The sequence below is a fragment of the Lygodium microphyllum genome, chromosome 23 (assembly GCF_053477565.2).
Source record: "Lygodium microphyllum isolate KBCC chromosome 23, Lygodium_microphyllum_v1.1.10, whole genome shotgun sequence".
NCBI lineage: Eukaryota > Viridiplantae > Streptophyta > Polypodiopsida > Schizaeales > Lygodiaceae > Lygodium > Lygodium microphyllum.
The window spans coordinates 6,478,101-6,550,189 of NC_141157.1; the positions used below are offsets into that span (position 1 = coordinate 6,478,101).

Here is a 72,089-nt window from a genome sequence, read left to right on the forward strand (position 1 = left end):
AAAGTCCTCCAAATATGTCCTATGGCCGCCACTCCCAAGATGATGGACCACTCATGCCTCCAGTCATGTCCTCGCCGCCTCGTGCTGCTATCTCCAACGTCCTGGAGAATCTATAACCTCCTGTTTAAGTCGGCACTAGTCGTTCGCGTCTAGCCACTCGGGCTTTGAGGCCCCACTCTTAAGTGCCTTGCGTGCATCCGATCGTCTGTGACATGTATGCACATATGCACTCCATCATCTAGCTTGTGGAAAATCAAGCTGTTGCGACAGGTACCGAAAACTCCTCATGCAAGGATGCTACTATGTAGTCCTTGCTCCCCTCTGGTATGTTCTTTCAATGATCCAAGATGTGCCGAAAAGCTTGTTGGTACAACTCTCTCATACGAGTCATCACCCTCCTCCCCTCATCATTCATGATGATGGATACTGTCCTATCATCTACAATGTATCCATACCCCTTTGGGATATGTCTAAGATGTGTCCTCTCCCACCTGCGACCACGCTCCTGGGCATATCCAGGAGACCCCTGTACATCTGGTGTAGCTATGGGGGTAGTATCTCTCAGAGTAGCACCCATAGGGGTGCCACGTGCGAATGGCTCAGCAAAAGCTGGAGTGACTAGAGTAGACATCCCCACAAGTGTGACAAATCCCATAGGTGATGCAACTCCACCAGAACGACGAGATAGAGACACTGCGTTGGTACCTCCACAACAACCACCTGAGCCACACTCTCTCGAACCGCCATGAGAGCAAGGAGTAGCACCTGTATCCCAAGCTAACCGCGGGCACATTGCATCCATGTCTTCGCAACATCCCCCAGAACCACTCCCTCCATCTGGCCCAAGTTTGGAGCGTCGACCTCGTTTGCTGGAAACTGAAGCCTCAGAGTGCACCGAAGTAGATCTAATAGAACGGCCTGATGGTATTCAAGGCAGCTCTTGGTCTGCCATATCTTTGAATCGAGCCATCTGATTTGGAGACTTACGCGTGAAGATCTCCTGTAGCTCCTCGTCACTCATCCCTCAACTCATCGTGCTGATCTAAATATCCACAAAGGTCACCTACAAAAAAAATTAATATTAGTATAATCAATATAAATCATACAAAGCATGGTAATATAAATCTTTAAAAAATGATCTTACTTAAAATGCATATCTTATGTACCCTTATAAGTGATTCGCCAATGAATTTAGTAGGTGGATGCTCCAAGTAGTATGAAGTATCCTATGGTCCCATGTCAATCTCCTAACACAACTTCGTATACACTGGAAGGTCGATAGACATGTCGCCACAAAAAGATGAGTCCATCTCGTTCTCAAAGAATTCTTGGACTCTTGTATTTCCATCATTGTTACCCGATTCTAGCTCCTCTACATGCTCCAAGCTTTTGGTGGCCTCCACCCCTTGCAATATCGACCCCTCTATTTGCATACTATCCTCATCTACGCTTGAAACATCGCTTTGATCATATACTCTCGCACTTCGGGGAGTTAAAGGTATAATATACTACCATCGAGGTTGTCGGGGGTTTGGATAGAAAATTATCTATTCAAAATCATGTACAAGAGAGATTTAACTTTTGTGACATGTATCATGTCGTAATAAAATTTTAAAAAACATGAGTTCATGCACCTGTTCACAATGGGCTAGGAACATAAGCGTGTCACGTAGATTCGTTCATTTTTTTTCAGAATCTATTTCGAGAAATCCAGATGGACCTCGTCAAACTATTGCTCCAGCTCCTTTAAGTACCACTTTGAACCACTACATATCAAATAGGATCATGGAGAAGCTACGGTAATCCACCGTGACAATACTTTGTAAGTTTCCAAAATACTCCATCTCATCTATAACCATGTTGGGATCCGTTGCTCGTCGTCAGCTCTCTTGCTCAAACTTTACTATGATACCACAATCTATTGTGGAGCACATTTTGTCAATATGCTCCTTGCGAAAATGCCGTTTGCGCGACCACGCTACACTATATATTTTGTACTGTACATTGAAACACTCAATTAGTTTTTGCATATAAAATATAGATACGACAAACCCTAAATACATCATTACCTTTGGACTACATACCCTCGAGAATTCCCACTCCTCGATTGAGACCTCCGCCCCTTCGCAAGACGCCGTGGTCAAAGCTCCATGCAACCATCTCGTTGATATAAATGACGGCATCTTCTCCATTCCCTCGGGATATCAAATCGGTCGATGGCGTGTACTACATTGAAATTTAGATCGCACTTCTTCCCGATATTTCCTAGCTTGATGGTACCTAGTGAGCCACATCTCCATGGAGGCATGGTACAACATACAAAAGCAATTCACTTTCTCCTCCATTGCAACATCCATTCTTTTTTCTACCCCATTTTCAACCACCACATCTTCCGTCAGTCTATCATCGTTCTCCAGTGACCATAGCATACTGTTGTCTGAATCCACCGTTGGTAGCCATTGTGAAATATGCACTAACGCCTCAGACACCAACCAAACTTCAGCCATGCTACCTTCTGGTCGAGATCATTGTCACACAAAGCCTTTTAGGGTTTTCATGAAGTGCTTCAAGAAGAACATCCATCATGTATGGACAGGTCTAGCAATCTCCACTTCATCTACAAGATGCACAAGAAGGTGGATTTGTATCGTGAGCATGTTGGTAGGCAGGTATTTCTCAAAGAGACAGACCGTCTCCACTACTCCCCGCCTTGCGGATTCAATAGAGGACTTCTTAATCTCCTTATGTGAGATCCATTGCACTAAAGTTGACAACCTGTAAATTGCCCCACGTATTTTTGGAGTAAGGCATCCTGCGATCGCGATCGGTAGTACAAACTGCCACAAACAAGAAAGCATTATGAACAATGACTACACTCCAAATAGCAAAATACGCAGGCCACTTACAATCCATTTGTAATACAAACCTGACATATCTTATGCCAATCATGGGATTTTAGCCTTGACAATTGGTCGTCTTTAGAAAATGCAGACCTGAGAGAACGCATCATACACGTCGGAGCGTGGATAGACTTGACTATTTGCTTCACAATTCACTCTTTTTTAGTGGACAAAACCCAAGGAGCACGAGGTAGTTGCAAGCGGCCATCAGCACTCGACTGCAGCCAAAGCACCTCCATCTTGCCTACCTTCTTCAAATCCTTTCGTGCCCTACAATGTCTCTCTTTCCTGTGATGTGGTCCCATAGTAAGCTGCCCACGTTCTTGAAAATATGCATGGGATCCAATAAGTGGTTGATCTGTAAGAAGGTCCAATACTGCAACTCGTAGAAAATTGAGAACTGTCACATTTTGTTTGGATGTCACTCCGTATGGACCATTTTCAACTTGTACCAACTTTGGGTATTCATACGTGCTAGAGGTCATCTAAGAAAACCTTCCCTAAGTTCATGACCCTCTGGCAAGAAAGCTGCGTGTCCTTGATATACCATCTTCTTCATGGTTCGTGACCTTCGGGAGCATCTAACTGTAGCCCACACAATGGACATGCATGATAACATGAGGTAACTAAACCTATTCCAATACCTCTATCCATTGAATACAAACTTGAACGAGATAAAATATAGATATTACCAATGAGAAGGGAAGCCTATTTACCTGAGCATTCTCCGAATCCCGAAAAGTCATGCATGGTCCACATGAGAATGGCTTGAATATTGGCGGACCATCAACCATTGCGCTTGCTCATATCTTCCACGATGACCCCCTCCTCCCACAAAATCTTAAGCTCGTTGACTAATGGACAAAGATATATGTCCATATTTTTGACTTTGTAGCAATCGAGAACGAGCAAGCTAAGTATGAGATGTCCTTTCTTCGTAGAAAGCCATGGAGGAATATTGTAGTTGATAAGGACTATAGGCCACACACTGTAAGAAGTTGAGTGCAGACCGAATGGGTTCACTCCATCCATAGCAAGACTGAGCCGAAGATTCCTTGGCTCTCGAGCAAAGCCTGGAAAGGTAGAGTCAATGTGGCTCCATGCACGTTAATCCACTGATATTCATTGAACTCCATCTGTGGATCTATTCTGTGCATGCCACGTTGTCAAGCTCGCCATGCTCGATGTATGAAACATGTGGTTTATGTGGGGGATGAGCAGAAAGTGTTTAAGAACTTTTTGAGGGATGGTTTGCCCTTGCAAGTCTTGTCGATACATGTGAGCACCACACTTTGGACATGTCTCCATAGTCTCATATTCTTCTCGAAATAGTATGCAATCGTTGATACATGCATGAATGCGTAGTCCATCCCAAGCTTTCATAAAACATATCGCGTATCATCACGAGACTCAGGCATGGTATTTGCAAGTGGTAATATATGATACTTCAGTAACTTGAAAAAAAAAGCATAAAATACCTTGAAAAAGCACAAATGTTTTTTATGATAGTGCCGAGAAGAAATCAACAAAGCGTACGTACAAGGTACCTGAATAACTCGGTCACACTCGCGTCTCTCCACACATATTTTTCTTGCACACTTAGGAGTGCAAGTAGTATCTTCAGGCGAGATACTCGGCATCCATCATATAATGGTATCGATGCTTTCTCTCTAAGCGAATCAGATGTCTCGACATCCATGGGCATCAATGCATCGATCATTGCCTCCATCTCAAGCTCCAAGATTGTAGGAAAGTCTGGAAGGCTACTTGTCTTCTCTAGTATTGACGGTATAGATTGGGTAGTACCTTCCAAGTGGTGGATTGGCTCAGGCACTCCATCCATCACATGCCCATGAACTCTTTTAATTGGCCGCAAAGGGTGTACTTCTCCTTGGGACGAGATGTCACCTCCCTGGATAGAAAATTTGCCAGCCACACCCAATGTTTTTGTATATGATATTCAATTAGCTTGCGAATACAATGCATGATTGATATACACTTTTATTACTGTTCGCTCAAAATCTAAGATCGCTTGATCAATGATCTCTGATTGAAACTCACCGAAGCGTCGTACATGTTTCTATAGACAATCGATGTTTTCGTCTAATTGCCAACTTACATTGAGAGCAAGGACATGGGACACACTGATTAAGATATGCATTGCGATCTTAAACATCACGGTCTTCATCATTTTCCATTTGGTCTACGTTATGACAAACAATTTTTTTTTGTTATTATTCTTTTTTTCTTTCTTAAATTATTTGAGAAGGGATTTCTTCTCTTGTAACTCAACAAAATTAACATATGTAAAGTCTCCACCCACCCACAAATTAATGTATGTCGGAGTGTTTCCCGTCTTGTGGTATTGCACCGGACATCACCGAACCTCGCCACCACCACCACCATCACCACCACCACCACTACTACTACTACTACTACTATTACAAACAAGAAAAGAAAAAGTTAAAGAACAAGATTTTACCCTCTCTTTGTTTTTTATCCATTCATTCTCTTCTCTCCTTCCATCTCTCTCTTTTTCTCTTTCTTTATTATGTTGTATGTTTATTCATTCTCTCTCGTTCCTTCTTTCTTTTTCTCTTCCTCTCCCTCTCTCATTTCTTTTAACAAAACATCTTTCTCTCTCTACTACCAATTTCCTTTAACAAAATATATCTCTCTCTACCACTACCACTACCACTACCATTACAATAAACAAGAAAAGAAGAAAAAACAACAACAACAATAACTACTACTACTACTACAACAAACAAGAAAAGAAGAAAAACTACTACTACTACTACAAAAACAACAACAATAAACAAAAAAACTAAACAGCAATAAATAAGAAAAGAAAAGAACTACTACTACTACAACAACAACAAACAAGAAAACTACTACCACTACCACTACAACAACTACCACAACAACAATAAACAAGAAAATAAGAAATTAAACAACAACAATAACCACCACCACCACCACCACCACCATTACTACTACTACTACAACTACCACAACAACAACAAACAAAAAAAGAAGAAATAAAACAACAACAACAACAACAACAACAACAATAACAATAACCACAACAACAATAATAACAACAACTACCACTACTACTACTACAAAAAACAAGAAAAGAATAAATTAAAGAACCACTACTACTACCACTACTACTACTACAAACAAGAAAATAATAAATTAAAGAACTACTATCACTACCACTACAAACAAGAAAAGAAAAAATTAAAGAACTACTACTACTACTACTACAAACAAGAAAAGAAGAAATTAAAGAACATGATCTTACCCTCTCTTTGTTTTTTATTCATTCATTCTCCTCTCTCCCCCCTCTCCCTCCCTCTCTCTCTTTTTGTTTTTTATTCATTCTTCTCTCTTCCTCCCTCTCTCTCTCTTTCTCTATTATGTTTAATGTTTTTTCCCTCTCTCTCTTGTTCCTTCTTTCATTTTCTCTCTTCCTCTCCCTCTCTCATTTTCTCTCTTTCTCTCTCAATACACATGATATTTAACAAAAACAAGCAAAAGAAAAGGAGAAAAAACAAAAACAAAGTAAGAGGGAACAATGCACTCATCGCAAAGGACCGAGGATGGATTCAGTGGCTCCTCTTAGCGACGGCGGCTCTTATTCGCCCTCCATACACTTCCTCCTCTTCTTCGCAAACGGCGGTGGTGGCAGTGAGCAGCTTTCATTCTCCCTCTTTCTCTCCCTCTCCCTCTCAAACACAAGATGCAGTTCACTCTTCCTTTCACTCTCTCTTTCATTCGTTTGCACAAAATGATGCACTCGAGTTTCGTCCTGCTTTTTTTCGCCTGAATACCATCCCAGCAATGCAAATAGCGACGCCGCTAATTTACATAAAAAATCGTCGTCGTTATACGCCAGTATCCTTGTAGTGTTGCAAGTGTGTGAGACATGCATGAGACATGCATGAAGCTCAAAATGTACATTTGTACTTAGATATCCACATGAAATGTAGAAGATAAGGTAATGTAAAGTGGCACAATGTAAGAAACCCTAACTCCTCACTTATGCACAACAATCCAAGTTTTCTTTATCAAACAATAAGCCCTAATGTTAGAAAGAGAGAAATAGTTGTAAATTTTGTTGAGAGAGAGAGGTTAAGGTTCTCTCTCTCTCTCTCTCTCTCTCTCTCTCTCTCTCTCTCTCTCTCTCTCTCTCTCTCTCTCTCTCTCTCTCTCTCTACATAAGGATAAATTGTATGATTATATAGAAATATGTGTGTGTGTGTGCACACGTGCGCATGCGTATTTATTTATTTGATTAAAATTGTAATTGAGGAATGACCCATAATACACATAAGGGTGGAGAGAGAGAGAGAGAGAGGACCCTAAACCTTATAAGATGAGAGAGAGGGAGAGAGAGGACCCTAAACCCTATAAGATAAGAGTTCTCTCTCTCTCTCTCTCTCTCTCTCTCTCTCTCTCTCCATATGTACCTTGTCATATGCAGTGTGTCATTCCATAGCTCGATATAATGTACAAGTATCTATCCTTCCATATGTAACATAACATGTGCAATGTGTCATTCCATAGCTTGATATAATGTACTTAAGTGTCTATCCTTATAAAAAAAAGGAGAGAGAGAGAGGAGGAGAGAGAGAGAAGGGACCATATTATAGCTTTAGTTTTGATATGTGATTCTTTAGCATGTTATTTTTTTGTTGTTATTGAGCATGGCATAAGCATAACATTATCAAATTGGTTATTGTAATTGTAACATGTTAATGATCTAGGAAAAGAAAGTAATAAAGCCTCAAGAAGCTATTTTCATGCATAGGATTCTTGGGTGCATTATATTGAGTTACGGAATGACCCATAATACACATAAGGATATTAATGTAGATAGTGAAGCATGTAGATAAGCACGATATAAATACTATACATAAGGATATGCATGGATAGAGAGAGAGAGAGAGAGAGAGAGAGAGAGAGAGAGAGAGAGAGAGAGAGAGAGAGAGAGAGAGAGAGCCTATCCACTTAGGGTTTATGGTTCTTTGTCTCTATCTCTATCTGTGTGTGTGTGTGTGTGTGTGTGTGTGTGTGTGTGTGTGTGTAGAGAGAGAGAGAGAGCACATTGCATGTGTTTAAGACACCCACGTGCATGCATGTAGATAAGTTTTAATTGCACATTTATACACACATACTTGGGTACATTAATCGAGTTATGGAATGGCATGTTACACATGTTAGAATACATGTCACATATACTTCTTTTGGTCTATATATCATAGGAATAGCTTAGCCTACATAACGTTATAACTATTGTATGCCCTTCATGATATATAGATTTTAGCTTTCTCTCCAAAACCCTAAATCCTTAGAGACTCCTCTCTCTCTACTGTTAACCCCAACACGAAGAAAGCAAAATGAAATAAAAAAGACGCAGGGCAAAGGCGGAAAAAAGGTAGACTGACTGAAGAAAGAAGAGGAGAAAAGGCCAAAAGCGCAAGAGCAACCTTAAAAAGTCCAAGGAAAATGCAAAAGGGGAAATGTGCATTTTAAAATACAAAGGCGCACCCTGAAATCTTGTAAAAGAGTGCCAGGCGGTGGAAAATCCGGAAAGCTAAAACAGAAGACAAAGACAAAGGCCAAGGCAAAGAGAAATGGAAGACAAAGGCGCACAAGGAAAAGCGCAAGTCAAAGATTTTGTAAAAAGAGCACAAGCGTATCATGGTTTAATTTAAGAAGCGTCGAGCTCTCGCCCATGCAATTTGTAAATGTAGACGAGCGGTGGAAAGGAAGCTAGGAAGATAGAAGGATAATGGGAAAAAGGGCCTAAGGCCGGCCATGTAAAAAAGGGGAAAAGGGGATGACCGCCCAAAAGGGATTTAGGGTTTTGTATATAAAGTTGAAAAGTGAATGAGAAGCTCATTCTTGTGTGTGGCAAAAAGTGGCTCTCCTCTCCTTCTTCTTCTTCTTCTTGTTCTTGCTTCTTGAGCTTTTGCTTGAGAGAGGGAGTGTGAGAGTGTGAGGGAGTGAGTGTGTGAGGGTGAGGGAGCCTGGGGTGGAGAAGCTCTCCATCTTCTCCTCTCTTCTTCTCTTCTCTTCTCTTCTCTTGCTCGCAGTGATGGAGCTTGGAGCGTGGAGCTTGAGGATGGAGCTTGCTTGAAGCTTGCACTTGGATCGTGGAGCTACCGGAGTGTGCGGGAGAGGAGGTAACTCGAATGGCATGGAGGTAAGCTCACTACACCCGTAGATATGGATGGTGCGTCGGCTATGTTAGAGGTAGCCATTAGTGCTCAGCTTGGAACGCTTGAAACAATAAGCGGTCCGTGGGTCTTGGCGGTTGAGCAAAAGCTCCCATATTTTGGTTCCGTTGTTGCCGGGACATACGGATTCAAGCCTTAAGTGCTTGCACGCTTCGAATCGAGCATCGAAGTAAGGGCTTTCCTTGAACCGGTGCTTGAGATAGGTAGGAAGTGAGGGGGTTGAAGATGGTATTTGATCTCCTTGGTAAGTAGGTTTTTTGCTTTTTGAGATTTATGTTGTGAGATGGAGTAGTGTAGGTAATTACTTTGTGAATTGGATGCGTTAGAGTATGAGAAAACAAAGAAAAACAAAGAAAATAAGCATTAGGGTTTACTATTGCAAAACAGGGTAAAACAAGGTAAAAATTGTGCAAATGGTAAAAAGCTCGCTTGTGATACCTAAGCTCGCCAAGTGAGTGATTGGGGGCATCTACACCATACCCGGGAAGGGGCATAAGAGCCAAGAGGCCAAGGGAGAGCTCATTTGTGGCCATTTCAGTGAGTGAGAGAGAGAGAGAGAGGGAGAGAGAGAGACATCGCACGATTCGCTCCGATCTCGCCATCGACGAACCTACTGCTCTATTCAGGTATATGAATCCCTTCCCCTATCCTCCTAGATAGGATCTGGAGGTTTATGCTTGCTATGATTCGGTAAAACACACGAATCGAGCTAGATCGACATCTCGCTGTCATTGTTGCACCGCGTTCGGCCCGTCCAAGTGGCCGCTTCTGGGCCGAGTCCCAAAATCGGCCCTCGGCCCTCTTTCGCTCGGCCCACTTGGTCCGAAACCCTAATCGGCCCTCGGCCCAGACCTACTTGGCCCGTCCGAGTCGAGCATTTGGACCATCGACCAATTCGGCCCTCTGCCACATGTCAAATTCGGCCCTCAGTCCAAGTGCCTCAGCCCGAGTGACCTCATTCGAATCGACCACTCGGCCCGTCCGAGTCTACCCTATCCGAGTCACGAATTCGGCCCTTGGCCCGTGTGCCTTGGTCCGTTCAAGTAACCCACTTGGACCTTGCAATTCGGACCAACTGGGCCGAGTGTAAATTGCTATCAACTTCTCAAAATTTTGACCTGACCCGGCTAGAGCTCAACAGCGCAAACTATCGAAAGTCCTTTTGACGCTCAGAAGTTGATTCTAGCACATGGAATAGACGAAATCATAGGGAGCAGCCGCTTAGCAGCTTGAAGTAGGCAGCAGCGAGACCCAGAGACCTAGACGCAAAACACTGAGCAGCTAAAATCTGATTGGTAAAAAACAAACGAGGCAACATATTAGAAAAACCCTGAATCTCGAAATTGATCCCGAAGGCTACATAGAGCTAAAGATACATCACAGACCCATCACCGGGCTGAAACTTAGAACGTTAGTTTAAAATTTGGCTAAACGGTCCTCCAAATCGTGCATGGTGTTTACCGTAACAGCTCCCCCAAATTAGACCTTAGTGTAGTAATGGCTCTACACGAACGAGGATCCTCGCTGACAAAAGAGCAACCAAAAGCCCATACCTGAACTTAGAGAAACAGAGACCCTAGAACCTCAATGGGCCAGTCTAGCCAACAAGGGCAAGGAGGCCACACTGGAAAAACACATACGTGTTGCATTCGGACTACATCTAGTCAAAGCAAAAGGCAACAACATCAAGCTACAATAGCGAGAATGACTAGATATGACAGTCCTGACAATAAATACTCTTTGAATAGCCCTACATTGACGAGCCAATACATCAGTGGAGAATCCACATCTGGTCGTGCAGTTGGGTACTCAAGGGCATTTATTAGAAGGCTTACATTTACAAGCCAAGACCCAGAAGATGAAGACATAGTACCACCTGCTTATCTTAGGGTCAAACTCGTTGCGAAAAGAGAGCATACGATCGATGCTCTGATTGATAAAGGAGCAGATTTTAATGTCTTGATCTATGAAGCATGGACCCTACTAGGCCAACCAGAGCTGACACCCACTAATGCAACTCTTAGCCCTTATGGGGAACCCCCACAAGCACTCATAGGAAAGTGCAATATCCTTGCAACAATTGAAACTGAAATCTTGCATATCCTATTTCATGTTTCTCCAAATAGTGCTAAATATGGTAAGGAAACCCTCCTGGGAAGACCCTTCAAAAGGGCGACCAAATGTGAGGCTGACTATATAGCACAGAGGATACACCTGATATTACCAGGTGCGAGGATAGTCACAACCTTTAGCAAGGGTGACCTCATCGAACCTCGAGGGAAAGGCAAGGAAGATGCTGACGTAATAGTCAAGCCTACTATCGAGAGCAAGGACTTGTTGGAAGAGCTGATGCAAGCACAGGTCGAACAACGAGAACTAGTGAGGGAGGCCAAGCATGAAACAAGAAGGTCAAGAGACAATGCCAAGGAAGGTCTTTGGACTTACAAATATCGTAGAAGACCCCAAAAGAAGCCCAAGCCTTATAGACGAAGGTGTCGATGGAAGGTTAGCACAACACCGTGATGGTCCAAAGCGTTGCTACATGCTCAAGGGTATTACGCAGGTAACCGATGGATGTGGGTACCAAAATCCCCTACTAAACCATCTCTATCAGTTGAAGGCAAGATTGTATCAAAAGCAACGAAGCACAGGAGGAAATCTAAGAGAAACTCGGTCTCGAGGTGAGAGACCGGATACGAGTGTTCGAAAGAAAGAGCCTCAGCCTAGCATGCTTACTAAGCAGATGCCATATGTAGCCATTGAGCATGCACAAAAGCCATTAGTGCCCAAAGAGCCTTTGATTTTCCAAGAGGATAACAAGCATCATAGGCACAACATTGCTCATGGCAAGGCTGATCACTCAACAAAGCAAATGGCACAATTATCTAATAATAGCCTTGAGCAAATCATTCAGCCAGTGCCAAGTCCACCTAAGAGCCCTAGATCTCCTACATCCTCTTTTTCCAAATGAACACAGGAAGCACAATAGCGGTCATCAATGGAGGCTGTTCACTCCCAATCTCTACCTCCATCAAAGCTTCCAGATGTCCAAGAGGCAGGACACGACACCACCCTTAGCTCTCAACCTAAGGATATACCTGTGCAATCCACCGTGGCTAGCTCAACTGATACTCGATCTACGCAAGTGAATGCTCTAAGGGAAACAAAAGACACGACCACTTCCAATTGCCCTAAGGACTTGACACCGCCATCCACCAAGAGTAGCAAGTCCACTGAACTAGCTGCTAGTACTTCAAATCAGGGATCACAGCAGTCATGGCCATTGGCCATGATAGTGCCCCTTGCGGAATGTGTCCCTAGTAGTTTACCTGTGGAGGAGGTGTCACAACCAACTTCATTAACAACTCCAGCACTTCCAAAGTGCCTAAAGCCTAGGCTGGAGAAGTTAACCACATGGGAATTGGCTGAAGATCTAGACTCTCCCACAAGGGAGACAGTTGCACCCTCGCTCGCAACCTGGCAAGGCTACTCAGCAAGCCATGGCTATGTCCCATGAGGACACACTAGAGAAGGGAAATGTTAAGGCCCAACCAAGCACAACAACGGTTGACCTAGTACAGGGTCCTGAGTCATTGAGAGATACACCTTCACTGACCAAGAAAAAGAGGAGAAAACAGTGAAAACAACAATAGTTGTAGGTGGTTGTGGACCCCAAGAACATTGAGACGAAGAGCGGTGGAGAGCTGATGAATAAAGCATCGAGTCCATCCACCAATGAACCCATTGATGCCTCCCCTAATAGCGGTGAAACCTCAGACACATCCGTGTGCTCTGAAAAATCAAAGCAGTCGTTACCATCAATGGCTGCTTGCAACACTCAATCCACCGACAATGGAACTTGCATTGACCAATCAAGAGTGGACATAACGCTGTCACAACAGGGTGACAAGCTTATACCAGTCACGTCCAAGGAGAACCATGACACAATAACAAAGCCTCAGGAGACACATGGAAACCCCAAGAGCATAAGAAATCCTAGCATTGGCCAAACTTGCGCATCTAGGCTAGAGCCCCCAGCTACGCTAAAACCCAGGCAAACTCCTAGAACCTTGCATGAGATAGCAACCGAGAAAGCCCTCATTGAACATAGAAGTGCCACAGAATGCTTAACTGAGTTGGATGCTAAGCTCAAAGTGTTCCCACATGTCTATGTCCTGGTAGACATGCGCGCATTCCATAAAGAGTAGCTCAGAGAATACTTGCCATTTCCCTTGTCTTGGGAAGAGCAAGAACATCTTGACGAGCATTATAACAGGCTCCTGTATGAATGCATGCGACTCATCTCTGGCAAGGAAGCCGACGAACTGCACTTAACGGTCACATTCAATGATGCACTCTGCCAACCAAATCTCTTAGAGATAGAGCAACTAAAGCGACTATTAGAGGGCCGAAGTCAATTTCAACAGCATTGGTGTGAAAACCGTGTTGCAATGGTGGCCGAACTAGGAGCCCAGATCATGACAGTCTCAGAGGAGTGATTGGCCAAATGGCGGTCTCAAAGAGACCCAACCTATGTGGCACCAACTTCCCTTCAAGTGTTGACTGCCATTCGGGGTACGGACTTAACTAAACCTAGCCAAGAGAACCCTCTATGTGATAAGGTTCTCACTGAGGAGGAGTTACATGTTGCCAGTAGACTCGGGCAAGGTTCCATGCTACTCGATGTTGCAAAATATCTATCGGTATTGAGTAAGCTGCCACGAGTATTGGATGCGTGTGCCATGCTCCAGTACAATCTGGAGTTCTATAATTGATTTTTATCCTCATGAAGCGACATGGATTCATGGATGTGTATATAAATAAACAATGACTTTTTGTGATCCTGTATAGACACTATCACCACACACAAGCAATAATAGTCAAGCGTAGGCAGAAGAGTTGGGATCAACAGGCTAAGCTCTTCAAATCCTCCTCTCACCACACATCTAGAAGTTGTGTGACCATTTCCGCCTCGAGATGGACGGCATGCAACTCTCATCACCACCATAGGAAGCTCTAGCCAATATCTCTGAAGGTGGGGACAAGGTGTCATCCATTCCTATACACCTTTCCCCTTTATGGTCTATCCCTCTCCGGGGAAGAGCCCTAGCTCGCTCCCTGACAACTGGTCCACGCAACTTAGCATAAGCCAGGATCTACTAATGGCTGGAGGCCAAATGAACATCATCATGGGGGCCTTCCCTCTACAATGAACACAGCATGCCTCATCCCTCCCCTTCTTGTCATATGTGCTTGATAACCCACACTATAATCCCTTCCATGAGAACGGTTTTATCCCGTATCAAAGCCTAACCCTTGGTTCGCATCTTGCAGGTCCCCTTACGAGAAAAACATGGAGAACCTAGGGCATCTGGCTTGCAAAGACGCTCTCCGCTGTCGATGGGAACATGCACCACATGCCTCTCTACCGGTGCGATATGTGCCCACCCTCAAAAGGTATGCAAAGAAACGAGGTCCCAAGCGACACTGCCCTAGACGAAGACCGAAGAATCCCAGGGCCAGGGGAGTAAAAGCTCAAAGAAGCATACAAGATGTGGCAACACCAGTTGCGCAAGCCCCCAACGGATGCTCGAGCACTAGGTGCTCAAAGGTAGAAAGGGCAGCTCGGGACAGGGAAGAATTCAATGAATTGCTCAAAAGCATTTTGGAAACGGTGGCGGCCAGAGATTACACCATTCATGTCCCACTTGACATGTTCCCTGCCCAACCTCACAAGAGCCCCGCACCAACACAGCCTCAGTCACCTGACCACCCAGACTCACCCCACCTTGTGCAAATCGAGTGGCCCCTATGAAGTACAAGCAACTTGACAAGTCATCATGCCATAAATGTTTGTCTTTTGATTATTAAAGGGGAAAGCTCCCCACTTGTACACACTTCCTTTACCTATCGTTTATGTATGCCACGTCTTTAACAAGCAATGGAGTAGGCATTGCAGTTAGCATCATAGCATTTTGAAAAGTTATGTCTTAACATGATTGCATTTGTTCGTTGTACTTGATGCACGCAAGAATATACTCTCATGAAGTGACAAGTGGATGCAGGATGACACAGGTCTTCGTGCAAACATGTTCAACGCCCAGGTCACCGCAAGACCACCAACCACACAAAGAACTGCAACAAAGCCATGCTGCCGAACGCAAAAAATCACCCTTGCAAGTGCCACATCGCACGAACCCAAGCATAGTCATGGGCTAGACTCCCTTCTTGGGTCAAGCTCTACAGTGAGCTCACGACGGTGGTCACCTCAATCGTACCTGCATCGCAACCACAGCTTCTCTAACAATGGGGCTAGGGCACAATCATCACTGTCATGTCCATTTCTTGAGCTCTCAAAGCTTTACGTTTCCCATAGCCTCAACATATTGCAATCGTTGTACTCAGGCAAGTCAAAAAAAAAGAAGAAGAAGAAAAGAAAAGAAAAGAAAGGAAAAGAATGAAAAGATAAGAAGCACCCACAATCACAGCACCGCACCTAGGGGTCCTCAAATTAGGTGCATCCAGTGACCTTGGTCGGCTGGCTCCGTCCCTAGTCCCCTAGCCCCCTAGCATCCCCCACAATAATTCAGGGCACATCAAGGGCAGGACAGACCTAAGTGAGCTTGTCTCACCTATGGTTAGACCTGTCACCCTGACCCATTCACACAATTCCCTCTTGCACTTTGCCTTAATACCATTGCAATCAATTGTGGTAAGCACTGCACGAATGGCCATGAATAATACACTGTCCTCATCGCACATGCCCAATGTATACCACCTACCGATAGTGTAGTATCCCTGCATCCTATTCTGTTACATCGTGCAATCACAATGCACACGATGTCGCATACACCTTCACGTGTACTTCTTTCCACCATGGACGACTTTACTTCATCCACACGTTGTTATGAGAAACCAGCCCACAGTCTTCTACCTACGTAATATCTAAGTATGCACGAGCACTCACATAATATCTGCACCAAAGTATATACATAGTTTGGGTTCTCAAGTGCAGGACAATACTCTTAGCTTACTTAGAGTTCGACCTGTCTCCCAAACTAATTGAACTATGTCTTGTGCACGATAAAGAAGACTAGCACTTCCCCTAAGGAGAAATCACCTATGATCGGTTTTCAATTGCAGGTATAGAAGACTCCAACGAGAGCGTCATTCGCTCTTCATCAACCCTCAACTCTGAATTCTTATCCGTATCACCCTGTAAGCCTGCCATTGTATCCCATTAGTGCAACCCCCCCCCCCCAAAGCACAGCCCTACCACCAACTCCCATTGCCCTACCACCTACCACTTAACCCACCAACGTGCCCCCAACGACCTTCTTCCCCACCACTACCAACACTCAGCCATGGCAACCATAGACGTCCTTGCCACCCACGTCTTTGGTGCATGGTAAACGCCTACTACCTACAACGGTGAGTGCCATGGGACTGGCACTCGTCTAGGAGGGGGGTAATGTTAACCCCAACACGAAGAAAGCAAAATTAAATAAAAAAGACACAAGGCAAAGGCGGAAAAAAGGTAGCCCGACTAAAGAAATAAGAGGAGAAAAGGCGAAAAGCGCAAGAGCAACCTTAAAAAATCCAAGGCAAATGCAAAAGGGGAAAGGTGCATTTTAAAATACAAAGGCGCACCCTGAAATCTTGTAAAAGAGTGCCAGGCGGTGGAAAATCCGGAAAGCTAAAATAGAAGACAAAGACAAAGGCCAAGGCAAAGAGAAACGGAAGACAAAGGTGCACAAGGAAAAGTGCAAGTCAAAGATTTTGTAAAAAGAGCACAAACGCATCATAGTTTAATTCAAGGAGCGCCGGGCTCTCACCCGTGTAATTTGTAAATGTAGACGGGCGGTGGAAGGGAAGCTAGGAAGATAGAAGGACAATGGGAAAAAGGGCCGAGGCTACGGCCGGCCATGTAAAAAAGGGAAAAAGGGGATGACTTCCCAAAAGGGATTTAGGGTTTTGTATATAAAGTTGAAAAGTGAATGAGAAGCTCATTCTTGTGTGTGGCAAAAAGTGGCTCTCCTCTCGTTCTTCTTCTTCTTGTTCTTGCTTGCTTCTTGAGCTTGTGCTTGAGAGAGGGAGTGTGAGAGTGTGAGGGAGTGAGTGTGTGAGGGTGAGGGAGCGTGGGGTGGAGAAGCTCTCCATCTTCTCCTCTCTTCTTCTCTTCTCTTCTCTTCTCTTCTCTTGCTCGCGGTGATGGAGCTTGGAGTGTGGAGCTTGAGGATGGAGCTTGCTTGAAGCTTGCACTTGGATCGTGGAGCTACCAGAGTGTGCGGGAGAGGAGGTAACTCAAACGGCATGGAGGTAAGCTCACTACACCCATAGATATGGATGGCGCGTCGGCTATGTGAGAGATAGCCATTAGTGCTCGGCTTGGAACGCTTGAAACAATAAGCAGTCCGTGGGTCTTGGCGGCTGAGCGAAAGCTCCCACATCTACCTTCTTACCTTCATACCGTATGCTTAACCTTCTAGAAAAAGTGATGGAACCTTAGGCTCTTCTTTCCTCCATAACTTGAAGAGGACCCTATCTTTCACCCCTATAATTTTAACCTTGTACAACTTTTATAGCATGAATCTTCTACAATTGTAGCCATAGGTTCTATCTTTTGCATCTCATTGAGAGGTGAAAACAAAGGAGTGCTTGCTATATGTGTTGGGGTTTTATTTTCTTTCATTGATATTGGCATTATACTAGTATGAACAATATATACAGTAGCATTACTTGGCTCCTTTTGGACTACATACCATATGATTGATTATCTTAGCTTACATAACCTTGCATGTATCTATTGCAAGGAATGCTAGGCTACTTTTGGTCACATATCCTATAATTATTTTAGCCTACATAACCTTACAGGTATCACAAACTTCTTTGTGTATTATTTATGCAATTAATGAAGCCTTCTCTTTTAATATAAAAGCTTATATATTAATAGAGGGAGGTGAAGTTAGTACAATAAATGCTATGATAGACCTTCCAAAAGTAGTACTTTCCACTCCTGTCAATTTAAAATCTAGTGGGACAATGATGTTTTGATTGGTTCACATGGGTATGAAATACAACTTTTTCTCCCCCTCTCCATGTTCCTATTATAGTTTGCTAGAACTACTTAAGCTAAACTTTTCCTATGTTTTATGCCAACCCTAATGTAGGCCCCAAGAAAGTGAATGTTTGTAAAATGAAAGAAGTAGTAACAAGGAGGCAAGAAAGAATTCATGAAAAATGTTCAAGAATTATGAAAATTGGTAGGAAAGCTAATCCAACTCTAAGTTCCACAAATTTTAAATCCCTTCGAAGCAACATGAAAGAGTTGTTTGAGATACATACAAGTTTGTGTGAGCATGTAGATGGTGCACTTTGGATGTTTTTAATAGAATTCGATGAAGAAGCCAAAGGTTTACATAATCAAAGTTTTTCATGAATCAAAGCACACACAAAATGTACTTCCAAAAGTGTCTATCGAAATAAGTGTTGAAGTGAAAACTTTTTCACGAGTTGTTTGCAAGACAAGTACACTGATCAATGTGCAAGAAAATTATACGTGGATTGTGTTTTGGGGGCATGGAGATGACCAACAATATGTGATTAGCAATAAAGGTTGTAGATTGTCTTTCTTGCATATGTAAGAGCAAGTTTTTTGCTCCAACAAAATTATACTAATTAAAAATGAGTCACGTCAAGTTTCGTGCTTTATTGCAACAAATGAATCACTATCTCAATGATCACACTTGAGAAAAAAAATATTTTGGACTAAATCTTAAGTTAAATTTCATATCTTATAGCTTAGAGCACTTGGACTAATTTATTTTGATGTGCTACCCTTATCTTTTTTATGTAAAAGGAATGCCTATGTCGATGATATTATAAAAAGCACTTTTGATATGCATTTGGTCTTCAATGTCTATAATATTATTTTTTCAACTTTCTAGAATACTTTATGCCATATTTTTTGAAAATTAGGTAGTGATTTTTTTTCTATCCAAAAATAGAAATTTCCAATGACAATGAGATGTGAAACATAGATGTAAAATTTTAATTCTTGCTATTTATTTATTTATTTTCTCCTTCCATTAATTGAGAGAGAGAGAGAGAGTGAGTGAGTGAGTGAGTGAGAGAGAGAGAGAGAGAGAGAGAGAGAGAGAGAGAGAGAGAGAGAGAGAGAGAGAGAGAGAGAGAGAGAGAGAGTGTGTGTGTGTGTGTGTGTGCATGTGTACGATAGCTCCTCTTACATAACCTTAGGATGATCCCCTCCTTACTCGCTTCTAAAATTATAGTGCTCAGCCTTTACACCACATTACTTCCAAATTGCTTATTTGTTTTCCTGTCTTTTGGATCCCTAAGCATTAATCTCTTTAGTCCTCACACATAGACACACACATGCGTGCACAAAGTCTTACACTCCTATCTCCTCACACACACACACAAAGAGTCTTACGCTCCTATCTCCTCAATAAGCTAAGAAAATCCCCATCTTCCTTGCACCTAAATTCTAATCTTAGGCCTTTTGAGCCACATAACTCTAATGTCCCCTAACTCCTTATGAGAGATTTTACTAAACTCTCAATAGTGTAAACTTCTTGTACACATCTATTCTTTAAAAACACTTGCATATTTTTTTTTAGTTAAGCTTTGCTAAGAATTTGATCATAAAGAGAGAGAGAGAGAGAGAGAGAGAGAGAGAGAGAGAGAGAGAGAGAGAGAGAGAGAGAGAGAGAACACTATAGCTCCTCTCACCTCACATAACCTTAGGATGATCCCCACCTTGCTCGCTTATAAAATTGTAGTGCTATCCCTTTACACCACATTACTTTTAGGATTCAAATTACTTATTAGTTTCCCTACCTTTTGGGTCCCTATTTATTAATCTCTAAAGTCCCCTAGCACACACGCACACGCACACGCACACACACATGCACACGCACACACTAATGGTAAAATTATTATTTCTTGATATTATTGATAAACTTTTACTCAATTTCAATGCTTGGATTCAGAGGATAAGGATGGGATGGGCATTACAAATGATCATGAAAAGTTATAGATTCCATCTAGCATGGTATTGAAAATACAATATATAAATGCCTTGGTTAATAGTATATATCATGAAGTGTTCAGTGTGACTAATTTTGAAACATTTTAGAGACAATATTGTTCTTGCATTGTGTGTAATACATAGAGGTTGACACCTTAAATCACCAGACATTGCAATTGATGCCAGGATAAGTTGCCCAATATTATAGTGAAGATTCAATTGTAAAGACAAATGATAACTCATTTATGTACTTTGTAGAGTATTGAAATACTCTAGATCTAGAGATTGATTCTCTCATCTTTTATTATTGAAAAATAATGCACCTATAAGTCTTCTTAGAAACTCGAATTAGGGAAAGGGATTATGTATTGGCATGAGATTGATACGCAATGCTTTTAACAAAAAGCTGATAGATGCAAAAATCATTTCAAGGAAAAATATAGATCAAATGAGTTCTATTCTTAGAATAGCATTCATTCTTCGCAATTTGTTCTTCTCATTTACTATGGAATGAAGGCAGCCTTCTATACAACTAGCATTTGCTATGACAATCAATAAGTCACAAGGTCAGACTTTGTTTGTAGTTGGCCTCTATTTTAAAAGCACCGTTCTTTTCTAATTACTGGTTGTATATAGCATTTTCAAGGGCATCGTCTAGTATAAAAGTCTTGCTAGACAAAATTGTAGATGCTACAAATGTCACTGCAAACATCATCTATAAGGATGTACTTTAGAAAATACATTGATATGAAATGATTTTTATGTGGCGTTTATTTTGTTGATATCCCTATACAATTCCTTCCTTCATGTATTTGTGAGATATTCTTTATGAAGTGAACAAAAATGGTTTTTTGATCATGGATATCTTTCTTTCTTAAAGTTTTCTCAACTTTTGCATATGCTTACTCCAAGTTATGGCTATGATACTGCTTCTAAGCATTAGAAGCATCTACAATATGCACAAATATCATGTTGCTAACCATGCTATTATAAAAACTCTAGCTAAAGCCATAGAGCCCATGGAGTTTGATCCCAACATAGATATTATGTTTTCTCTATTTGTTGAGATCGCATATCTAGGGTACATTCAATATTTTCATGTTTACTTGGCTTCCCTTGACTAGAACCACAAGTATAAATGATCTCACATGAATAAGATACCCATGGGTTGGCAAAAGTATGAAAGTAAAGACTTGGGTTGCTTGATTGTCGTGCATCAAGGATACATAGCCCTTATCGAGTGGTCTAGGAATGTTAGGTCAGGTATTGTTATTTTATAGTATGCATGCAACATAATGATCTTTGTTACTTTCATACTATCAAGTTTGATAATTATATTCTAACAATATTAATTATACATTGTGGTTTTCTTTAATAGATATAAGGATGGAAGATACTAGCATATCATCTGCCATACTAGCACAAGAGCATATTGTAGTTTCACCTGTCCATGTTAGGCATGGAGACCAAAATGTCTCAAATCATTCCTAGAGAAAAAGAAAGCTTCATTTTGATTAGCTAAATTAGTAAAATTCTTCTTTTCATTAACATTGGATATGTTTTTAATCACTTAGATGCATTTTGATCTTTAGATTATATTTAGTATTCACAAATTGGCTATATGTTTTAGTATTCTTCCTTGGATTTATTTTGGTTTTGGTGAGTTGTATTCTTTGATTCTCATGTAAATAAAAAGTGTGAGGCAAGGGGATATGTATATGAAATTGTAAAGAGAGAGCATGTACAAAAGTGGTAATGATTTGCACGGCCAATAAATAATGCATGTGAAACGCAAGTTTGTTTCTTTTACAATGTTGATTTACGGCAACTTAAGTAATGCGTTGCTATGGAGCAACCTAGCATTTCTTAGTAAGAAAGATGAGGAAAACAAAATACAGTATGTGATGAAGTGAGGAAAGTGAAGTTACTTTGCTTCTTCGCTTTCGTGGCAACACTACTTCACAATAGCTTTGTGTGAAGCTATGACAAAGCAACCTTGTGTTCTACACTCAAAAGTATGCAAGTAACACTAGACTTAACTTATTAGCATTGCCCAAAAGGGCATGCAATTGTAATAGTTGGAGTGCCCAATGGTGATTGGTTATGTTTCTTCATGCTTTTTTGGATTTTGAAATATTAAAGAAATATTATGAATTTATGTCTCAATATTTAATACTCAATACAATATTGGATAAAGAAAGGTTGAGATAGGAATCAATTACCAAAAATTGCAAGATGGACATGATTGTGCAAAAAAAAAAAAAAAAACTTCCTATGGAGCATCAACATGGGGAATAGAGTTAGCTCCATAATTATAACATTTGATCTAGAAATATCCTTTTTTACTACAACCATCTAAGCAAGCTCTTCTTATGAGCCACAACTTATAAGCTTGGTACAATTGGGCATCTAAGTTTTTCTATGAAAATATTTGGCACAAATCTTTGGGGGTCTCTCAAAGTTGGTTTCTTTGTGCCTCAACCACCAATGGCTCTCTCAATTGCCTACTCAATAAATTGAATAGTTTGTAATGACCAATAAGGCATATGGCATGAATTTGCATGCAAGCCATACAACCAAAATACGATACCTTTGTATGAACCCTCTTATGTTATGAAATGGACACTAAGTATCCTAATTGTTGTTCTCACTAATATGAAGCATTGGGAGAATCTAGGCCTAGAGTTGCCTAGTCCTTTTCTAAAAAACAAATCCTTAATATATAAATATTGGCATAGATATATGATTAGGCACTCCACGTCTAGTTTCCTCTTAGCACTTCATGCCAGGGGGGTTGGTGCTATATGCTAGCTTAAGTTTGGCACTTCACACCAAACTTTAAAGCACCACTATTACTATTGGTTAACACATTTCTCCTACCACTTCACACCTATATTCTACTAGCGCTTTGCACCTGTGTTGTCTTAATGCTTTGCACTAAATCTCAAAGCACCAATGTTTGTGTCCTAATGCGCATTTTATGTACTTGTACACCATCACCTCTACATATATATATATATATATATATATATATATATATATATATGATTATGTAACTATCATGGATATTATTGTGGTAGAGAGAGAGAGAGAGAGAGAGAGAGAGAGAGAGAGAGAGAGAGAGAGAGAATCTAGGTGCTCCATACCTAGAATCTCCTGGTCTAAAGGTATTCTCAAAGAACTCGTATTCTTTGATGCTTTACATCGAGATTCAAAGGCATATTTCAAATGGAAAGAAGGTTCATGGGTGCTTGAGTCATAGAAAAACCAATTGTGAGAGACTCCAAAGCTCTTTTGTGAGCTGAGGATTTCTTTGTATTCTCTTGGTGCTTTGCACGGGCATTAGGCCAATACTTCGCGTTGATTTTAGTCTGGTGATTTGAACAACTTTTATTATCTCTTTAATTTGTTATATTCTCTCTCTCTCTCTCTCTCTCTCTCTCTCTCTCTCTCTCTCTCTCTCTCTCTCTCTCTCTCTCTCTCTCTCTCTTTCTCTCTATCCTTCCCCTTCTCTCTTTCCAAATGCATTACATGTATGTATGTTAATATAATATATAGTAAGTACAATGTTTACTTCATATTTAGTAGACCCCACTAATTGCTCTTTTCAACTCATTATAATAGCTTAAGTATATGGATTTGAGAGCCTCTAATTAAGGTTTCTCTAGGTGTGCTCTCTAGGGACATAATTTGTATTCCCTATGCCATCATTTTGTTAGTCCTTGGAAAGGAGGAAGGGGTGGTTGGATCAAGGCCACTTCAAGAGATTGGCATGGATAGGGGAGTATTACCCTTTTAGTTAACCACTAAATCAAGGCAAAGGGCCTAAACATTGATAGAGACCATTCTGTGGATTTTGGCCTCAATAGAGTTTGAATGAGTTGCATGCAACATAGAGATCATGGGGGACATGATAGCAGTCCTAAAAAAGTGTTGTTGGAAGTATTCAAGAAAATCTCTAAGAAGGGACCCTACCCTCTTCAAGAAGTTAGGCAAAGGAAGAAGGACTTTTGCAATTTATTTTCCAAAGTTTCTTTATATATCCTAAGATCAACCAAAAGGATTTAATATATATTTTATATGTTTGGATTGTAATCGGTAGGCTCTTTGGTAGAAATATCTTCACTATCTCTTAAGTTTACTTCTCTTTTGGGATGGAGTTGTTGAGACATAACTTATGGGTAATTTGAATAGGAAATTTGATCTTAACACAAATTCTCAGAGGGTAGTTTAGTGTTTTTAAAACTATGTTATGAATATCAATCTTCACACTAAGGTCCAAAACACTGGTGTCAATATAATAGGTAGGGCACTTCACCTTCTAAGGCATGGCTCATGTGACGAGAGAGAGAGAGAGAGAGAGAGAGAGAGAGAGAGAGAGAGAGAGAGAGAGAGAGAGAGAGAGAGAGAGAGAGAGAGAGAGAGAGAGAGAGAGAGAGAGAGTGTGTGTGTGTGTGTGTGTGTGTGTGTGTGTGTGTGTGAGTGAGAGAGAGAGTGAGAGAGATCTAAATATTTTAAGTATTATTTAATCATTGGTTGATAATACTTAAATTAAAGTAATAACTAAATATATAAATTATTATTGACAATCAAATTAATAACTAAATATTTTATTAATCACACAATATAAATTAAATAACCAATAGGTTGCATCATTGGGCACGACATGATTCACATCTTACCATGCAAGGTAACATTGTTTTTAACTTTAAGTTTTGTACTACTTGCAATGGACACTCCGAGTGTACAATGTGTTCTTATATTAAATAGTTATTAGTTTGCGTATGGAATGTTTCTCAAGTTGAATCCATAAGTGAACTTCTATATTTAAGCATAATTGACTCTACACAGATTCTCAAATTGTTAAGATATCTCTTAATGTGATGTATTTGTGAATATTGATTAGGCTTCATCCTTATCTCTTCACCCCAAGGTTATTCCATAACTAAATATTTTATTAATCACACAATATAAATTAAATAACCAATAGGTTGCATCATTGGGCACGACATGATTCAAATCTTACCATGCAAGGTAACATTGTTTTTAACTTTAAGTTTTGTACTACTTGCAATGGACAGTGCGACTGTATAATGTATTCTTATATTAAATAGTTATTAGTTTGCGTATGGAATGTTTCTCAAGTTGAATCCATAAGTGAACTTCTATATTTAAGCATAATTGACTCTACACAGATTCTCAAATTGTTAAGATATCTCTTAATGTGATGTATTTGTGAATATTGATTGGGCTTCATCCTTATCTCTTCACCCCAAGGTTATTCCATCCCAAAGGTCAAATCCAAGTGTTGCACCACCACTTATAGACCCTACCATAAGGTCAATTGTCATCATTTTTATTGAACATTTTTAAATATTAAGCACAATTGCACCTAAAAATACATTATCATTTGCTAAAATTTTTAAATAAAATGCATTTTAGGTATATGGAATGATTGTAGTAGTACAGTCAAGCCACGTAGTTTTATTTGTGTATCTTTGGTGTGTACATACATACATACATACATACATACATACATACATACATACATACATACATACATACATACATACATACATACATACATATATATATATATATATATATATCCCACCCCCATTGGCCTTCTTATACATGCCACCATGCAATTCACTTCTTACCTGCATCACTTGTCTTAGCAACCTCTCTAGTTCACTTGTTTTTTGAGCCTCTCAACCAAAGCATCGTGTTGAAACAACCAACTCATCAAATATGAAGATGAGGATGTTATCCCAAAAAGCATAAAGCAACTTAACCAAGAACATTTGGTACTCCAACTGTTACAATTGCATGACCTTATAAGCAATGCTAATAAATTAAGATGTGGGGAAGATCTGAAGGCTATCTAAAAGGGAATCTTATGCCACATTAAGGCTCCCTCATCTCATTGTTTGCCATTAATAATCTCTCTCTATGATTTGGAAAATGACGTCACTATTATTCTAAGTGAGACTTACATAATAAAAGGATCCCATCCTCTCCTCATTAAATGCCAATAAACTCCCATGAAAATGAACTCGCTCTATGAAGTTTTCACATTTACATAGAATATCATGTACCCCATTTTTCTCTCACATTTCCTCTTGCTCTGCTTACTCATACTTTTGATACATGACTTCTTTCTCGTATTAATCATCTTGCACTTTATAATACATTATCTAAAGATGACAATCCAAGAAGAAAGTAGATAAAACATGAGGATGTGGGGAATTGAACCCCAAGTACATAATGTGCTTACTAAGAGAGCCTACCAATCAAACAATCAAACAAAAGTGACTATGGGAGCATTTGAGATGTGAATATTCAATCTCTATGCCAATTATATCATAGGTTAAGCCTCAAACATTCATATTATTTACATACACCTATACACAAACCCTAAGGCCAAAGGGTTCACAATGAGTTTTGTAATGCATGATGTCTTTATTGATATAGTAGAATTGATTACAAAGCAACTCTTTGATTGAGATTTGAGCTTTGTGATGTAGAATACCTTTACATGTATAAACCAATTATATGTATGTTAAGATCTCTTTAAAATGGAGATGACCAATATTGGTTTCAAATGTTGATCACTTAACACATCAAAATTTGTTTGTCATACACTTGAGTTAACATGACTGAACCCATTATTGTTTTTCCTATGTTCTAGACCCAACCATAAGTTTAGTTGTCACTCTATTGTTTCAAACCGCTTGCAATAATACACATGGACTAATTTTGGTAAAGGAGTTTGCTGTGAGGTTCGAACAAATGGCCCTTGCATGTGTAGATGCCATGTCAGTGAGGGTATGGGACAAAAGGCAAAAGAAGAAAATTGATGAAGGAAGATGATGGTACCTAGTAATGACAGCTGCAACATCATGTGAAAGAAAGAGGAGAATCAACTGAACACAATGTCTAGAACAGGGGATGGAGATACTATGTATAACCAACAAGTGCAACATATGGCCAACCTATAGATGGAAAAAGTCTGGCAACTGAAAAAGCTATAAAATTGGCCAATTGATTTGCCAAAGTGGCCGCCTTGCATGTCTTCCGCGAAATGTCCTACCTGCCCACAGAAGCTGGTCTTAAACTATCCATCCAACAATGAAACATTTTGCCCTATCAAGGAAGGTGCCACCCAACATGCATAAGCCCTAACATCTTTTTTTAAAATGTCTTTGTTTCTATCTCATCCGAACCACTAAGAGAGGGGGAGGGAGAGAGACTTGAGAGAGAGGGAGATCATTCCTCATTGGCACATGCCTCATCTATACTATTAGTTAAGGAGAGGTGGGGGGCGGGTGCCACGTGGCAGCCCCCACCTCCCCCACAAAAAAAAAGAGAACGCGGGGGCAGGTGCCACGCGTCCAACACCTGCCCCCCCCCCCCCCCCCCGCAAAAATCGCGCCCTCCCCGGCGCTAGGCGTGAAGCGCCTAGCAGCATGTTATAGATTGTTGCATCCCGACTAGAGAGAGAGAGAGAGAGAGAGAGAGAGACAACTGGGGAGGTTGTTGACACGTGCCAGTCCCACAACACTCCTTAGAGGTTTTGCCGGGGTGCAAAGGTACCATGTGGCACCCCTTCAAAACCTTTGAATAATTAATAAAGACAGAAGATACTATGTAAATTTCTAAAAAGAAGAAGCTTGATATTGTAATATAAAAAAAAAATGTACAAGCTCCAAGCTTACTCATGCCACTTTCATTTCCCGATCTACCAACTACCACTTTAAGTATCATCCACGCCATAATAAGAATAAGAAACATGGTGACGAGTACACAATAAAGCTTGCGAACGGGAAAACCTCTCGTTCATCGTTGAACAGCAAAACACTGAAATCTGCACTTCCTGCGACAATTGTCAAAAGTTGTACAGAATACGTCAGGTCAAACTGTGCGATTCGCTTGGTCGAGTGACCTCCGGAAGCAACCTCCATTCAAATGTCGGAGTAGGAGTCGAAATTGAAGAAGACGACTGGTATAAGAAGCGACAGGATAGGCTGTTCGTATCTGTTGGATGTTGAGCAACAAAGACGAGAGGGAACCGATCGGCGCTATGACAGGCGGAGACTCCGGCGCTGTTAGAGCTGATGTTGGTGCTGCTGCTGATGGCCGTAATTGGCTACGACGAGTTTTGGGGGCAGGCGTGTTGTCGTTGTGGTTGGTGTCGGTGGCCGTGCGTAGTAGGGCGGCGCCCGTCCTGGCACCCAACCTGCGCCAGTGCGATCTTGCCGTGGCCAGTTCAGCGGTCGGGCCGCCGGTCTCCCTCACCTTCAATTGCTGCCTACCCCTGCCTTCCGGCCGTTACGGCCAGGCAGCGCAGGTGCGCGACTTCAAGTTGGAAGCCTCTCCTCGCGCGCGCGTGAGAAGGCCAGCCCACCTCGCTAGCAAGCGCTACATTGCCAAGTACGCCAGAGCCTACGAGCTGATGCGGGCCCTCCCTTCAAGCGACCCTCGCGGCCTGGCCGTGCAGGCCAACATCCACTGCGCCTTCTGCAACGGCGCCTACAAGCAGCCCGGCACCAACGTCAGCATGCAGGTCCACTTCTCGTGGCTCTTCTTGCCTTGGCACCGCTGGTACCTCTACTTCCACGAGCGCATTCTTGCAAGCCTGCTGGGGGACGACCCGGACTTTGCCCTCCTGTTCTGGAACTGGGACAACCAGACACCCGGCGCAGGCGGCAATGTCATGCCCTCCATGTTCACCAGCGACACCTCCAGCCCTCTCTACGACTCCAAGCGCAACCAGGCGCATCTGCCCCCGGAGCTAGTGCGTCTCAACCCCCTGTCCAGCACGACCAACAACTCCGTTGTCGTAGCCGAGAATCTTAACGCCATGTATCGGGCCATGGTGACCGCTTCTACCGCAGATCTCTTCATGGGGGGCCCGTACAGGACAGGCACCGACCTCTCCAACTCCACTGTCGTCAATGCGCCACTGGGCGGCAGCGTCGAGAACAGTGTTCACAACGGTGTCCACTTCTGGACCGGGGACCCCAACCAGGTCCTGCTCCAGGACATGGGCACCTTCACCACCGCCTCCCGCGACCCCATCTTCTATGTCCACCACAGCAACGTGGATCGGCTCTGGGAGGTCTGGATGTCTAATTCCATGCCGGCGGGCGGCGGCCGGAAACCCTCCGCGGACACGGACTTCCTTAACGCCGAGTTCCTCTTCTACGACGAGAAGGCAAACCTGGTGCGGGTGAAGGTGCGGGACGCCCTGAACAACACGAAGCTCGGGGTGAGCTATGATCCATTGGTGAGCAATGGCGACAAGATGTGGCGGAATTACAAGCCACAGCCGGCCACGAGGAGCAGCTCAGTCCCGAGGGCCAGAAAGGAAGGGGTGAAGGAGGTTGGGGCGGCGAAGGCGTCGAGCAAGAGCATGCCGTTGGGACAGCGCTTCCGGGCGCTGGTGAAGCGGCCGCCGGCGACTTGCAACAACACGTCGTCCGTGGGCACGAAAGTGCTGGTGCTGGAGGGCCTGGAGTGCGGCCAGGACCGCTTCGCGCAGTTCGTGGTGTTCGTCAACCTCCCGGACGCGGACCAGAGCACCGCGGTGAGCGGGGCGGAGTTCGTGGGCGCCTTCAACGTCGTCCCGGTGCCCCGGGCGCCCATCCTCATGGTGGATGCCCCCTTCGAGATCGGCGACAGTCTCCAGCGTATCGGCATCGATAAAGACGCTGAATCGCTCGTCGTCGTCACCATCCTCGTCAAGACGTTTCCCACCAGCCACACTTTCAACTCTAGCATCAAAGGCCTTCGGATCGTCTATCAAGAACCTTATTTCTAAATTTTCAAAACTATAAGAAGATTATAAATAATATCATCGCTAATCTCTGCGAATGCTTTGCTCGTTTCAATTTTCATTGCGAGTGAAGCACCTTTATCAAGGCTTATAACCACAAACCAATAATATTTAATGAGCTTAAGTGGAGATTGTGTGTAGGATATCCATGGGTCGAGTATGCTAATAGCAATGCAGTGTAACAACAAATTAAGAAGAATGTTCACTAATACTAGGTGATTTGCAATGATGCCATTATGCGTAGAAATGTTATTGTTTGCTGGCAAATGGTTTCACTTTTTTTTTATAAAATTACCGTTTCTAGATGTTGCAAATTACTATTTACAGCAAGTTAAACATCAATTGATCTTTAGAATGTTTGAGAGAGATAATCTACAAATCTTCTACATAGACCATTCTTCTCGTTTTGTTGTACATCCTCTCCTACAAATGAAAGCTATATATGTGGCTATACCTTTCACTAAGCATTCATGTAACCATTACAACTAGTTGCGAGGCAGTCTCTCTAAGCAAAACCAGACTCACCCCAATGCCAATTTAGCATGAAGTGAGAGGTTATCGTGCGGACAAAGATGACCAAGTCATAGACAAAACAAGGTGATGAAATCACAAGGGCCCCAAAGGTAATTGGATATGGATACATAACGAATAAGTGCAAATGGATTACAATGATGTACCTTAAGCAATGTTTGTAGTGCATAAGCATGTGACAAAGCAAGGCCTCTATTATGTTGGTTATAAAAAACGTATGATATTAAATCAAAATCTAGCATTTGCAAATTAGAAAGTAAATCCTTCTACACCATGGGGTGCAATGTGAAATCAATGAGATAGAACATAATATATCACAAAATTAACTCTACTTTGGAATGAAGAGGCCATGGAAACAAGCTTGTTTTGAAGGAACTATGCCCATGTCCACATAAGTATGGCATGCCGAATGTATATAAACTTCAATGGTACACTAAAGAGAATATGATTGATGCATATAACAAAGAATGTGTATGGTATATGTTAGAATAAGGAGTAGTTATTGGTTGTTGATGACTTTATGCATGGTAATGTAAATAGGTTCAAAAGAAACCAAAGAAAGATCAATATTCATCTTAGAATGGAAATATGGTTGTGTAATTAAAAAACAACAATTTGAACCCTAATGTGCAATATCATTGTCTAAGGACCATGTATCAATTAAGACTAGAATGAGAGAAAGCAACTGGCCAGTTAGAAGATTTAAAAACTTCCTTAAAATGTTATTACTTGTTGCTTTGGGAAGAGAATTACCACATAATCCCTATCTATTGTTTATGTCTAGTTTTTAATAGATCATAAGCTAGTAACATTAAAAAATGACATAAGAATTCGTAGATTACCCAACTTGTAAGAAGATTTCAACCAAGGAAGAAGAAAGGGTATTGAGAATATTGAAGCATGAGTTAAGTTATGTACAATTTATGTTCACAATTTAAGTTTATGTAACTTGCTCCATTTCATGTATTATGTAAGCTTCATTCTACCAAAAGATATTTTCATAAATTCACTTAAAGGTGTTGAATCAACTATTAATTGGGATAAATGTGTTATAATGACTCACATGATGGGATACAACTATTGTCCAAATCGGTTATTTATAGTGAATGTCAACAAAAAAGACCTTGTAATAGAACCTTTTTGAAGTTTATTTTAATATCACAAGCCTCTTGAATGAGACTGGCAATTATATCCTATCAAACTATATGAATGAAAGAGGGAGAGTCAAAACACAATATTAGATAACAAAAATCAAATTGTGTTGGTTTAAGGAAAAGTTACTAAGCTCATTATACCTTGCTTCCATGTGTCACAAGGCAAATATAGTATAGTTTTGCTATCTTTCCATAAATATGAGAGAGAGAGAGAGAGAGAGAGAGAGAGAGAGAGAGAGAGAGAGAGAGAGAGAGAGAGAGAGAGAGAGAGAGAGAGAGAGAGAGAGAGAGAGAGAGAGAGAGAGAGAGAGAGAGAGAGAGAGAGAGAGAGAGAGAGAGAGAGAGAGCATTAAAATCAAGAGCATCAACAAAATATTTTCTCTATTACCAAACAAATGCATCAATATCTTTTAAACAACAACTCTTATAATGGCAAAATCATAAATGGAGGAGCTTTAAATACATCACACTCACCATTCATAAATATAAATCAGAAGACTAGCTATCATAGCTAGTGAGCTAGTAAATAGGGCAACTATGTGACTCATTAATTCATTAGCTTCAAATTTTCAAATGATCACATGAATAAGTCCCTATTGATACAACTATTTGGAAATCCTTGAATGGGGCACCTTACCTTAAAACCAATCTTTGTTATCTAAAATGCATAGTTTTTGTTTTATAGAGAGAGGGAATACCAACTATGATGATAATGATGGGGACATGATACATAGCATTCACACAAATGGAGGAAAAAACAATGCTTTAGGGATCAATAGTAGTTGGTGTAAGAATGAAATGAGAATACACTCTAAGGACTAGTTTCATATAGTCCTCTAAACATATTGTGCTATTGTAATCCTTTTTTTCTCAATAGAAGAGCCTTAGGTGGTGGCCTTGATGCCAAGTGCTATAAGGAGCAACATAGTCTTGTGTTAGGGCCATGATAGAATAGACTTCTTGTAGTGCTCACTCACATCAAAGCCTTACTAGACCGATTCCATAAGGAAGATCAAGATCTAATTAGGTATTGGAAGGAAGATATGCATAATCACAAACTAAAAACAATGTTAACATAACGAGATGTGATAAGGCACATAATTTAGGGGCAATGGGAAAGTCACACATAGAAATATAATGTGCTTCAAATATAACTAGATCAAGCTTGTAAGGATAACATTAAGTGCTTGCCAATATAGAGGAGCATTGGCATGGGACAAGTACATGAATAGTAAGATTGACATTGTGTAAGCTTGTCCTACAGGCCTTGTGTCCTTTTAGCACAAAATGACATTGCCAAACCAATTGGGCATATGAAGGAAAGCATTGCTTCAAAGGGCTCCCATGATGTGGACTATTGTGAAAGAAGGAGAGTCACCTATAGGGAATAGAGTTATTAACGAAAGAGATAATGCAAATGAATGCACTTTCTTGGTAAATTTCCTCATCACAAGATTGCACACAATTAAAGAAATACGACGTAAAAAAGACTAGTTGTGAAAGTACATAAGGCTTACTAGGCATAAAAGTATACAACCATTGGCAAGCTTTGTTGGTGGTAGGAGAGTTAGACTATCTTTGATGGTTAGTGGGGCCAGTCACCAAGGATACACCGAAAGTATGTAGAGTCCAAGTTCTTGCCTCACCTAACAAGGTCTAAGGTGACTATGGAAGGTAAGACTTGCATCCACATTGTGTGCAAAGTTAGCCACAAATCATTGTGCAACCATTGTGTAAAGTTGCACCTCCATTGTGTCTTTTGACCTTGCAAGATCCTCCAATCCAAACCATTGTGGGACAATTGCATCTCCATGTTGTTTAGCACTATGGGGATGTGGAAACCTTCAATGTTGTGCTTCATATCAATGACATACTTACAAATCTCTAGTAAAGATGGAGCAGGGCAATGTTGAGAGAGAGAGAGAGAGTGAGTGCAAACAAATGAAGATCCAGTTACGTATATTGGATGGTCAAATCGTGTGCATGGCTGTGCATTAAGGTGAATGACAGTTGAAATCTCCAATAGGCCAAAAAATGAAATTATAAGTTTTTATTTTGATTTTTCATATTTTTCTTGCTAAGAAAAAAGTGGAGTGAGTGGGAGAGGCAAGAGAAACAAAAGGAAATGAAGAGGCTGGTGAAGGTGGTGTCAAAGAGGATGCATCATGCCATTGAGCCACTAGAAGAAGGTAGAGGATCATCAAGGGGGTTTTGCTAAACAACAATCCCCTAGAGGTTACATACATGTCCCCCTCCCCCCCCCCCTTCCCCCCACACACACACATTTATGCCTTTAAGGCATTGTGGGTCACACACACACACATTTATGCCTTTAAGGCATTGTGGGTCACACACACACACATTTATGCCTTTAAGGCATTGTGGGTCACACACACACACATTTATGCCTTTAAGGAATTGTGGGTTTGCCCCGTCTTTAGCATCCAAGTCGATCCACTTTGTGAACCTTTCCCTACACAAACAATGCTTGTAATTATAACATTCATAGAAAAAGAGTTTTACCTTGGTCTTTACTAAGTCAAAGAATGCTCGAAGGTGTCAATTTACAATCTATCGTGTAAATAGAAATTTCACTTTACATTGGGATGATTGATAACCAATGTTTAACATTAACTCAAGAGTGTAGATTTAAAATAAACAAACATTTCAACACTCAATTGTATCATTTAGTGCACACAAAATTACAAACGCACTACATTGATGTGAATTTACAATCTATAAGTTAAAGAGAACTTTACATTAGCACAATTGATGTGATCAATGTCTGCCATTAACTCAAGAATGTGGATTAAATTTGAAGACAACTTTTAACAAACTAGTATTGCTCAATATATACGAGATTACAAACATAAGGTGAATGTGCCAAAAGTCATTTTGGAGGAATCTATTCTTTAAATATATTTTCATCTCCATGTAGCCTTAGACATGACACTTTTATCACATATCTTCTATATCCTTCTACCCACCCACCATTCTTCACATCTTACTGAAGAGAGGTTGGTAGGAGCAATCGTGCTCCTCAACCAAACTCAAGCATGCTACATAGATCTTCCTACTTCCTATTTTTCGACATACCCAATGTTAATCTCTTTGTTCACATCAAATCAATGTAGACCATGCATAGATACCTTCACCTTTAAATTCTAGAGTACGAAGTCATTACTATATTATTTTATGTAATCACAAACTTATTTCTACATAACAATACCTCACAAATTGAAGAATTTTCATCCTTAATCTACTACATACTATACAATGACACATAACTAATTGGTTTGTTATTGCTTTTCTACTCTATTTACTAGCGCAAACTTTTAAACAAATCAACGTGGACCTATTTTTCCATTATGCCTACACATACACAAAGTTACAAAACCTCAACCTTAGATTCTATAATTACAAAATCCTATTATAAAATTAGAATAGTGAGCCCATACATGCACATGACAACAAAGCTACAAAACATAATAAACTATTTGCACCCACTAAGAAACATTGTTAAAGAATTTTTGTGACCATATAATTGCAACCTATGGAGTCTAAGAGTAGCTTGGCAATCAAAATGGTAGCGCACAAAAAGGAGCACAATACATGATACCTACTGCATCTAAAAAGTAAGGGGGTCACACAAATTTTTAGGCTGCTAAGATGTGTGATCACTTTCTAGATTTTCCATGTTGCCCAAATTTTTTTTCCTCCTCTTGCAAACCTAAATTTCCTCATCACTTGGCACGGAGACTTTTCTATATTAAGTAACACTCATTCTCTATGGCTATGTATATTTGGTCTAAATATCCTATTCTCCATCATGAAAATTAGCTCTTTTTTTGTAAAACCATGCACTCCTTTGATCATCATAAATATCCCCTTTTTCTTGCATTAATAATGTAATATATTGGCTCTCTACATAAGTCATGCACTCTTTTCTTGCACATTAAATCCAACATCAACATCAGTATAACCATCATCGTCATCATCATCAACATTTTCATCGTCATCATCATCATCATCATCATCATCATCATCTTCTTCTTCTTCTTCTTCTTCTTCTTCTTCTTCTTCTTCTTCTTCTTCTTCTTCTTCTTCATCTCTACATTAATCATGCATTCTTGCAAAAAATCATGCACTCCTTCCTTGATCAATAGAACTCTCTTATTCTTCTTCCTCCTCCTCTTCCTCCTTTGGATTGATTAGCTACTCCATCTCTCATTCGTAAAACCCTTCTCTTCTTCTTCTTCTTCTTCTTCTTCTTCTCCTTCTTCTCCTTCTTCTCCTTCTTCTTCTAGTACTACTACTAAATCAAAATTTAAGGGTTATTAGACCAACCTCTATCAATACTGAAAGGATCACCGAAATCCCAATTTCCATGGACATAGCCTTGTGCTTAGGTTTTGAGTAGTGTCAATCTACAATTCCAACATCTCCCACACAATATGTGGATTCTCTATGCATGAAACCCAACATCTCGGGTGAGTTGAAGACCTATTGATAAATGCCTTATCTATGAATTTCTCATTGACCAAACACACCCTTTTCCTTCACAAATCTACAAATATTTCCCAAAATCCTAAACATCACCTCCTTTTGTAAGTATATTTGTATGGAGTTTGTAAATTAAACATTGAGTTCTTTTTCTCTTTTAAGTGGAACTGTTCTCTCTTTCTTGAGAACTTTAGAAACAATTCTTACTAAGATATTCCATTTTCTTGTACTATATCTAGTTGTCTTTATTCATTTCCATGAGTATTGGATCTCATATAGCACATAAGAAATTTGACATTTCTCTATCTTGAATCTTTGATTTGATACTAGTATAGCATATAAGCTATAACAATGCCCAAGTTTGTAGCATATTCAACCATAATGTTGCTAAAGTCACTATGGTTGCCACTTAAGTGACAATTGTAACAATGCTTATTTGAATTAAATGCAAAATATGTCACTTAGGTCAAGTTCACAAACATCCGAATGCAGAAAGCATCCAAGGGCTGCTAAAACCACTATGGTTGCCACTCAAGTGACAATTGTAACAATGCTTGTTTGAATTAATGCAAAATATGTCACTTAGGTCAAGTTCACAAACATCCGAATGGGGAAAGCATCCAAGGGCATGCCGCTAACGTGGCAAAAGTTAACTGGTTGAAAAAAGTGTCCACAAGGAGAAAAAACACCTGATGTAACCAAGCTACTCAAGTAATTTGGTTATAATATTGTGGTTAGAGCCTCACAAAAGACAATGTTGTGGCCACATCTTGGGCACTTACAATCCTAAGCTTACAACCAGCTCCCATGTACAACTAGTCTTGGTGACAATCTCCACCTAGCATGGCATGCTACAAATGCCTTGAAAGACCATTGATTTTTGGCTAGCTAGATGAGGTCTAGGAACACAAGCCTGATAGACTATGTGGCAAGATACCTATGCTTTTTGGTGGTGGAATCAAAGAGCCCCAAAACCTAAGTCTACAAGTTTTTCTCCTCCTCTTCAACTTGAGAGAAGTGTCTAAATACTAACACCCAAATTCTTTCAAATAGACATCCATTCTAAAACACATGTTGGAGGGATTCCTCCATTCTAGAGATACAAAGATAACTGGATATGCACCTTTTTTTAGCTTGGACCATAAAACAAGGCACCTGACATCACCTATCTTAAGGCCCAAGTGTTGCCAAAGAACTTTCTAACCTTGTCCATTGGTAGTTGTATGCCCCAAGCTTCATCCAACATGTTACAAGATCTTCCCTTGGCCTTAAGTATTCGCACCTTGATTAACCTTGTATTGAGGGACTTGGATAGGTGCTTCCCCTCTACCCCAAGGTAGGAGAAGATGACTTTCTTTGTTGTGGTCAATTCTAGATTGCTACTCTATTGGACAACCTAGTCTCTGCTAAGTTAAATGACCTAGATATAACTCCCCAACTAAGCTCTTCTATGAAAGGTGGCAATTGATCCCCCTCTCCAATCCAATGTTTAAATTTTACTAGCCCTTTTTTAATCATTGCATTCCAATCTAGAGATCAAAGGGGGGTTATATCTTCTGGACCAATAAATGTTGTGCTCACTATCCACCTTGAGTGAGGAATGATTAATTTCCACCATGTTGAGAACCGAATCACATGACTTAATAAGTTTCAGAGTAAAGTCAAGAGTGTTGAGACTTTGGATAGAGCATGTGTTGAGATGGCAAGCTCAACACGTGCGGACATTGATGATGGACCACCTAGCTAGATGAGTCCGCACGTCTACACTTAGCATGTTGGTGGTCATTATGATACTCACATGGCCATTGACTTATCACTTATTATATTTAGTTTGTTACACCTACCTACAACCAGCAAAGATATAACGCCAATCGATTAGTGTAGTCGGTTATGCATTGTTTGACTTAGAAGGCCACTTTCCTTTATGTTGTATCTTATCTATATTTTGTGTACATTGTATAGTGTGTGGAAGAAGAAGTAGAAACCAACAAGAAAATGTTTTGGCCTCCATCTCTCTTCATGTGTTCTTGAGTGAGTTTCCTCTTGTGTATATAGTGTGTGTTTGGCACAGTAGCTCAAGCACATCCCCCCGTCACACGATTCTTGACATGGCATCAAAGCCGTGCTACTGAGAGAGTCTGATTTTGAAGGCTGAAGTGAAGGAGAAGAAGCAAGGTTTGAGCAAGCAAGCAACGGGTAAGAAGCTCTCCCATTCTTCCACTCTCTCTATTGGATAGTGCCTGTGAAGGCACCGAAAGTAGGGTCGAGCAAAAATCTCAAATTGCTGTGAGATTTGGTGTGCAAGAAGATCATTGTAAATTCTACAGATTAGCCCTTCAGGGCTGTCCCGTAGTTATTTTGGGCATTTGAGGCCATTTCAGGCCCCGTTTTAGAGTCGCAAGGTTGGGGACAGTAGTTTCAGGGTACACCATGATTTCGACTATATTGACCCAAAGTGGGTGCATAGTTTATAGATTGTGAATCTGTAATTTTTGAGATGTTTGCGGGAAGCAAGCATAAGGTTTATCTGCAAACAGGTTGCAGATTACATGTACTATTGAGCAATCAATGAAAAAGGTTGCTTGGTGTATTGAGAAGCTCGACAAGAACAACTACCCTTCATGGAAGTTTCGTGTGACGAACTTCCTCATTGGAAAGGGCCTTTATGAGTTTGTTTCAGGCGAAGAAAATGAGCTAGAGCTGTGTATCCCTCTGACTACAGATGAGTTAAAAGCATGGAAAGAGTGGAATGCGAAAGACAAAAAGGTGATGTACTAGCTATCTGCAGTCATTTATAATACTATGCTGGGACATATCAGGAATGTAGAAACTTCACATGCAGCTTGGACAATTTTTGAGAGCATATTTTTAGTAAATATAAAGGCACGAAAGATTCAACTCAAGCAAGAGTTGAATGCCTTGAAGAAAGGAAAAATGTCTGCCAATGAGTATGTGTTGAAGGTGAGGAGCATTGCAGATGCTTTAGCAGCGATTGATGCAATGCCAGATGATGATGATTTGGTTTCATCCACTCTGAGTGGCCTTAACAATGAAAAGGCATGGAAATCATTTGTTACTTTAATATATGTACAGAAGCCATTTCCAGATTTTGATGAACTGATCTCTCTCATGATTACTGAAGAGATCAATATGCAAGGTGATTCATTTGAAAGAAATGGTGAATAGGTCCAAGCATTTTACTCGAGTTCAGGAAGGGGATGTGGTAGATTCTCTTCAAGAGGCCGTGGTATGGGGCGTGTTGGCGATAACCAACAAAATAGGTTCAATCAATAGTTTGGTGAAATGTAGGTTTCTGGAGGCAGAGGAAACTTTAGAGGTAGGGGGAGCTCTAGAGAAAGAGGTAGATAGCAGAATAGAGGCTCTAGAAATTCTGCTATTGTTTGCCATTATTATGGCAAAACAGGACATATTGCAACCAATTATTATGCTAAGAAGGATAATATTCACAGTGGTAAATTGTAGCAAGGAAACTATGCATCGTCTTCATGACAGAATGAAGACAAAAATGAGCATCTGTTTGTTATGCAGCATATGATGAATACTTTAGATGCTAGAATTCCTACAATGGATGCTGCTATGTATGCTAAAGGAAAAGGATTAGTTGCAGATATTAAAATATGGCATAAACATATTGGACATGCAAATGTGCAAAGGCTGAAATTAATGCAGTCCAGAGGATTGGTTACACGGTTGCCTTCTTTTAGTTGTAGAATTGCATAAAGTCTATGAAGAATGCCAATTTGGTAAGCAAGCGAGACAACCCTTCTCGCATGATAGAGAAGTAGAAATATACTTGATGTAGTACATACAGATGTTTGGGGGCCTACACAAAATGTATCTCTTGGTGGCAACAAATACTTTGTCACATTTATTGATGACTGTTCAAGGAAGCTATGGGTATACTTCATGAAGAAAAAGAGTGATGTGTTTGAGCACTTCAAATCTTTTAAGGCAGCTGTTGAAACAGAAACAGGCTTAAAAGTGAAGTGCTTGAGATTAGATGGAGAGGGAGAGTACCTCTCTACCTCTCTAATGAGTTCAATGGCTTCTTGAGGACTCATGGGATAAAGAGGCAATTTACTTGCAGGTATACCCCACAACAAAATGGTTTTGCAGAAAGAAAAACCAAGCATATTGCAGAAGTTGCATAAGCATTAATGGTTGAAATGAATATGCCCAAATATTTTTGGTCTAAGGCTGTCCATACTGCTGTCTATATTATGAACAGAACTCCCACAACTGCAGTTCATGGGATGACTCTTGAAGAATGCTTTACTGGCAAGAAGCCTGATGTATCGCACTTGAAGATATTTGGTTGTGTTGCATACGTTCATGTGTCAGATGAGCTACGGAAGAAGCTTGATCCAAAGGCATAAAAATGTGCTTTTATTGGATACTCTTTAGAGTAGAAAGGGTATCGTTGTTATAACCGTGTCAGGTGAGTTTAGAGTGAGCAGGGATGTTATCTTTGATGAGATGGAAAGTTGGTATACACCTGCTGGTGATGTTTTGGATGATGATAATGATCAGGACAGCTATGTGTAGAAAGATAAACAAGAATCACGGAGTCTTAGTGGACCAAAAACATCATCTGGTATTGCACCTACAGTGAGCCCTTGGCCTGGGAGACTAAGGAGTAGCCCCACATCTTCAGGTGGATCTATAAGTGTTGCAGGGAAGGACAAAGGAAAGAAGAAAGTGTTGGATAGTAATGATGCATCTGCTAGTCATTTGGGATTTGATGGATATTCTAGTGGTTTGGAGAGTTTGGATGATGAGCTTGGCATTCCTTCAGTCAGGACACCAGGTGTACAGAGAGCTCATAGTAATGTAAAGGCTCCATTGAGTGATCCGGTGGTACACAGATCTAGCAGGGTCAGATATCCTGTTAAAAGATTTGGTTTTGAAGGTTATGCAGCTCACCATTATGCTTTATATGGTGAAACTAGTTGAGAATGTTGAGCCCACTTGTTTTGAGAATGTGGTTGGTCATACCCATATTGGGATGCATCAATGGATGAGGAGATGGCTGCATTAGAAGCCAATAAGACTTGGGATTTGGTACCCTTACCTAAAGGTAAGAAAGCTATTGGTTGTAAGTGGGTTTACAAGCATAATGCAGACGGTTCAGTTAGCAGGTATAAGGCTAGGTTGGTTGCAAAAGGCTATGCTCAAACATATGGCATAGATTATGAAGAGACATTCAGTCCAGTTGCTAGGATGGCAATTGTTAGGTGTGTGATTGCCTTGGCAACAACCAAAGGTTGGAGTTTGCAGCAAATGGATGTTAAGAATGTCTTCTTGCATGGTGAATTGCAAGAAGAAGTGTATATGGAGTAACCAACAGGTTATGAGGATTTAGAGCATCCCACATATGTATATGGCGCTCTATGGGCTGAAGTAAGCACCTAGAGCATGGTCTGACAAGATTGGAGCGTATCTTGTCAATATTCGATTTTGTATTTCTGATGCTGATCACTCACTTTATGTGAGAAAGGGAGATGCAAGTTTGGTCATCATAGTCATCTATGTGGATGACTTGATTATCACAAGTGACAGTGACAATGGGATTGCTGAAGTTAAGGACTTCTTGAAGAAGAAGTTTGAGATGAAATATTTGGGTGATTTGAGATACTTTCTTGGTATTGAGGTGATCAGAATTGATGATGGTATATGGATGTCCAAAAGGCAGTATGGTGGCTTGGATATGTTATCCAAGTATGGTATGACAGCATATAAGCCTCTTTCAGTACCATTGGAGCAAAATGTGAAGTTGAGTGCTGACATTGGGGATGAGATAGAAGACCCTACTATGTTTAGGAGGATAGTAGGGAGTTTGATTTACATGACTATTACAAGGCCAGACTTGAGCTATGATATTTGCCTTGTCAGTCAGTTTATGCAGATACCTAGAAAGCCTCATTTGGATGCAGTTAAACGTATATTGAGGTATGTGAAGTCTACTTTACATTATGGACTTTTTTATGAGGTAGGTAAGGACGTACAGGTCTTTGGATACACAGATGTAGATTTTGCTGGTAGCATGTCAGACAAAAGATCACAAGTGGATTCATGTTTTCCCTTGGTAGTGCTGCAGTTACATGGAGCAGCAAAAAGCAACCTACAGTTGCTTTATAGAGTATAGAGGCTGAGTATAGAGGTGTTGCTATGGCAGCATGTGAGGTGGTATGGCTGCAAAAGTGATTAGGTGATTTGGACATGCAGGGAGATGGTCTAGTTATCATTCATTGTGACAACATGAGTAGCATACAGCTAGCTAGGAATCGAGTGTTCAATTGTAGTATAAATGTTGTATTCATGTGTCGTCAATTGCAAGGCTTGGCATTACTAGTAGTGACACTTTTCTTTCTAGAAAAAGGGTTGTTATTGTACTTTCAAAGTCATGAAGCACCAACAAGGTGTTTGCATTGAAGTTTTGATTCTCTAGGTTGGGTCCTGATTGGAAATGGTAGGTTACTTGGGCAAGTTTGCCACTCAAAGTGTGAGGCTATCACTACGGCCTTGAGATTGGCCTAATGGATGAGGAGTTGTACTTAGAGGAACGTAGTCTTGGCCCTCTGGCCCTAGGTTTCTATGGAAGAACTTTCGAGATGGCTCACCCCTTTTGCAAAGGACTTCCCATGATGTCATCATTTCCTTTAGTCTAGTTGCACTCTAATGGTTTAGGTTATTAAGGCACTCCTCAATTTTGTGGGATATGGGAATGTGATGATGTAATTAAGGTTACATACTAGAATTCTCCTCAATGAGTTTCAATGGTGCAACTCCTACTTGGCTAAGCACTAGGTTAAAGCTCTAGCACTCAAGTATTTTTGAATTATCATGGTTTCTCAACTAAGGTTGATTATCTCCCCTAGACGTGGTGTGTTACTTTGCTAGGAGAGCATTGCTCGAGGCTTGATGACACTCATTAGGGTCAATGGGTTGTAGAAAGTCAAGAGGTCACTAAGACTTGGGCTTGTGTAAGTTCTTGCTATGTGAGATCCTTTTCAAGTTTACTTTCCACTCTTGGTCAACCAATCAAGTAGTTCATAGATTTCCCCCTTTACACCATGAAGATTCACAATGCAAGTCCTAGGAAGGATGACATACTAGGTGTTGGCTTGTGCCTCTTGGCAATCATATTTTAGCTAGCTCAGCAACTCTTTAACAAGTTGTAACAATGCCCGCGGATTTGCACACTAGTTGAGTTAATGCTCTCTCAAATGATGCAACTTTACCTCTATGATTAGTGGGGAAAGATAAGGCCTCTCTAGGTTATTGTCTAGGGCATTGTTTCATGCAGGGTGGGTCACTATATCTGAAGAAGTGGACTTTGTCCAATGAGAGTGTTTTGTCTCATAACACACTTCACAAGGTGCCAACGGACTTCCTAGTCTTAGAAACTCACTAGTTATATCTGGAAACCCATGCGATTCAAGCAATGTCACACCCACACTTGTAAGTCTTGTGTAGGGTGTGGTGGCATTGTACTCACAACCTTGGTAAATTCACAACACTCAGCTTTGGATGGTTCCACAAAACTTGGTTGATCCACATATGCCACTCTATTTGAGCTCAAAGAGTGTTATGAATGAACTTAGACTCTTGTGGATATCCTATGTGGCAATGCTCAATATCATGTAATTATGGAGTTGGAACAAGGGTTATTCCACAATTTCGAGTTTATGAGTTGTATTGTTTTTGGGTTGGGCCTCCTAGGGATCATGCAACAAGGATGAGCATGAGTTACTAGTCTTGAAAAATGATTTTCTTTTTTGTAATTTATTGCTTATTTATTGTGAAAATCCCTAAACCTTTTTTGAACACCAATATGATGGACATAAGATTCAATTGGGATAAACAAGAGGTCAAACTAGCTGTAGTGGCACTAGTACTAGCTAGTCTCATTGACTAATGATGTACTAAAACTCATTGAAGTGCTTAAATTCTTATTGTGCTCAACCAAAGCAAGCCATAGACCTAAAATTATCTAAGAATTGAGGGCTACTTTCCATAGAAACTCCCAATTCACATGGCACATTGAGACAATCTTCCATAATGTCGAGTAGCTTTTTCATGTGGTTGTTGAACAAATCATAGTTTGAGGAGGTAAGGGTTGCTTTGTGAAAATGCTTGATCCCTACTTGCATTTCAAAAATTTTATATTTATTCTCATCAAAGAATGAGTGATTGGATCACTTGGGAATGGGCATACAGTTACATGTATTTGACAGGCCTTTTGGGGTGCTCAAAAAGCTAGTTTGGGTTGTTGATATGACACAATTTCATTTAGTTTGATGTCCTTTCATATGTATGACATTTGATAATGCAAATTTCAGGTTTTATGGCTGAAATTATAGGTTCCACACCAGCCATGAAATCATGTGGTCATCTATTTATTTGACATTGATTGGCATCAAGGAAGCAGTCGACTCGACATAGTCTAGTGTTAAGCTTTCCTTTTCGAATCTAGAGAGGATGGCATGCATATGATTTGGTGATCTTCCAAACTAAGACATGTGAGGTTTCACGAGTCTACCTCTCTCTCTCTCTATATATATATATATATATATATATATATATATATATATATATATATATATATATATATATATATATATATATATATATATATATATATGCCTAAAACTCTCTACCTCTATTGCAACAACTCTCTCCTCCCTCTATCTCTCAAATTGGGAAGGATCGCAAGAAAGTGAGGAGAAAATATGGAGGAGTAGACAAGAGGGAGCCAAGAACTAGCTCACAAGCCCTCCTAGGAATCTTGTCTCCGTGCTTCATAAAACACTTACATACACAGATTACTGCAGAGAATGGAGAACCTGTCAGAGGTAGAGAAAAAGATAAGATCATGTTGCATTACTCACTGAATGTCTTTACAATAAGGTATTTCACCTTATATATGAAGTAATTTTGAGTGCCCGTCACCTATTATCTTGAAATCTACCTTTAGGGTCTTTCAACCAGTCAGGCTATTTATTTCTCGAAAGAGACTAACTCACACACACCACTAGACCATGGAAATAACAACTCTCCCGGGAACACAACAAGAGCAAAGTCTATGCTAAGATTTCATCTCTCACTCTCGTGGAATATAACTAAAAAGAGGCATGAATTTGAGTTAGTATCCTCTCCTTCTTCATCACTCTCTATTTTCATGAGAGAGAGAGAGAGAGAGAGAGAGAGAGAGAGAGAGAGAGAGAGAGAGAGAGAGAGAGAACTTTTTCGACACATGCAATGGGGGGGATGTGCATGGAGTGTGCACGTGAGAGAGAAGGGGTGCTTCCAAGGAGCACACACCCAATCATCCGCCACATGCACCCCTTCATAAAAGAATTTATTAATAATAATATTTTCTTATTTACATTGGCCTTGATCACCACATGTTTAAGATGTTGCATGACCTTCAAATATATGGTTTGCTTATACAAATTCAACATTTGATGAAATACTATGAAACTATGTTAGTGTAAAATGTTGTTCATGTAGATGCATTAGGGTGCCAATTTTTGAGCATCTCTAGGCTTCATCATTCTCCCTTAACACAATTGCGAAGCCGTCCTCCTTGGCAAGAATAAAAAAGAAAAACCACCAAAACACTTGACATTTCTTGAGTGTCGATGATAAAGTCGAGTCGTAGGAGACGACTCAAGGACCACCACACCAAGGATGCCATCCCCTGCTTTGCCATGAGCTTTCACACTTCAAAAGCTAATAAACACCATCTTCTTCGCGCTGGTGAGGATGCTTCAGTCAATAGTGTGTAGAGAATGCTTTTGCATATAAACATTCTCTATCAATAAACTCTTTTAGTTGTGTATATATAAGATTATTGGAAATTATAAGGAATAATGAATAGTGACAACTAAAGGCTCCTAATAAGGATAATTAATTGATGATAATTGGCAGTTGCTACACTTCCTAATAGGAATGGCCATGATCCATCGGTGGCGTGGCGAGAGTTGTGATCAACAATGACGAGGGTGGGGAAAAACTAGGAGTTGCAGCCAAGGCAATGATGACGAGCATCAGTAAGATGGAGGTAGGGCATCCACAAGTGGGTGGTGCAAGGCACATGGCGTGATGAGCAACCAGCTACCATGAGAGAGAGAGAGAGAGAGAGAGAGAGAGAGAGAGAGAGAGAGAGTGTGTGTGTGTGTGTGTGTGTGTGAGCTAAACTTTTTCATGCAAATCAATTCGTATCTAGGGGGGATTTGAACCCCGTTAGTTGGTTGATGTTTTTGTAGATCAATTCGTGGGATTCGACAAACTGAGTCACCCTATCCCATGGTCGCCAATGAGAGCTGAATTTTGGGACCCGTTTTTGTAGCACTGGAGCCTGCTTTTGGAGCTGAAAAGTGGCCGAGAGGTGTCATAGACTAAATTTTTGTGCAAAATTGAATGGTTGTTAAACTAAGGTACTAACTAACTTATGTGAGTTACTAACATACTTAATAGGCTCTCTAATTTTAAGGATAGTTAATAGTAACCCTTATTATTAAATTTTATCAACCTTATATATAAACTCTAGTCCTTAGAATCCTACTAATTTACATTAGTTTAGGTATAACCAACTTTAAATACTAACCTTTAACTAATTTCAGAATAATAGCTTTTGATAATTGATCTTACTATTTTTGACAAACTAACCCTTGGCCTAACATTATGGTGGATACTGTTGGGGAAATTATTTGGAAACAATTGAGCCATGACTTGTGCCTATTTACATGAGTAACGACTTGGGTATATCACACAGATAAACAATTCTCCACATTGGATTCTATGGTCAAGTCTTTTAACATGTTCTTCTCTTCATTCTACTATTATCCCACAATCATCTTCTCAAGGAAGCTCTTCAAGAAAAAGCCAATTATGTGGTATACATTAGACCTGTACATACATACACAAGAGACAAAACATTAGAAGATAAATTTTGATGTAGGTATGTATGTGGATTTAGGTCTTTTCAAACCTAACAAACAAGTGATTATAAAGAAAAGAAGTGACTTTCCACTCATTGAATTCCTATTGGTGAAATGATAAGACCACTACATCATTACTAATAGACCATTGATGTAGAAGGCTAATGTTGAACCCCAACTGCACGTCCTCGTAGTTTATTAGAAGCCCATATTGAAGAAGGAGATGGCATAGCCTAGTTGCGCTCCAACTTGACAATGAGCATTGTATCTCCAATCAGCAGTAGTAGTTGGGCAATGTTTGTAGAGCATACTTTGGCAAGAAATACTATGATATCCCATGCAAAGTGAAGGCAGACATGATGCAAAGACTCCTTGATGCAATCCCCAAAGTAATCACTAAGAAGAACAACAAATTGGCAAGTCCCCTCATAGCTAAAGAACTAGAATAGGCACTCCAAAGTCTTGGTAGCAAGAATCTTTGAGCCCAAATGGGATAACAATAGAATTTTTACCCTATAATTGGGGGGTGATAAAGCATAGCATAAGCACCATGATCAACTAGTATTGGTAGATAGGATAATTCCCTTCAATCATGAGTGGAAAGTGTCATTACATTGGTTCCCAAGCAAAGATAATGCTTGCAAATGAAGGATTGAGGCCAATTTCCTTACTCAACTCGGTCTACAAAGTATTTGCCAAGGCCATGGCAAATAGGCTTATGCCACTACTAGGCAGGCACATCAATAAGCATCAGTTTGGTTTTATCAAGGTTAGTAGCCTAATTGATTAAAAAATGTGCTCAATGCCATGATTGCAATGGGCTCAATGCCATGATTGCAAGGTTAGTAGCCTAATTGATTAAAAAATGTGCTCAATGCCATGATTGCAATGGGCTAGATCCTCGAGGTAGGAGATGGTGCTACTTTAGCTTGATATAGAGAAAGCTTTCGACCAAGTTAGCTGACACTACATGGAGAAGGTTTTGGAAAGGATGGGGTTTGCCCACAAGGTTGTACGTCTTCCTAGGTTAGTGGCCAATCAAGCTCAAGCTAGTATCTCACTCAACAACTTTCTCTTGGAACCCTTCCAAATCTCCTACGGATTTTGGTAAGGTTGCTCCTTGAGCCCTCTTGTTTCCTACAACAACTCACATGTTGAGCCCTCTCTTGTTTGTTGCAGCCATTTACCCCCTATTCTATACTTTGGATCAATTGATCAATGGTGGACAGCTCCATGGCATTCACTATAGGGGCAAGAAACTCCTAAGTCAAGGATTTGCATATGATCTCTTGATGTTTATGAAAGCCCAGAAGGAGTACTTGGAGAAGGCAATGAGGATTTTGAGTATCTATGAGCAGGTGGCAAATTTTGCTATTAATATCAACAAATCAGAATTGATTAGTGTGACAGAGGTGGACATGTTGGATCTATAGTAGTGGGAAAGGAAGCACAGTAGGGAGTGGTAACCTATTTAGACACTTGCTAGTGCCTCTAAGGGCAAACATCTAGGAGTTGAGCAGATCCTCTTGGGTGCTTAACAAAGGCCAGTGTGAGAAAGTTAGTAGTTAGGCATCAACAAATTTGCCATTCCACATCCAACTTAAGATCCTGCATCACTTTATTTATCCAACACTCACCTTCTTTTTACCATTCATTAGGCGGGGAAAATGTGAGCAAAAGTAATGGGACTCATTGGTTAGCAACTTCCTATAAGGCAAGAAAGACAAGGCACGATATATCCACACCTATTGTTTTGGATAAGCTCAAAGTCTTGCTATTAGAGCTCGAGTATGGTATTGATGAATATATGTGTGCATCATGTGGGTTCAAAATAAGGTATTTTAAAAATATACTTTTTATAAAAAATTTACATACAAAATGGTGTAATATAAAGGGATTATTTGCAGATTGAATAGAAAAGGGTTGTGTTTTATTCAAGAAAAATTTACAGATAAGGATATTTAAAAATAGGCTTTGAACACACGTGATGTAGAGGATATACATATAGTAACTTCCCTGAGTTCTAGAGCGGGGTCTAAGTCTTCCACATCCCTCAAAGGCGGTCCATGCCCTTAGAGCCAAGCTCTTAAGAGGCTACTAGCTAGAGGATCTACCATCATCGGGTATGCTAGCTAACATGCTACAGATAAACAACATTGATATATATAGAATTTGGGGGCTATCAACCTCAAACTTGGTCCGGTCACATGCTATCAAGAATCGAGTGATGAGGGGATGTGCTTGAGTTGCTACACCAAACACGCACTGTATACACAAGAGGAAGCTCACTCAAGAACATAAGAAGAGAGATGGAGGCCAAAACATTTTCTTGCTGGTTTCTTCTTCTTCTTCCACAAACTATACAATGTACACAAAGTATAGATAAGATACAACATAAAGGAAAGTGGCCTTCTAAGTCAAACAGTGCATAACCAACTATACTAATCAACTGGGGCGTTTATATCTTTGCTAGCTGTAGGTAGGTGTAACAAATTAAATTTGACATAATCACAATTACCAGGAGACACAAACCAAAAAGAAAAAGATTGAACATGCATATACATCCAACAAGGGCTAGGAAGGCAAACCAACCCTGGAACTTCAAGTGTTGTAGCCTCAGAAGCTTTTGAATAGAAACTAAGAAAGACCTGTCTCCCCCTATAGAACTCAATAGGAGCCCCCACTTCCTTGTTTAAAATCATAAGCCTTATTGAGGCACTTGTCAATCAAGAACAACTCATGACCATGTTTAGGCCAAATTCTTACACAAATGGACTAGAACTAGATACTATTGAGTTCCCTACAGACGTCCAATAAGTGATCACACTCTTTGACTAGCATATGAGAATAAAACATTTGGATAAACCAATAGTAGACATTGAAGCCAAAAGAAGGATGGGAAAAGACCTCACAAAGCAAGTAGCCTAATTCATAGGGAACCAAAGACTTGACAAACAAAGGAAAGAAATTGAGTTTGATCAAATCCAATCTTGGACCTAGCCAAAGAGACGTTAGTAGCTGGGGAGGATGCAAAGGAAGCCGAGGCATTCAATGCCACTCTCAAACCTTCTAAGCTCCTTCTCAAGTGACTATTGGATCAAATGTCAATAGAAAAGGCTAGTGTCACTCTAGTTACCACTCTCGTGATTGAATTAAGAATAGTGCTAGAAGCTAGGGGTCAAACAAAAATACCAATAGTCACAAAGCAAGTTGACAAGTATAGGGATGGAGACTCAATGGAGATGACCCTTATAGTTCTATTGAATAGTTTGAACAGTTACTCTATGAGGTGAACAACCTCATGGATGCTAATAAGAGAGCACAAGCTTTTGGGTTATGTCTAGGGAAAAAATGTAGATTACGGTTTATAAGCCTAGACAACAGTGAAAAGAACAACTTTGACATGCTCAAGGACTTGTTCATCAAACACTTCTCAGAAGTAGGATACTTTGATAACCTGATTGTCAAGCTCATGAACATGAGCAAAAAGGACAAGAAGAAGATATGAGACTATGTCACATATGTGAGGAGTCTCTACAAGAGAATCCTATCGACCTACACCTAGGGTGATGTCAATGGTTTTTATTATGGTATCAAGGATGAAGAATTGTACAAGGCCTTGGCAAGCAGCTCAAGCTTGCAAAGATATGTACTTGCAAGCATGTTTGATGGAGCTATAAGAATTGAAAACTTACTGAAGGAAAGGGGAAGTAAAGCCATGCAATCGACAAGAATCACCCACAATTCATAGTGAAAGTTCAACTATCCATAGTGAGCAAGCAACATCAGAAGCATGGATAAAGACAAGAAGTGGACTTCTTGCAAGAAATGTCCAATCTCAAGCTGGAGATTTTCAAGCTTCAAGATGCCTTCCAAAGACATATTAGAGCCAATATCCAACATGTGTACTACATGCGTAACTACTTGCAAGCAGAGCACCTAGAATCTAGACCTAGAACATGTGTTAACTGTGGGAGGTACACACGTGAGGCTATATTTGTAGGATGCCTCAACGGTTACTTTACCAACATCAATAACCAATGAACTGCTAATACAAGTTTGGTCGAGGGGATCCACTAGCTCTACCAATATCTAATAACCAAAAGTCATCTATACCTATGGTCGACATTAATCCAACTACCATATCTAGACCTCCTGCACCAATCATAACTCTACCCTAGAGCAATGCTCCTATTCATTACGTTGAGAAACCACTTGATGAGGAGCTATATATAAATCCCTACATGTTGTACAATGAAGAGGGAAATCTAGTCATTATGGACTCTACGCCCATCCCAGTCATGACATCTAGTAGGGGAAGAGGACCAAGACAAGGAGCAATGTAGTCACACAAGAACCATTGATCTACTGGAATTGTGATCATCCTAGACATATATCATTCCTTTTCCCTAAAAATAAAAAAGCTAACAAGGAAAAAGCCTAGTTGAGATGCCTTGAATGCAATATTACACATTTATATGTAAACTGCCCTAGGAGAAAAGTATCAACTAGTATCTTAGGCATGCCGTTTGTACCCTTAGGAGTCCTTGAATGATGAGGCTATCCATATACCACTAAATGTGATGAGTAAGGTGCAAGGAAAGCAAGCTATAGTATCAATACTTGGGCTAGTAATGTGGATTTTTCTTCTACAAGCAAGACGAATAGGAAGAAGAAGAAGAGACCCAGAGGAAAAATTAATCTAAAGAACGACAATGCTATGATACTATCATCAAAGATGAAAGTACTTGATGCACAATCCAAAACCTTAACTCCAAAGATTGAAAATAAAGGAAGTGCTAAAGTTGGAGAATACCTCGATCGGAGGCACCAAATGGAGATCATCAAGAAAGTAAGGGTCTAAGTAGTGGAGGATCAAGTGCAGGTTGGGGTAGTTAATGCCAGACCATGAGGATCAATAAATATCTAGTATGGAGCCACCCTCCTCACTAGCTTACATAAGAACAATGTTGACTAGCCAAGATCAAGAACTTCAAGTGCACTTGAATGAACCCAACTTGCCTCAAGATGACCTAGAACCAGAGGCTTAGGTGCCTAGGAGTGGCAATGTCAATGAGGTTGATGCATGACTATTAGCAGCACTTATGTCCACACAAGTGTTAGTGCCAATGAAAGTAGACAATGAAACCCACATTTTGAGTGTGACACCCTCCCTAGCACCAAGATCACTATAGATTAATTCCTTGGAAAGTGACTAGGAGTGAGTATTCTCAATTACATAGTATTGCAAGCTCGGGGTGGTCCTCCTTTGGAGACTACTAGATTCAACATAACACTTGCCAATGACATGAAAGCTCACCCATTTGGAGTTTTGAAAAAATGGCCAATCAAGATAGCTGGAGTCCAATTCTTGATAAATTTTATTGTAATGAAAGGTGTGGACTACTATATCTTATTGGGAAGACCTTGGATGCGATGTGCCTACGCGATAGAGAATTGGGAAAATGGGTTGATGTTCTTTGGAAATAGAACAAAGGCAATTAGAGTGGATATGGATGCGTGGAAGACCTCATCGATCAACCTAGATGCCATCTCTGCCATGCTCAAAGGAGAACCCCATGGCAAGCCCAACTATGGCGCCTTGCCTAAATACATTCCTTGTTCGGAGGACAAGCATGACATGAGCTCAAACAAAGCAGGCCATCAGGGTATCTCATTACCTGTACCTAGCAACCTAGTAAGCATTGCCAAGCCATAAATGAACATCATTGTGGATGGCGAACGAGACGCACTAGCCAAGGACATGGTGCACTTGGAGGGAAGGACCATAGCAAAGGAGACCACACAGGAGTGAAAGCAGGCTTGTCGTGTGAGACATACAATAGCATGGGCAGCCGGATGTTGATGATGGAGGTGTCAATGATATCATCGTTGGCGTTACCATAGAGGGGCTCGCTGGATGGTGGAGTGAGCATCACCTACACAGGAGCGCTCAAAATTAGACAGATGCAAGCAAGACTTAGAGAGATTACTTGCCTTTGATCAAGTTCCACCATGAAGCTTCACCCATTGATTGTTTGATTAATTTGTCTCATCTTGTGTCAAATTTACATAGATAAATTGTGTGTCAGCTTTTATTTTAACTGCAATAGGGCCTATAAGAGTGGAGGGGTGGGGATTATCTCGACAGTGTCTTCTTTATCCTCATAGACCTGTAGTCTAATCATAAGTGGGATATCTTGTACTTTATGCTACATCAATGGCTGTTGGTTCTATATCATCCAAACAAATAGGTGTATGTATGATGCAAGGAACTTCATTGGCAAGTATGAAATCCTGAGATGTAGTATCCTCATAGGTTCCTACACCAAGGGTTACTGCTTCTATGAATTCTCCAAAAGCTAGGCAATGGACTCTATAAGAAGTATGTCATCTGCGGGGACATACTCATCCCTAGAAGTATCTTCTTCAATGTTTGGACTAAATGACTGTTATGCTATCAGGGATTTTGGAAATACGCATCTGAAGTTTGGTTGTGTAGTAGCATTCTCCACAATGGGAGACACAAAATGTTTAATTATTTCATATTTTTAGCATCAGTAGCTTAATTATATCTTTTTGTTTTAGTGCAAAAGTTAGTATCAATAGTTGCAATTAGTTATGTTGGGGTAGTGTTTGTTTTGTTTTAGTCAAGAAGTTAGCATCATTAGCATGCTGGGGTAGTGTTTGTTTTTAACTGGCACATTGTTGTACTAGTCAACACAATCTGTATAAGTCAGTGATTATCATACTAGCTTGTACTTCCTGGTTAGGGTGAAAAACATGCTTCAACACAACATAGAGATATAGTTGGACCCTGAGGTTAAAAAACTAGATGGTGCATAGTGACTGGAGAATTATCCTTGATCCTCATTGGTCTAAGAATGAAGAGCTTGTTTTGAAGAGATACCTTTGACATTGCAGGTCAAGCTTCAGCACCATCAATCAATGTTGTGTGATTATACTGCAGGTTTCTTGGTCAAGCTTTGCCTTTAATCAATGCTTGCACCTCTAGAAAAGTAGTGGAATACAAGAGTTTTAAGGTGAGGTGTCATTTGTACAGATGTCTCTCCTAAAATACATCAATAACAGCAATCCACAAATGTGTAATAACGTTAGATATGCAGCCCAATGTGCAGAAAATGGAGAGTTTGTTGGCTAGATGATAACATGAGCACTCCAAAATGGTGTAGTAGCTGGGCATTCTCCATGATGAGAGGTACGTCATGTTTGAATTCCTTTTTAAGGATACATAGACACATATTCATATACTAATGTACACATTGATAGCCATAAGTTGTAGAGAATCATCTTACTTATACTTGTCATAAAGTTGTAGGACTTAGTCGAATTGGTGAAGTTGTAGAGAAGTGTCTTACTTGTACTTGACATGTTGGTAGGACTCAGTCAAAGATGCTATGGGTTTCTTCTATTGATTGACCACTATAGCATAAAATCTACTTCAAGGATGCTTACTCATGGAAGAGAGCTTTTCTTTGTTTACCTTTGAAAGAGATTCTTTAGAGTTCTACGAAAAATGCTTAATTATTTCATTTTTCTTTAGTGAAAAAGTTAGAATCAATTGAAATTAGTTATGTTGGGGCAATATTTGTCTTTAATCAGCACCTTTCTATACTAGTTAGCATAATTTGTATAAGTCAATGATGATTATACTAGCTGGTACTTCCTAGTTAGGGTGAGGAACATCCTTCAACACAACATAGAGATATGGTTGGACCTTGGGTTTGAAAAAACAAATGGTGCATATTGACTGAAGAAATATTTTTTATCCTCATTGGTCTAGGAATGAAGAGCTTGTTCTAAAGAGATGCTTTTGACATTACAGGTCAAGCTTCACCATCAATCAATGTTGTGTGATTATATTGCAAGTTTCTTGACCAAGATTTGCCAATAATCAATGCTTTCACCTCTAGAAAAGTAGTGACTTGCAAGATTTTTAAGGTGGCATGTCATTTGAAGAGATGTCTCCCAAAACACATTAGTAGTAGCTATCCACAAATGTCTAATGATGTTGGACAACAAAGTGTGCAGAAAATGTAGAGTTTGATGGCTCGATGATGATATCAACACTTCAAGATGGTGTAGCAGTTGGGCATTCTCCATGATGAAAGGTATGAAATGTTTGAATTTCTTTGTAAGGATATATAGACACTTTTTGGTTATATCACAATAGATTCATATACTAATGTACATGTTGATGGCCCTAAGTTGTAGAGAAGCATCTTACTTGCACTTATCATGAAGTTGTAGGACTCAGTCGAATTAGTGAAGTTGTAGAGAAGTGTCTTACTTGTACAAGACATGTTATGGTAGGACTCAATCAAAGATGTTGTGGGTCTCTACTATTGTTTGATCAGTGCATCATAAAAGCTACTTCAAGGATGCTTGCTCATGGAAGAGAGCTTCAAGGATGCTTCCTCATGGAAGAAAGCACCTGAAGATGGAACTAGATTCGTAGCTTTTTTTCTAGAAGAGGATGAAGAACATCATGAAGCACCTGAAGATGCCCATCTCCAATCTTGGTTTGAATCAATATGCCATCAAGCCAAATGAGTAAGAGTTTCTTCTGTATGAAATGATGGAAAATTGTGTTGCTATGAGTGTTGTCCATGGCCTTATTTAGTGTACAAAGTTGTTGCTATTCCCTCTAAGAGGGTTTTAACTATTGCTTTTTCATCTTTAGACCAATGATCGTTGCCTATGACGTTTTAAAAGTGATACGCCCATAAGAGGATGTCTTCAATAATGGGCAAAGGGGCAAAGCGTTTTGGACTCAAGGCTTTGATCGATTGCAGCCAATCTTCAGCAGGGAGAGCCATTCAATGCATGGAAATTCCATTATCCACTCTCTTTGTGGACTGGGAGTAGCTTTATAGAGATGCTTGACATCAATAGAGCTTGGGCAATTGTTCCTTCATACTACCAGGTTTGCCTAGCTCCTTGGCTTCTCTTTCTCAATCCCCCCAAATGGCCTTGGGAGGCCTTGTATTCATGATCTATGTTGTGGAGCTATGGGAGATTGCAGTGCTTTTAGGATCAAAGGGAAGGTAGTTTGCTAAAAATGGTAGGTCTTCTCTTGTTGCTCTGAGCTTTTTTCACTATGCACAGGTTTGATCCTTTTGATATCCTTGCTGATTGTAAGCATGAAATGCATCTAGGGACAACATTGTTGGTGAAGTAGCAAGGATCTGCATTTCACAAAAAAAGGAAGGGAGGCTTAGTAAGAGCCAACAAGACTTAACTTTTTAATGGTGGCGCAGATCCGAAGAGGATGAAAACTCTAGACCTACCTTAGGTACAGTTGTAGAACATGGTGAAGCAGAGAGAATGCAGTGTTCAAGACAAAACATTTTTGGTGGATTCAATCACAATTCTATTGCTAAGAATACAACATTGTGCACAAATCATGATTACTTTGCTCAACATGATATATTAATGTGGTAATGACTTGTATTAATGGTTCTGACTAGTTTTCTTGCATAGGAAAATTTTACTATATCTATGGTTTCAGCTAGTTTTCTTATCTAGGAATATTTTGCTAGATCATCAACTAGGAATTTTAAAATTCTTATATATAAAAATGTTTTACTAGATCAGTAACTTGTAAAGTGTTCCACTTTTACTAGTTGAGACATTGTCTAGATACTTTGATAAGTATCTAGAAAATCTCTGTTTTTTTACTATATGGAAAAGTGCTTAAAGTTCCGTATGCCATATTGCTTTTGCTTTGCCTGCAATAATAGTATTCTACCAGACTCATCACTTTAAATTAGAAGAGCGCAAGAGAGAATCGAGCTTATCATCATGTCCTGTTCCTCGAATCGATCCAGTACTTAGGGTGTGTTCATGCGAATCGATGAAATTATGGAGGAACGGCACTCGAATCCTCTGTTCTACCGCTAGTGCACTTGGAGCTGCTGTATATTTCTTGTTGTTGCTGTCCTGATTGAGCTGATACAGATGTGAACTTCATATTATTCCAGTAGCGGGCCAGCTCGCCTCTGCCAGTCCGAGGTCTTTTTACTGCATGGGCATGGCGATGCAGACAGCGTAGTATCATGTCTGATCGCTTCCACACGTGATGACGATGATGATCGGAGCTCAGTTTCCACTTGTTCCGTTGCTGCTTAGAACAAGTGATAGTAGGTGCAGTAGAAGTCATTGGGTTGCATGCCTTTTGAACTGATGCAGCTCTAGTCTTTTGATTATAAGAGCGTGCTGCGTGCAGCTACAGTGCTGCTAGCAGCCGTCTTGCAAGCATACTTACGAAACTGTCCTTTTGTGAGTCGTTGTTCTCTGTACTGATCGGCGGGCTACTGGTCGCAGATAAGGTTTTATAATCTCTCCTTTTTGTTTTATGCGGAGAAGGAGACAAGCACATGTACATGACAGCCTTGACAGAGCGCCAGATTGGAGTGCCTTGAATTGGTCACATGCTTTCTTTCATGGCCTTGGGTTTGTACTAACGAAGCAGCTGGACCTTCGATTCTACCTAGTACCATCCACATGCTTAACCTCAGTTTTAGGTAGGGCTGATCGGTCGGCGGACTCAACCCCCACTACCACACACGATTGCACGCGCAAACAAGGGGACTCGGGTTTTCTTACATCTCCATCTATCTATTAAACTTATAATCCACAGATGTGCCACACCTGACTCCCAAGCTTATATGGCCGCCATAGACACACACAAGCTAAAAAAAGATGCAACTACCTTTTTTCAATCAAAGTATAAATGAAATTAAACTTGCAAAAAAATGCTACAACCTAAATAAGGATGCAAGTTCATCTATTTTGAACCAATTAGTTTTCGTTATGAGATTTTACAAAAGCACAAGTGGGCCATCCTAAAAAAGGATCCAAGTTGGAAGACACCACTATAGAAGTAGATAGAGGGATGACGAGACTATCGAGGAATACAAAAAAATATAGGAAGTTATAGAAAACTTCATGAGGTAGCACATGAGCATCAACTTGGACAACTTCATCCAACCTATAAAATGGAGGAACCGTGCATACTCACGGTTTCACAATCATTCCTCACCCACTCGCAAGTATTTTGACAAGTATTTCAATTTTGATAAGTACTTTGAACTACTTTTATACATTGTGTTTTGATTCAATAATTTCAACTTCAATTGATTGGATTAGATTTGGATGTAGATTTGTTGTCAGTTGTGATCAATCGGCCTTCATCGCTTTGTTCATCTAGCAATGTGTCTTCTTTGACAAGTACATTCCCAAGTTGGCTCTTCATTGTTTCTTGCAAAAATGTCTCTTCATATTTGAAAATAAAAATAAAAATACAGTAATGCAATTGGTTGAATGAGTAATGTGTGTGTATGAAGCTTAGGGTGGTATTAATAGTGATGGCAAGGGAACTTTGACTAATGAGGGTGCTAGTGAGGACTCTATAGTAGTGTATCAAAAGGGAGAGAAGTTGAGGAGAGGCTCAATGTAGATGAGCTAGCTTTGCATCCTTTGTCAAGGGAACCAATTCTATAGTTGCATAGAGTATGGTTAAACTCAAGAAGGGTTACTCGAAGACACAATGCTAGGCTTTATACTCAACCACAAAGCTTCCAATTAGGTATTTCTTCATTTAATATTAAAGCTGTCTATGAAATAGATGCTCGAATCCTTTAAAACATCCAAATCACACAAGTAGCATTTAGTAAAGTAAGCATATCATAATGAAGTTAAGGGGCACTATAATCAAAGTGATTTGGTATAGCTATCTAACATAATGTATGGGTTTTTTGCATGCTTGACAAATATCGATTTCTTTGAAATGCATGATTTATAGTGAAAGATTTGAATCCTTTTGTGTGCAACCCTAATGTAATGGTTAAGATATTTGATAGTGATGCTCTTGACGTTGTTTTGTCTACTCTACAAAGATGAATCAATGTTAGGTATACAAAGGAAATAACATTGAGCAAAGCTATAAAGAGAGGCTTGACCTGTTTGTAAAAACAATCACTCATGTGCTAAGATGGGTGGTGTCCTTGTACATGAGTTGCAAATAAATTTGGGTACTAGATACATTGACGTTAGGCTTGATAGTTAGTAGTGGAATGGACTTCCTAGTTCTAGCATGCAATTTTTGGTGCATAAAAGGAAGATGCCAACAAAAATAGGTGCCAATTACACTAACACGTGCCCAAACTACATCTATGCTCGAGAAAAGGGAACGTAGAAAGAAAAACAGGTCATTTGGTATTCTAAGAACTCGAAATAAGAGGCCAATGGTCTTGTCAATGAATCTTGCAAAGTCTAGAGCAGTCAAGAGAGGATATCATCATCAAAACCAAACATCCCTAGAACCATCTAAGGACAATTGATGTACATATCTAGCTAAGGGGGAGGAATGAGAGCAAGACAATGGAGGAGAGAAAATGATAAATCATGAAAACTAGAAAAATAAAGAGAAAGGATCTTTGAAAAACATGAAAGGAAGATAAGAATGGTTGAAGGGATTCTGTTGAAAAAGTGGAGGGAAGTGGGGGATTCATGCAAAGATGGACAACTAGGAATAGGAAAAAATACATAAGGTCAACAATAAAAGGACATGTGCTAAGAACATGAAACCAGGCCTGTAGAAAAAATAACATGAAAGATAAAATAGAGCCATTGATAGAGGATATCACCATTAAAACCAAACATCTCTAGAACCATCTAAGAAGGAAAATTGATGTATGTATCGAGTTGAAGGAGAGGAATGGGAAGGGACAATGGAGGGGAGAAAAAGATAAATCATAAAAAGTAAAAAAGTGGAGAGAAATGATGCTGGGAAAATAGAAAAGTAAGATAAGATGATTGAAGCGATTCCATTGAAAAAGTGGAGAGAAGAGGGGATACACAGAGAGATGGACAATTGGAAGTAGGGAAAAACATGAGGCCAACAATAAAAGGACACCTACTAAGAACAAGAAACCTTGGAATAGAAAAAGGGGTGAAAGATCAAATACATTAGGGATAATTCTGAGGGAAAGTGGACCTTTTTATTAGTGTTCAATAATCATAGTAAAATTAATGAATAGACCAATGGGACACTACCATATGTGATCCAATGTAACATTTGACTCTCTACAAATTCTACCATACTCCATCTACCTCTAGCAAAAGGGTAAAAAGAGACCTTTAAATTCCTTACGAGATAATTCCAACCAAATGGCTTGTCCTTAATATTCACATTTTCAGTTACTTTTTATTGCTTTCACCATATTGGTGTGAATTTTTGAAAAATGGGTTCTTTCAAGTCACCTCCATATTTAAAAAGTAAAAAACTTATATCTTGATCTAAGAGATATTTCATCATTTTTAATAGTTTGCATCCTTTTCTTGTATATTTATCTCGTAGCTCTTACTATTTTGTCACCTCAACTCCTCCGAACTCCTTTTGGCATTACCTTTGCTCTATTCCAACTTGATTTTCTTATCAACACATCATAATCCTTCTTCCATGGCTTCTTCTAGGCAACCATCTATCCCTATATAGGTATGTATATCCTACAATACATGAGAGAATGATATGTGGTATCCAACAACCTACAACCTCCATATTTGGATAATAAGGCTTCCCTCTTGGAAAGTTCCTCATAATATTGATAAAGATAAAATAATAAATGTAAGCTTTCATTGGACAGGATGAAAAATGGTATACAAATATTCAGCATGTGTATTCTACAAAGTGACTTCACTTGGCACATTGTATATAGCAACAATTTCCACCTCATTGTAAGGCAATCAAGTTTACCTTTTGAGGAAGTTTAACATTTAGTATGTCTTTTTAGTTTACTTTTTGTTGTTTCACCAAGCTTATAAACTAGCTTTGAGTTTTGGTGTGTCTCGTTTATTTCCAATATCTCAAACTTCTTCCATGGCTACAGGAGAGGATAATGTGTACCATCTAGGAGAGGATAATGTGTACCATCTAACAACCTACAAGATCCACAATTGGATAATGCTAATCCCCTTTTACAAAGATCCTCATAAGAGCAATAAAATAAAAATAGATCATATCAACTTTTATGAGAAAGAATGGATTTCAGACTTCAAATTATGAGGTTAAAAAAGGTAGGTAAACATTTAACTTATATATTTTACAAAATATCTTCATCTATCGCATTTTATTCAGTAACATTTTTCACCTTATTGTAAGGCAATGATTGTGTCGGTTATTCTCATTGTTATTATCTTAAGAAAAATCTAGGGTTAACCATGAGAACTTTGTGCAAATATAGTCTAATGAACAAATGTGAGAGTGAAAAACATCGAAGCATTGACAAGCATATTAAGCATCATATGCAAAATTTGGCTATGTCATTTACGCTAGCCATAGTCATTCTTCTTTATAAAAAGGAACGTTGTTCTAGAAAAGGCACAGACATATGAAATGTGGAAAGAACTTTTTATACTCAATCCCAATTCATTTACAAATTGGGATATGTCTAATGATGGATACATCCATGCCTTCAAGCCATGGAGATTTAAAGACTATCCAACTCAGAATACCCATGTAGATATCCAAACTACTCAAAAGACAACACAAAAATATAACATGATTTTCTAACAAATCACTCAAAGACTATTTGTTGGGTTTTTTCTAGGATCCTATGAGATATCCCATTTTGTGCCTCCTTGCATGGTGTTCTCCTAGGGTCTTTCTTGGGGATGGTTGATTCTTTTTTGGTGTGCACTTTGCACTCTCCTTGGCTCCTTTGGGCCTCTTCCCTTTGATAACCTTGGGGGCCTTTTCTCGTCTTTGAAATTCACTTTCCCTTATCAAGGCCGAGTAATGAAAAATCTAAATCTTTAGTAATCCTCACACACTTGACAATAAGATTCTTCATTGATTTGGCTCTTATGAACAATATGTTATCTCCTTTGCAATAATCTAATCTAAACCACACATATATGGATATTAAAAATAATGAAAATAAAATTTCAACAACTTAAAAAAACACTTATAATCATCCTCTTCTTTATAAGCATAACTTTACTTTAAGAAACCTCCAAGCATTTATTATTACTCTCCATCGACAAGTATTATTGTCTAGTTGATGAGAAACTTGAAGATTATATAAAGTTACTTCTCTATCCTCTCTCTAGTAAGCATACACCCCTCTTGAAACCTATTCTAACATTTATTGGGATCCATATTATAGTGGAGATATTGTACTATTCCAAAAAGAGTATGCACTTACATTTTGACATCTCCATGAAATCCTTAAAGGATATTCATCAACGAAATCTATCTAAATTAGAGATCAAGTGCAAGTTTTATTCATCCTTGAAGATACCAAAAGTATAGTCTTTCTTTTACCAAGGTCTAAACCTTCTTAAAAAAGAAGCAATGATGGAAAAACTAGGAAAGGTAGACTCTAGAATGATATTTATGCAAGGATAATAGAAAACACTACAAAAAAATGGTCAGGACCTAGGGCATTCTAGGAGGGAATCCCATGCTTCCAAATTGCCTCCCATTGCATTGTAGGTTCTGATCTTGTTTTGATTCAAAAACCTCATAAACAATATCAAAGACTCCATAAGGCTTGAAAGTTATGGGTAAACCTTACTAGGATGAAGTGGATGGAAATATTTTAGGATACTTTAAGATGGAATCTTAGCATGTTTAGCATTCCTTGAGGCATTAAAGTATAATAATAATATATTTGTAAATGCCTCTGATATCAATTATTCTGGGAAAACAGATAGTTATTTGAGCTAATAAATCAAATTAGGATTCGGGTAGACTCCACAAAAAAAAGACTATAACTTTCACTCCATAGCTCAGAATAGGGACATGTTCATATTTAAAACAATTGAAACTAGCTTGAGTGTATCCATGGCCTTAAATTGATCAAAATTCTCATTATAAAAATTTTGCATCAAGAATTCTCTTATTTCTTCTAGTGTTTGTATCTCAAATTTTGGCTCAAAAAACTAGCTTTGTTCTATTATTTTGTTCAAGTTTTTTCAAATATATTCCTTTGTTAGATGCATACAAATTCATAATATATGTCTTAATTATCAATGTGAAAGTTGTTCTCTCATACCATCTTTCTAGGACCCGAGTTGTTTTGGCACCCACTTTGCTTGTTGTTTTAGATGTTGACTTGTTGAGCCCTTTTAACTACCTCAAGAGACCAAGCTTGTACCCTATTCTGACAAGCTTTCTTTCCCCTCGAGCCAAAATGAGTGCAAAAGAGACCATGAAGGGACAAGAGCCCATGGAGGCACATGAGAGCATAAGAGCCCATAGAGCCATGGTAGCCCGTTGTGATATTCCGACTTTTATTTTCAATCTTCTCAACTTCTCATAATTGTAAGAAGTTGGGAATAGTTAGAATGTTAATAATATGCCATGTCACATAGACATTGGTATATAAGGAGAGAAGTTGTAATTTTTCACATCTTTTGACAAATCAATACATTTACAATCTTTCTCTCCCATCTTGCTCTAAGCTTCCATGGCTTCTTCATCTTTCCTGTCTTTCTCTCTCCAATTCTAGTCTTTCTCTCTCCTCGTCACTCTTATTCTCTCTCTCTCTTTGCAGTCTTTCTCTCTCCTCTTTCTCTCTCCCTAGTTCTCTCTCTGACAAGTGGTATCAGAGCTTCAGTCTTTGATCCATTATTTTCTTCCATTTTCACTCCTATTTTCCTATTTTCAAAACCAATTTCAGACAAAAATGGTACAAGACAGTGACTAGTGGAGTGCTGCAAGACAACTACAGTTAGCAAATGACTACATCTGGAGATATCCAAGGTCAGATATGGTGGATAAGGGCTTAAATGGTTGGACGTCACCAAATTTTATGCAAAATTGAAGGTAACTAGGGTAAAGGATGGTTAACCGGGCTTAGTTTGGGAACAAACTGTGGTTACTTTGAAAAGAGGGGTTTCTCTTTCCCCTTTCCTGGAAATTCCTGCAGGTTCCATGGAAGTTCAGCCCCAAGATCTATTCATATCTCTCTCATCTCTGATCTTCTTGACCAAAAACCACCTGGAATAGAACCTATTCATCAGGAGCTTCAAGTTGAGCACAAGATTGCTCAAGATTGGGCAACATTCAAGCCAGAAACAGCCCCGAAAATTGCGGTGCAATTTTCGGGCTGATTCCAGTCCTGCCCTACTTCAGCTTGCTTCCTCTCAGCCTTGGCACTCTTCTTGATCCATTCCAGGCATAAATCTTCAGCCATATTGAGATTCTCAGCCACATTTAAAGATTCCTCAACTCCTCTTGAACGCTAGGTGAACAATCCATGGGCAGCCATAAAAGCTTCAGCCCAAGCTTCCAATTCTTGACAATTTCTTGAAGATTCTTCATCCTTTTGGCTCGTGGAATCATTTCAACAAGGATTCTTCAACAAATTGCAAGGATTAAGCACGGGATGGCTAAAGATTGAGGATCAAGAGCTTCTATGGAGCAAAATTTGGGGGAAACGGGTTTAATGCTTCAATTTCAAGCATTTGAAGCTTCAAGATTGGTCTCAGCCATCAGATAAGCAAGCCTTATGGATTATTTTGCTAACATTGGACTACCGGGAGCCCTATCAAGCATTTGGCAAGTCATTTTCAGCCATATCAAGATATTTCTCTTCAATTTTTAATCTCTCTCATTAATCCAATTGCTGAGCTTAAGCCATTTGATTGAGAGATTAAAGAATTGAACATTTTCATCAAATTCTCAGCCAACCTTTGTTTGAATTCATCTATTCATGAATGCAATGCTTGCCTAATGCATATTAGCTTCAATCAGTGAATTAAAGGCCTCAATATGAGATTTCAGCATAATACTTGAATCTTATTGACTGAATACATTGATTGGTGCCTTTGTTTACTCTAATCCAATTGATTGGTTGATTCTCTTTTGCCTAAATTGGAAAATTGTAAAAGGGTAAGTACTAGCAATCAGTGAGTCACTGAATTGCATAAGTAAAACCCTTCTCCCATCTCAAGTTTTCTTATCTCAATCAATTGCATCTCATGAAAGGCTGAATGGATATTTTTGAATTGCATATCATGCTGATTGCTTAGCACACTAGCCTCTGCCATGTTGATATTCCCACCGAGGAAAAAGGTGGATGCCGGGGGAGATAGTGGGACAAAAGAGAGGTGACCCTCCCTCACTATCGAAGATCTTGAAGGGGTGCAACCAACCGACCCGGGGGGAACTTTGCCCACCTCTCAGTGATTTGGAGCCCGTGTAGGGAGCCTATCCTGCTGTTTTATCCCTCACACAGGTACAGCGAGTGGAGGATTGAAAATTGAAGACTTTCCAACAACTCAAGTACCTGCTGGACTAAAACAGGGTAAAACAGGAAATTCACAGGTCACCCACAGGGTATTTAGAGGTGGATACAAGTACACCCTTCATTATTGAAGCACAGGTGCAGGTACTACAAGGTACCCACAGGTCCTATATACCCCTTTGCAGGGTTTGGTAGCCATTTGAGGTTACTCACTTGCATTACAGGGTCAAAACAGGGCACTTACAGGTCTAAACAGGGTGCAGGACTGGACAATTCAGACTCTGAAATTCAGTTACAAAATTTTCTGTCCTAAACCTGTTATAGCGTGCTATAGCTCATCTCGAAGAGGGCATTGTTATCTTCGATTCGCACAAAAAAGTTCTACAATTGGAGTTTTCTAGCCAAAGTTATAGCCGTTTTACTGACAGGGGGTACTGCAGGACTGCACTAGTATGGCAGGACATAAAGGCAAAAATAAGGTCCAGGAGGACTATGCACAGTAGATCAGGGATTCCATGATGGAAAGCACACTTCAAGATAACCCTGAAGAGCTTCAACAACAAGGAGAAATTAATATACTCAATGATACTTTGTGTGTCCATGAACTAAGACATAAGGAACGTCATGAGGCCATTTTGACAGCAATGGAGCATATGATTCTATCTCATGGTCAAAGGAAGTCTACTGTTGAGAAGTTGATGGAATCAACTACCCAAACCAAGGCTTCCATTGATAAATTAGTAGAATCTAATGCTCAACTTATGGCAAAATTTTCTCAATTAATGCAGTCGCAAACGAAATCAAAAGAAGCCAATGAGAAGGCTTGTTCAAATAGTGACCCTTCAGTCCCACTTCAGCCATCCAACCAAAATGGTCATGGAGATGGGATCATTGGAAGAAGAGGCATTCCAAATAGTCAGTATCAAGTAGGAGAGGCTTCACAAAGGCATGATGACTATTTGGGCAGTTTGAATGGAGCCAATACTCAAGCTTTTGGACTGCATACTCAGAATTCTAGGGGTGCCTTACCAACAGAAAGATTACATGGTAATTCTCAGCCACCTATTGGAAGATTTTAGTCTCAATTTGGGGGTTCTGTACTTAGAAATCCTGATCAACCAGTTTTGGGACAGCAACCCTTTCATGATAGAGAATTCAAGGACAAAATTGTTTTATCCAAATTCAATGGCCAGTCATCTTCACCATCAGAATTAGAGGAATGGACCTCTAAGATGGAGTCCTATTTTGACATATTTCCTAAAACTGATGATATGAAGATACACTTTATCTCCTTGCACTTAGAAGGATTTGCCCACACTTGGTGGAGGTATATTAAGAAAGAGAATGTACTTATTGAGAATTGGGAAGCTTTCAAGGCACTTATGGATGAAGTCTTTGTCTCACCTCTTGAAAAAGAGAAGTTAGAATGAAGATGGTATGGTTTGGAACAAAGGGGCCTACGTGTAAGAGAATATACAAACCAATTCCTCAATTTGACCATGTATGTGGAAAACATCAGTGATGAGGCCAAGTTACACAAGTTTATGTATGGTTTAGAACCATCCTTGTCAACTGATGTTATGGCACAGAATCCTACTTCACTTTTCAAGGCCATTGAGCTTGCAGAGCGCTATGGAAGAAAGTATAGGAAAGAGTCTTCATTTCAGCCAGGTTATGGACAGCCAAGGACTGTTTTAAAGCAAGGGTAGGTTGGTAACATTTATGGCAGCAATCATATGCCTAGTGGGAGCTTACGAGTACCAACTTATCCTCCATTTAATACTTCTAGGCTTCAAAGCAATTTCAGGACAGCAAACAGTCCAAAGGTTGAATTGAAGCAGGGTGACAACAAGCCTAAGTCCACTTCAGCCAATACAAATTCCAAAAATATTCCCATGGATCTTTACAAGGAAAGAAAGGACAAAGGCTTATGCTTCAAGTGTGGAGAAAAGTATACTCCTGACCATGCTTCAAAGTGTATATATAAAAATGCCAAGCCAAAGTTTCAGAGTATGCTAGTTCTTGAGGACTTTGAAAATGACATAGATGAAGCTAATGCAGTGACAATCAATGTTGAAAATGAAGATTTTGAGGATGATGGTGGACAGGAGTACTTTTATGATCCATCTAACTCTTTTCCTTTTGATCCAGGCGGTGATATTCCATTTGATCCTGGTGGATTTTGTAATGAGTTGCCTGCTGCCACTAATTATTCTCTCTCTATGGATGCTTGGACGGGATCTAAGAACCCTAATACACTTCGTATGAAGGGAAGCATATGTGGAAAGCCAGTGTTCATCTTGATAGATAGTGGCAGTACTCACAGTTTTGTCAATAAATCCATTATGTACAAGTTGAATTGTGTTCCTACCGACTTACAGCAGCCCATTAGAGTACAAGTGGCTAATGGTGAAGAGGAAATCAGCACACAGATTTGCTCACAGTTTCTTTGCAGATGGCTGAAAATTTTGAAGTCCAAGTAAACCTGATCACTTTGGAAATGGGGCCCATAGATATTGTACTTGGTTGTGATTGGTTGATGACTTTAGACAGGATTACTATGGATTTCTCACAGTTATTTATGGAGTTTTTCTCCAATGGACAGCTCATCCACTTACAGGGAATCCCTAGTAGATCTGATTTTCAACTTATCACAATTCAACAACTCAAGAAAGAGTACAAGAAGCGCTCACAGATATTTGTATTGCATTTGAACAAAGAAACACAGGATCAGCCCAATAATTCAGCAAACCATCTAGCCTTGACAGCTCTTCTTGAAGAGTATAAAGACTTATTTGAAGTATCTACTTCATTGCCTCCTAAGAGAGCGGTGGATCACCACATTGATTTGGAACCCAACTCAAAGACAATCAATAAGCCACCTTACAGACTATCAAAATGTGAACAAGAGGAAGTAGCCAAGCAAATCAAAGAGCTTCTTGAAATGGGATTCATTGAACCAAGTTCTTCACCTTATGCATCCCCAGTCCTGTTAGTCAAAAAAAAAGATGGATCTTTCAGAATGTGCATTGACTACAGGGATCTCAATAAGATAACAGTGAAGAATAGGTATCCTATACCCAGGATTGATGATTTACTTGATGAGCTTAAGGGGGCTCGATTCTTCACGAAGATTGATTTGAGATCAGGGTATCATCAGATTCGCATGAGAGAGGGTGATGAAGTCAAGACTGCTTTTAGGACTGATCATGGGCTCTACCATTTCTTGGTGATGCCATTTGGGCTCACAAACGCTCCAGCTACCTTTCAAAGCCTGATGAATAAGATTCTGCAACCTTTCCTCTTTCAGTTTGTCCTGGTGTTCTTTGACGACATTTTGATCTATAGAAAGACTTTACAGGATCATTTGTCACATATGAGGAAGGTTTTTGATGTGTTGAGACATCATAGGCTTTTTGCTAAGGAGAAGAAGTGTTCTTTCATGCAGACTGAAGTGAAATACTTGGGACATATAGTCAGTGAAAAAGGAATACAGGCTGATCCCAAGAAGGTGCAATGCATAAAAGATTGGCCAACGCTACTACTACTACCTCTCTTAGAGGATTTCTTGGTCTATCTTCATTCTATCGCAGATTTATAAAGCATTATGCAGCAATTGCAGCCCCTTTAACTGACAAGTTGAAGAAAGAGGCTTTCTTTTGGGATGCTCTTGCAGATAGCAGTTTCAATCAGTTAAAGGAATTACTTACCTCTGCTCCTATTCTTGTATGCCCAGATTTCTCTAAAGAGTTTACTATACAGTGTGATGCTAGTGGCCGTGGCATTGGGGCTGTTTTGCTTCAGGAGCATGGACTAATTGCATTTGAAAGCCGTAAGCTTACTGATAAGTAGATGGCCATGAATGTTTATGACCAGGAAATGTTGACTATTCTGCATGCAATCAAGAAATGGCACCATTACTTATATGGCAGCCGATTCAGAGTACATAGTGATCATCGGGTACTCAAGTATTTCCTTACTCAGTCAAATCTCACTCCAAAGCAACGACGATGGGTAGCAACATTACAAAATTATGACTTTGATATCACTCATACAAGGGGCAAAGATAACATAGTGGCTGATTCTCTTTCTCGTATGTGGGCCTGCAAAGTGTCAGCCATGACGGAACTACATAGTGATTGGATTGAAGAATTACAAGAGGCCTATCTTTTAGATGAGGAATTCAGCCAAATCTTTCAGAAATTACAGCAAGGTCTTATGGAAGAAAACTCACATTACCAGCTTAAAAATGGTCTTATTTGGTGGAAGGGCAAGATTGTTATTCCCTCTACTTCTTCTTTCAAGTGGAAAATTATGGAGGAGTTACATTCTTCCCCTTTAGCTAGACATTTGGGAGTTTTCAAGACTTATGACAGGATCAGCAAGAGCTTTTATTGGAAAGGACTGTGGAAAGATGTCAAGGACTTCGTTATGAAGTGTATGCCTTGTCAGCAAAATAAGGATAGCACCATAAGCCAGGAGGTTTGTTGCAGCCATTGCCTATTCCTACGGGTAAATGGACTCATATTACTATGGACTTTATCACTGGCTTACCTATTACCAAGAAGGGGTGGAATAGTATTTATGTGGTGGTTGACAGACTCACCAAAGCAGCTCATTTTATCCCAGCAAAAATTCAGTTTGCTACTTCTCAAGTGGCCAACCAGTTTATGGAGCATATTTTCAGATTACATGGATTACCGCAGGTGATTGTCCATGATAGGGACTCAAAGTTTATGAGTAATTTTTGGCAAGCGGTATTTACATCTATGGGTACTAAGTTGGCACCATCTACGGCTTATCATCCCCAAACTGATGGACAGACAGAGAGAGTTAATAAATGGTTGGAGACTTATCTTCGCCATTTTTGCTATGATGTCCAAACCTCATGGGATTCTTGGTTACACCTGGCTGAGTTTGCTTATAACAATTCCACTCATGCGAGCATAGGAGTTTCACCCTTTGAGGCTTTGTATGGTTACAAGGTGCCCTTACCCACAGTCATTTTTAATGAAAAGATCAACCCTCATGGGAAGGAAGAGTTGGAAAGAATGCAGACCCTTCTTCAGCAATGCAAGGTGAATCTAAGGAAGGCTCAAGATCAGATGAAGATGTATGCTAATGAGAAGAGGAGGCCTTTAGAGTTCCAGGAAGGAGAGCTAGTTTTGTTGAAGATGCCCAAATCTAAGTACTCTACATTGAAAGATGGATCCAGTAATAAGCTTGCCCACAGATTTTATGGCCCTTACAGGATCCTTAGCGGATTGGAGATTTGGCATACAGACTAGAGCTTCCTTCTTCTACAAAGATTCATAACGTCTTCCATGTTAGTCAGCTCAAGCCCTATTATGGTGATCCAGTGGATTTAGTTGATGAGCTGCCACCTATTGATGAAGATGGTCTTGTTCAGTACATCCCAGAGGCTGTTATAGGTCAGCGTGAAAAGAAGCTTTGATCACGTTCTATTGTGGAATATATGATTAAATGGAGAGGTTTACCCTCTGAAGAGGCTTCTTGGAGACCTGATTCAATATTGGATGAGTATCCATACTTGAGGGATACATTGGTGGCTGAAGTTTATTGTTTATGGAGCTAGTATTGATGCAGACTGGTTCAGGACAGCATGCTGTTTTAGAACAGTTTTTGTCGTACTCTATTTTCAGAATCGAGCTATCTACACAAGCTTAAAGTACTCTTCAAGAGCTTCGTTTTGATATGTGGTACATCTCATTTGGACACTTCTATCAAAAGTTATGGCAGATTTGGTCCAGCAGGGACTGTTTATTCAGCAAGCTGTCTACTTTCTTCTGGAACTATTTGTTGAAGATTCTATGGCTCCATTTGCTTCTGAAGTTCTTCAAATCATGTATATAGTTGGGTCCTCTTTCCATTCTTCAAATTCAGCCCTTGTAATGATAATTCTTCATTCATTTCCCATTTGTAAAGCTGTAAAATATAGTAGTACTCTATTCTATCCATCTCTTCTTTAGTTCTTTCTAGGTTTGTTTTTTAGGACAAAAACTTTTGGGAAGGGATGGATTGTAAGAAGTTGGGAATAGTTAGAATGTTAATAATATGCCATGTCACATAGACATTGGTATATAAGGAGAGAAGTTGTAATTTTTCACATCTTTTGACAAATCAATACATTTACAATCTTTCTCTCCCATCTTGCTCTAAGCTTCCATGGCTTCTTCATCTTTCCTGTCTTTCTCTCTCCAATTCTAGTCTTTCTCTCTCCTTGTCACTCTTATTCTCTCTCTCTCTCTCTCTCTCTCTGCAGTCTTTCTCTCTCCTCTTTCTCTCTCCCTGGTTCTCTCTCTGACAATAATTAGATTTGGAGAGTTTTAGACCATTAAATAGAGGGAGTCTCGAACAAAACAATCCAAATTTTGTAACCCAACAGCTTCCATGGCCAATAAAATCTATAGACATCTTTCACGAAAATCGCCATATGCATGGTAGTCATGGCCCATAAGTCAAAACTGACTAAGCACATTTAAAACTTAGAAAGTAAGAGAAAGTCTAAAGCTTTAAAAAGAAATCGAATGGGAAAGAGAAGTCGATGAGCATGCTCCCCCCCCCCCACCCCACCCTTTTTTAATGAAAAAATGATG

General features: G+C 39.9%; 1 pseudogene; it reads left to right on the forward strand.

The window, feature by feature from the left end:
- Positions 1-27,987: 27,987 nt before the first annotated feature.
- LOC148015836 (polyphenol oxidase I, chloroplastic pseudogene) lies at positions 27,988-30,299 on the forward strand (annotated as a pseudogene).
- The last annotated feature ends 41,790 nt before the right edge of the window (positions 30,300-72,089 follow it).